Raw genomic sequence first — 72,089 nt, 5'->3', positions numbered from 1 at the left:
GCATGCCACACCAGTGCATGGACCCCCATCACAGACCTGCATGGACCCTCATCACCCCAGCATGCGCAGTAGAGAGACTCATCCAGCCCACAAAATCACCACTCACACAGGGGCAAGCCTACAGGGAAATCACAATCGTAGATGGAAACACACCCATGCACAATATGGCCCACGCAGATACATTAGCAATGCATTTGCATCCCATCAGGACCCCTACTCAACTTCACCAGAGAGGAGGTGCCAGCTACATCCAGTCCACCCCAAAGAGGCCCACAGTGATGACAGCAGTTCTGCACACCTGGATCAGGATGACCAACCTGGCCCATCATGGGCCTCTGGACAGTCGGTTCCCCTGCCACAGTCCCAACCCACCACAGAGCCTCCCCCCTTAGGGAACACCAACACAGCACCCACCCAACGGGCCCATGCCCCTGTCCCCAGGACACGTCATTCAGCAGTGTGTCCACCACTACAGGGACCCCAGGCAACCCCACAAACACAGGATGATCAGGGACCTGGGGTCAGTGGCAGTGGGCACACGGTTCAGGGGACAGAGGCACAGGACAACAGGGAAGCTGGGAGGACTGCTGTGCAACAGGGGGAGGACAGGCCCAGGGAACCCACTCTCCACGAGGCACTCTCAAACATCCTGTGAGCATACCACCATTCCCAGGAGACCATGGGCAAGATACTGGCCAAATTGAGGGGGCCCAGCGGTTGCAGGAGGGACAGTACCTGGCGATCAAGGATGACCTAACAAAAATATACACCATCCTAGTCACCATTGCAGGGGTGCTGGCTGACATGGGCAAGACCTTGAGGGAGGCAGTGGGACAACAAAGGGAACCTGACACCAGCCAAACCGAGGAACAGCCTTCCACCTCCGCCAGCGCTAGTTGACAGGAGGCCCCGCCACAGGACCAACAGGCCACCAGCACCCCACCCCCTGCAGAAGCAGAACCACCCTGCAAACGGACCCTGCGATCCAGGCAGAAGGCAGAGAATATTGCCAAGACCCCCAGCAAATAGGACTCTCCTGATAGTCACCCTTCTGTCCTACTCTGTTACCCTGTCCACCTTGAACTGCCATTGCTCCCCTTCCTATGCCCCCTTGGACAATGCACCTGTGATACCAAGAGACTGGACTCTACCCTGGACTTTCCTCCACCATCACCCCAGCCCCTTGCACATACACCTATACTTATTAGCGCCTCAATAAACACCCTTGAAACAAATACCAATCTGGAGTCAGTATAATGATTCACAAATGTATTAGTACAACATTATCAAAGCATTGCAACATATATGTACAGGGAAATATACTATAGGATGACCTTTGGTGGGCAGCAGTACACATAGAAGGAGCCAGAATGAGCCACAGAGGTCTGAAAATAGAGAATCCAAAGGGGACAATCAGTGGCCATAGACATAGGGTAAGAGGCTGCCTTGTACAATGTCCAACAAATTACTTAAATGTTAAGTGGAGCTACAGTGTCTTACCTGTGTGTCACTGGAAGTACAGCTGTATTATATTTGTTCTGTTGTCAACATCTTCTTCCTCTGCCTCCTCTTCCTCACTGTCCACAGGCTCTACCGCTGCCACAAGACCATCTCCAGGCACATCCTCCTGCAGAAAAGGCACCTGGTGTCTCAAGGCTAGGTTGTGCACCATGCAGCATGCAACGCTGATCTGGCACACCTTCTTGGGTGAGTAGTTCAGGGAGCCACCTGTCAGATGGAGGCCCCGGAACCTGGCCTTCAGTAGGCCAAATGTTCTTTTAATAATCCTCCTTGTACGGCCATGTGCCTGATTGTAACGTTCCTCTGCCCTTGTACTGGCACTCATTACTGGGGTCAGTAGCCATGAGAGGTTGGGGTAACCAGAGTCAGCTGTAAATATAGTGTGACAACTGTTAGACACACACTAACCCTTAGGGGCAATCCCATACCCAGACATCAACATATACTGGGTGGGGACCTTTGGCTCACCTATTAGCCACACCCGGAGCCTCTGGAGTTTGCCCATCACATATGGGATTCTGCTATTCCTCAAGATAAAGGCGTCATGCACAGAGCCAGGATATTTGGCATTCACATGGGAGATGTACTGGTCCGCCAAACACACCATCTGCACATTCATCAAATGCTAACTTTTTCTATTCCTGTAAACCTGTTCATTTATCCGGGGGGGACAAATGCTACATGTGTACCATCAATGGCACCAATGATGTTAGGGATATGTCCCAGGGCATAAAAGTCAGCCTTCACTGTGGCCAAATCCTCCAACTGGGGGAACACGATGTAGCTGCGCATGTGTTTCAGCACGGCAGACAACACTCTGGTCAACACGCTGGAGAACACTGGCTGAGACATCCCTGATGCCATGGCCACTGTTGTTTGGAAGGAACCACTTGCCTGGAAATGGAGCACTGACAGGACCTGCACTAGAGGCGGGATTCCTGTGGGCTGCCGGATAGCTGACATCAAGTCTGGCTCCAATTGAGCACACAGTTCTTGGATTGTGGCACGATCAAGTCTGTATGTGATGATAATGTGTCTGTCCTCCATTGTCGCAAGGTCCACCAGGGGTCCGTACACCGGAGGATGCCGCCATCTCATATGTTGCCTGAGCGGTTGAAGCCCATGGAAGAAAACGGTGAGCAGAAGGTCATATTTCCACAACTTTTGCACTAATGCTGAATAATTTACTTTACAGAAGCAGTATGTGAACTCAAAAGTCAGTTGATGTGCCAATGTCTGCTGTGATGCAGTTACGTGCAATGCCCTGTGACCCCTGAAATGGCGGCTGCCTGACCTGTGAGGAGGGACAAGTGGAAATGAGGTAATCGCGCTGGCGTTGTGCGCCATTGCGGTAGGCGGACGATGAACGCTGTGCAACTTCACATTGGTTATCATTGGCCCCTATGGGTTCCAGGAGCCAATGGCGATGTACGCCGGCAGTGATGGTACTCACCATCGCGGACGTGACTGCCATTTTCTAACTATTCACTCACTTGCTACATGACCTTCAACAGGAGAGGATCTACACTCCAAGTGCTGCTGTGACCTGTGTCTGGAAGGGACAAAGGCTCATGTGTCTGGGGAAAGGGCCCCTGTCTTCTCTGCGGAGGAGCTGGAGAAACTGGTGGATGGGGTCCTACCCCAGTATACATTACTCCACGGTCCTCCAGACAAACAGGTGAGTACACTGTGAGCATGATGCCTGGGCCATGAATGTATGGAGTGCTGTGGATGTAAGGCACATGTTGGGGGGTGCTGAGGCGTCCTGGCCAGAGTGCAGCATGTAAGTTAGTCAGTGTATGTGCGTCAGGGCATGGGTGGGAACTGGTGGGCAATGAGTATGACGGACCCTGGGGGTCTTTCACAGGTGGAGCACCCATTGCCACAAGAGATGGGAGGACCTGCGCCGCTGGTCAAAGAAGATGGCGGAGGCCCAGCTGGGGCTGACCTCCCAACGTGGAAGGGGTGCCCGTTGCACCATGACCCCCCTAATGTTTCGCATCCTGGCGGTGGCCTATCTGGAGTTGGATGGGCGCTTGAGGGCATCACAGTAGCCACAAGGGGGTGAGTACAGAGTCAGAATCATGACGTTGCACGCGTTAAGGTGCTACCTGGGGGGGAGATGTGGGCTGTGGGTGCCCCTAGGCCAGGGCGAACATGGCAGGGTAGGTCCCTTGTTGTGCAGGCTCTGGAGCACTCCTACCCCAATAGTGTAAGTGGCCATCTACTACTGGGCAGGGTCCTGTGGGTTTCTGGTGTGCTGTTAGGCATTGTACCCCATGGGCTGGTGACTGACTTAGTAAATGGTTGGGCATGGCCTAGTGCAGAGGGCTGCTCCCTGTGTGTAGTGTACGCCAACAGTGGTGTTGTTGCTGGCATTGACCAAGTGTGTCCTCTGTCGCCCTCCCCTTTTTGTTTTGTCACCCTGTCCTTCTGTGCATTAGCATCATCTGGCGTAGGAGCAGAGGCACCGGCGACAGAGGGAGCTGCGTCCCACATTGGCCTGGAGGCCGAATCCACCGGGGGTGAAGGCACCAGTGGGACGGAGGTCTAGGGGAGCACCACAATGGGGACAGGAGGGGAAACCACAAACAGCGACGACTCCTCCGATGGCAGCTCCCTGGCGGACACCTCTGTGCCCACCCCAACAACAGGTACAGCTGCCACCCCCCCTACCAGCACCGCCCTCCCAGCAGCCCCTCAGCATGTTTCTTGTGCCCGCTCACCCAGGAGGGTGGTCATCTCCTTCGCCCCAGGCACCTCAGGCCCTGTCCCAGTCAGCCCTGCTGCCCTCAGTGAGGAGGCTATTGACCTCCTGAGATCCCTCACTGTTGGGCAGTCAACCATTCTGAATGCCATCCAGGAAGAGGCATTGGCAGCAAACAAATGCATACCTGGAGGGCATTCACTCGGGCGTGGCAGCCCAAAAGAGAGCATTTCAGGCTCTGGCCTCAGCACTTGATGGCAGCCATTGTCCCTGTGTCCAGCCTCCCTCCTCCAACTTCCTCTACCCAGTCCCATTCCCCTCAACCTCAGCCTATCCCAGGCACACCTTCAGACCAGCAGTTACCCAAATCAACACACAAAAGTGGCTCAGGCAAACATAAGCATCACACTTCATCTCACAGGCACTCACACAAGCACCATGCCCATGCAAACACACCAACATCCACTGCCTCCACTGTACCCCCTCCTCCTCATCGTCCACCTCCCTCCCAGTATCATCTCCACTCACACCTGCATGTACTACATCCTCATGCAGTACCTCTATCACCAGCACACCCATCACAACACACTCCTCACTAGCAGTCACCACCCCCACAACCAAGCACACGTCCCCTGTGTCCTCTCCCAGTTAGTCTGTGACCCCTCCTCCCAAACTACACAAACACAAGCACCCACCCACCCAACAGGCATCCACCTCACGACAGCATCCAGCCCATGCACCTTCACCCAATTTCAGCAGACAGACACCTCCTACAACCAATCCCTCTTCCTCCACTCCCAAGCCCTCTCCATCTTCCCGTCACAGTGTGTCTAAAAAACCTTTCCTGGCTAATGTTGACCTCATCCCTACCCCTCCCCCATCCTTCCCTTCGGGCCAGGGTGTCCAGATCCCAGGCCAGCACCTCATCCACCAAGTAGGCGTCCGCTGTGGTACCTGCAACTCCCAGAGGATCAAAGGGGCACCCGTCAGGCCAGGCAGTTGGCCACTGACCCCTGCAAAGGACCAACCCATTCCGCCACCTGCCAAGGTGAAGAAGGGGCCAGCATGCAGCATGGCCTAGGAGCACGACCCACCCAGCAAGGACTCCTCCAAAACTGCATCTGCCAGTGCTTTGGAGGCTCCATGTGAGGGCCTGCTGCCCACCATCAGAACCGACAGCCCCGCCACCTGTACCGTAGAAAGCACCGTTACAAGCACCACCACAAGCACTGCCACATGCACCGCCACCTGCCCCGCCGCTGCCACAACAACTGTCAGCAGCAGCAACCCCAGTGGGCAGCCGTCCGAGGCTGCAGGAGACGGGCTGGTGCCTCCCTCCTCCACTACCAGTACCTGCACCACGGACGGCACTGCCAGCATCCCCGCCGCAGGCACCGCCACCTGCCCCGCCGCTGTCAGCAGCAGCATCCCCAGTGGGCAGCCATCCGAGGCTGCAGGAGACGGCCTGGAGCCTCCCACCACCACTGGAAACACCCCCACCAAGACCGGCACTACCACCAGTTTGCAGCCTTAGTCGCCGCAGGATGGAGTTTGGCCCTGCCTCCACGGAGTATCATGCTACCTGTTCCCTGCAAATCACGTGCCTCAGACACCCAGGTGAGGGAATGTGAACTGCCACACCCCAAGTGCAGCATCACTGGGCACAAAACCCCCTCCAGACCAGTGGAGAAATGCATCCACTCCCCCTGACCTTGGCAGGATGAAACAGACTGACCACAAAGCCCCCTCCAGAACCAGTGGAGTAATGCATCCACTCCCCCTATCCTTGGCAGGATGAAGCAGACTGGGCATAAAGGCCCCTCCAGAACCAGTGGAAGAAGGCATCCACTCCCCCCCTACTTGCCAGTATGAAGCACACTGGGCACAAGGCCCCCTCCAGAACCAGTGGAGAAATGCACCCACTCCCCCTAACCTTGGCAGGATGAAGCAGACTGGGCACAAAGGCCCCTCCCAGAGCAGTGGAGAAGCCATCCACTTGAGAGACTGTGGCCTTGCACTCCCAGGACCAAGCAGTGGGCAAACCACCCACTTGAGAGACTGTGGCTTTGCACTCCCCAGGACCAAGCAGTGGGCAAACCACCCACTTGAGAGACTGCGGCTTTGCACACCCCAGGACCAAGCAGTGGGCAAACCACCCACTTGAGAGACTGTTGTTTGCACTCCCCAGGACATCGCTGTGGGCATGGAGCCCCCTCGATGATCAGTGACGTAGTACCATCTTCCGGCTGAGGTGCCCCCCTTTCCCCCTCAGGTGGCTGTGTTTTGTCGACCTGATGCCCCTGCAGTTTTGAGGCAGGAGTCAAGGGTGGGCTTGGCCCATGATTTTTGGCCCAGTGGGCCATGGGCATTTGCAAAGGACAGTGTACGGCCTTCTGTACATATTGTAAATATTTGTATATACTGGTTTTCTATTCATTAAGCATATCTGCCTATTTCTAATATATCACTGATTTAACTCAATTCCTTTTGTCCTTGCTTTCTTCCAGGGGGTGATGGGGTGTAAATGTAGTGCTGAGGCCTGTGTGTATGGTTTTGTGGGTGGGAGTGGGGGTGTTACTTGTTGCGTGTTTGTGTCACTCTCTTTTTCCTCCCCCCTCCCCTGTGGTCATCGCTGCCGCCTCCTTTGATATTCCTTGTGTATGAGGAGGTAGACCAGCATCGGCAGGAACTGCAGCTCGGGCTGCATGGTGTCCTGGTTCTTCGTTGATTGTCAGAAGGTGAGTGGTTTACCTTCCAAAGACTGTTTCCGGCGTGCTTTTGATGGCGTTGGTACAGCCCCGGAAAACTGGCGGACTGGCGGGTTGTAATAGTGTGGGCGGTACATTGTCTTCCGCCTGTCTGTTGGCGGTGACCGCCGCGGTGTTTGTTGCTACTGCTGTGGCGGTCAGAATGTTAAAGTGGCTGTATGTTTTGGCGGTTTCCGCCATGGTCGTGATACCATTTTTTGGACTGCCGGCCTGTTGGTGGTGTTACTGCTGCTTTAACACCGACCGCCAGGGTTGTAATGAGGGCCAAGGTTTCCATCCCATGCTTTCTGCTCAAATCTCTTTTTCAGGGGCACTCATCTATAGTCCCCCGGGCACTGCTGGGGATTTTATTGTTTCTCTAGAAGGAGACCAGACCTCTCATCTTTTTTAATGGGCCAACTTCACCATACTAGGGGGCTTCAATTTGCATGTGGACGATCCACATGTCCAGTTGGCTTCTTCGCTTACGAGGGTATGCTCGCTCTTAATCTGCCTCAGCTAGTTCTGACACTGAAGTACTTGGCAGGACACAATATAGATTTGATTTTTTTCCAAATGTTTGCTATCGATTTGCCCTCCAAAATCTGTCTTGTTGCCCGACCATCTTCTGATTTTCTTTAATTGGACTTCAGTTATCCTCTGTCAGCAGAGTAGGCTGCCAGACCATATTGCTTTCAGGGTGTGGAAGAAGGTGAAATTCTTGGACTGGGTAGAGTTCCTTGCTAATACCTGTCCCCATTTGACTAAGGATGTCAGTCATAATGTAGAGGCTGTTAATGCCTGGCTCGAGGAGGCAGCAGATGAGTTAGCTCTTTTACAGAAGCGGAAGAAGAGAAAGGGCAGATCTTCTGCCCTTTGGTTCTCTTTGTGCTTGGTCGATGAGAGTAAAGCCTGCAAAAAGCTTGAGTGCATCTGGAGCAAGGTCTATTCTTTGGATAGTAAAGCCGTTTATCAACTGCTCTCAGAGCTTATCATGTTTCTTTCCAGCAGGCCCAGATCCAGTTCTTCATTGAGAAAATCAATTCCACTGAGTAGAGTTCCCGCTCCATCTTCCAGATCGTGAAATCCTGCATCTCCGCACAATCTTGTCAAATAGCTATTGTTCATTCCCAAGAGCTTTGCAATGGGCTTGCAACATACTTCGAAATTACAACTTCTGACATTTAGAAAACATTCCCTACCTTGCCAGAGACTCCCCCTCCTGTCTGTCATTTTTATTGGACAGGCTCAGCTATAGGTTTACTCAGTGTATGTCCATATGCTTAAAACAGTTTAGGGATGCTATCCTGAAATGTAATCGGAGTGCCTCCAAGATGTTTGCTTCCCTATGCTGCTTGCTGAGGCAGTGGATACTATTAACCCAGTGATCTACTCCATTTTCAATCTTTCCCTTTCTTTGGGGGTTTTGCCTGCCACCTGGAAACTGTCCAAAGTGGTCCCTCTGCTTATGAAGCCTGCGTTGGATCCTAGCATTTTTTGTAATTACAGGCCCAGCTCTCTTCTGGCCTTTACAAAAATGTTGGAAAAGCTCAGCTCTTGAGGAAGGTAAATTGTTACTTTCCAGTCAATCTGGCTTAAATCCCCATAATAGTATGGAATCCAAAGGTCTGCAAATATCTGACCACATTAAATGGTTGTTGGATTCAGGAAAAAACGCAGCCTTGATCCTTTTCAATCTGCCTGCTGCCTTCAACACCATCCAGCACTCTATCCTCCTGCACCGTCTTTCTGTCTTGGTTGTGGGGAGTTCTGTGTGGGGCTGGTTCAAGTAATTCCTGACCTCAATGGGCCAATTGGTTTGACTCTCTCCCTTTTCCTCGGAGGCCTAGACAGTTAACCAAGTGGTCCTGCAGGGCTCCTCACTTAGTCCAATCCTTTTTAATGGCCCCCTTGGCTTCTGTAGTAGAGCCGTTTGAATGTAAAATCATTTCATACGTTGATGGCCCTCAGCTGCCTTTTGCCTTCAAGGGTTTGCCTGCCTCCATTGCAGTTCCTTTTACAGACTGCATGCATTGCAGTCTTTGATTAGATGGAGAGCAGCCAACTTAAATACAATGCAGAGAAGACAGAAAGTATTATGTTTGGGCCACATGTGTCCAACTGGTGGAAAGACCGTTGCCCTCTGCATTGCCAGCCCCGCTGCCTCCTTCTCTAGTGGTTAAAAACTTAGGGGTGAAGTTGAATAATACCCTCTCCATGAGGGCACAGATCGCTGCGCGGTAGGCCTTTGCTTGGCACTGCATCGCACTATCAAGAAATTTCTCCCCCTTGCCTTTGGATGAGCGAAGAGAAGTGATCCATGCCCTGAACACCTCAGGTTTGGATTACGCAAATGTCTTGTATTTCGGAGCAACAAAAGCTCAGGTGAAGCACTTACAGGTGGTCCAAAATGCAGTAGCTACGTTAGTTCTTTGTCTGCCAAGACGTTCTTCGACCGCAGCTGCACTCAAAGCTCTACGTTGGTTGCCCAGATTTTGTTCGAAGCCTTAGCTTTAGTTCACGGGATAGTGTTCCTTCCTAGCCCTGGTTACTTGGTGAACTGATTCTCCCAGTATATTCCCACTAGAGCACTGCCCTCTGCTTCCACTTCACTTCTGGTTATCCCACGCTTTAAGCATGTTCGTAGGGTCGCTAAAACCTTTTCCTTCCTGGATCCTATGGCTTGGAATGAGCTCCCTTGAGAATTGTGACTCAGTTATCTGTTGTAGGGTTGCTTACCTGGGCTCTGCCTGTTTGCGCCGGAACACTCTTCGGAGTAGCTGCGCACTCTATAAGTTCCTTTCATTCATTCATTTATTTCAAGAGGGCACTGAGAGTAGAGGAAATCTCAATAATATTACTTCTCTTTAAGGTCTGATGCTTTGAATTTTGCATTTCCTTCTACCCAGAAACGTGCACTGTACATATATAATGTAAACTAATAATAGATTGGTAGCATTCCTCATCCCTTAGAGTTACGTACCCTCAAGAAATTGACAAGCATTTTGTATGATGTAGCACAAAATCAAAACATCTTTTTCTTCACAAAACATTTATTGTATCAATCACTTCATATTTCTAAATGTATGTTTATCTATGCAGCAAAACAGCCAACATCTGTTTTGACCTCCACGTACAACTTTTTTACGGCTATAAAAGATTAACTAAACACATGTAAATACCTAATTAAATCTTGGAAAGTGACTTCTTGATAAGTTGTTCACAACAGTCATGTCTTACTAAGAGAGAACACCATGGTGATAGAGATATATGTTTTGTTGTGGATCAATCAAAAAGTACACAATAGTCAGCAAAGTAAAAAAACATATGAAAAGCACCACCTTTACCCACATAGGCATCAAAGAAATCAAACAAATGCAAAGCAACAACTGTTCCAACAATTCGCTGACAGTGTTATTTTTGTAATCACAGAATAAGAATAAAGGATACTGATCTTTCTTGATAGTGATGTGGAAAAATAGACATATGCCCAGTTCTTAATAATGCTGGACATAATATAATCAACATATACTCAATATCAAAGAACGAATGACTTTCTTTGGTCCTTAGAAAAGGTTATAAGGTGCAACTTTTAAGAATAATAACAACCATAATAATTCAAGTCAGGCGCCTACTACTTAAGTAAATATTAGGTATGTAATATATTAGGAGGCTACTTACTGAGTGGATTAATAATGAGGAGAACAAATGTTTGTTGTAGACCAAAGTAATGTTTACTCTATGATATATATTGTACATAATCTTCATAATGGATTTCACATTTGGTAATGTGAACTCTGATTGTTGGAAATAGAATACGTCATATATATATGTATATATGAAATTCACTTAAAAGACAAAGGTTACAGGGACATTATAGTTAGGTTCTGGATTTACTCACACAAAACCATAGAAATACAGCAGTTATAGTTAGAGTTACTGCAAGTAACTATAACTCGGGCCTTAAGGTAACTATAATTCACGCTCCCGCCATGCACAGTTTTTTCCTCAATAACTTGACTGCTAAGGTTTCATTTATATTTTTAATAATGACATTATAGAAGTTGTCATGAGTGCTGTAATATCTGGGGTAATTAGCAGGCCATGGTGAGGGCCCTGCGGCCAACCCCCCTTAAGTACCCAGCCCCTCTCCGCACACAGGGGTGCTGCAGGGCCAGTCTCTCTGGGTGTGAGGATAGGTGTGAGAGGGTGTCCCTGGGTGTGAGAGTGGGAATGAGAGTGTTTGGGTGTGAGAGTTCTGGGTGTGAGAAAAGTTGTGAGAGGGTGCCTTGGTGTGAGAGTGGACGCGAGAGTGTCTCTGTGAGTGGGTGTGTGAGAGTCTGAGTGAGTCTGTGAGTTGGTACATGAGTGTCTAAATGGGTCTGTGAGTGAGTACGTGAGTCTCTGAGTGGGTCCGTGAGAGGGGGCGTGAGCATCTGAGTGGGTCTGTGAGTGAGTTCATGAGTCTCTGAGTGGGCCCTCGAGTATGTGCATGAGTATCTAAGTGAGTCTGTTAGTGAGTGTCTGAATAGGTCTGTGAGTGGGTACTTGAGTATCTCAGTGCATCTGTGAGTGAGTGCATGAGTTTCTGAGTGGGTCTCTGAGTGGGTGCATGAATGTCCGAGGAGGTCTGTGACTAGGTGCATGAGTGTCTAAGTGGGTCTGTGAGTTGGTGTGTGAATGTCTGAGTGGGTCTGAGAGTGGGTGCATGAGTGTTTGAGTGCATCTGTGAGTGGGTATGTGAGTGTCTGTGTGGGTGATTCAGCCACAAAGAAATCTCACCTGCCCTTTCCTCCATCAAAGTCCACAGTTTTGCACAAAATATCTATGTCCAGTACATATTCTACACTACAGCTGCATAAGGGAGAACAAGGAAATGTCACCAGTGACCTTGTGTGCGTTTTGTTGGCAATATCATTGTCCTTGCTACGTCTTTATCTTGAAATATGTGATAACATGAATCCTGTAGAGAGGCAAACAAGACTACAAAGACGTAAATCTCCATCAAACCAGGGTCCTTCCTCTTTTCTATATGACGTAAGTGCTTCTTTGTTTTGTGGAGATGTTCTCATATACCTCGGCATGAAGACGTGCCACCAAAATCGTCAGGAAATGCACTTGGGGGCCCTTTGGTAAGCTGACATCCATCCTGGTAAAAGGCAGGAAGACCTCTGCATACTACTAAGGTGGACGGTGCAGGGCCAAGCGGGAGGAGCTTCCAGATGATTTGCACATTTGCAAACTTATAGCAATATAAAGGGCGAATCATGGACTCTGTTCTCACCAGGAGAGGACAATAAAGAACCCACTTATCAGAGTTACCTACAGGGTGCGCTCCAATAGATCAGCAATGCATTCACCACCACAAAAGATTGCAGATACTTTTTTTAATGGAATTGCCACATTAACACCCATAATAGAAGAGGAGGGGGCTGCGTGGCTCCCCTCACCGGGCCGTTCTCAGCCCAGGGGAGCCCATCCTCTGGGCCCCGGCCTGCATTCAATAGAGGAGGGGGGCCACATGGCCCCCTCGCCGGGCAGATTTTGGCCTAGGGGACCCCAACCTCCGGGGCCCATCCATAAACAAATGGAGGAGGGTGGCCATGCGGTCCTCCTCCCTGGGCCAATTTTGGCACTGGGTGCCTCATCCTTTGGAGCCCAGCTTTCATTCAAGAGTGAAGGGGAGTTGTGTAGCCCCCCTTCCTGGGTCGATTTTAGCCCTGGGGACTCCATCCCCCGGGGCCCAGCAATATCTCTTGGGTGCCCCCCTCAAGGCACCTAGTGTGCAATGGGACTCTGGGGTGGAGCCTCAAGGCCCTCGACGTCCCAGCTGGCTCCACGCCTCCTGCAGGAGCCAGCATTTCTATTGCACACAGGAAGCTGCTAAACATGCAGCTCCCTGTGTACAAGAGCAATTGTTTCATCCCTTTCCCTACCGGCATCTCTGCGACGGGCAGGGAAAGAGATCAAACCTCTGCTTACAGCGAGCAGGAGCACTTTGACAGCTCTCATCCGCTGGAAGCTTAGTCTTTGCTCTGACTTGGTGGGACCTGTCAAAGCTTCTGCCAAGTCAGAGCAAACAGCTATACCCCTAGGGTTGGCACCCCGGGACATAACAGGGCCGGCCCTGGAAGGTGGCGGGCCCCAGGGTGAATATTGGCTCCACATGGGGGCCACGCTGACCCCCTCCAATGTTTAATTTAGCCACGGGGAAGTGGTGGTCCTGTGGGGTCCGCGATGGACCCCCTTCATCATTTTATTTCAGCCCGGGGAGGTGGCAGTCCCGGGGCAGTGGGGGGGCTGTATGTCCCCTCTTAATATGAATGAATTGCCCCGGGGAAGTGGCGGTCCCCAGGGATGTGGAGGGGGGGTGTACTGACCCCCGCATTAATTTCATATTTAGCCCCAGGGACATGGCAGACCCCAGGGCTGTTGAGGAGGCCATATGGGCCCCCCTATTAAAAATAAATGTTTTGCCCCGGGGAGGTGGCGGTCCCTATGGCTTCAAAAATCGTAGGAGGGGGCCCCATGTGCCCCCCATCAGTGCCCCCCCACCCCCCATGCTCCCAGGACCTGGCCCACCCAGGTGCAAAAATGAAAGCAAAGGTGGGAGACTGCACTTGCTTTTTTTCAAATCACAAAGAAATGTGCAGATCTGCAGCAATTTTTGCCGTGATTTAAAAAAAACATACTTTTATGCCTTTGAGAGGGTGGGCGGTCCCTCTGGGACCCCTGCACCAAGGCTGGAAGGTTGGGGTAACAGTACACTACCCCCTTTTTATTTGTTTCTATTTTGTTTTAGACTCAGCTGAAGCAGAGTCTCAAAATTGCTGCCAACACTTCCTGGTTGTGTTGGCAGCCAATCAGATCTCTGCACGAGATCAGGCGTATTTGTGAAGCCTTCGCACCTCCAGATATACATATTTAGTTTTCTTTTAATATCTCAAAAACTAATGATCGGATTTGTACCAAACAACAAAAAGGCTTCTTTCTGGACCAAAAGTCTGTCTGCCAAATTTAGTGTAATTCCGTCCAGCCATTCAGGCTGTTCACAATCCCTGTGGGGATTCCTTGGTCAAATTCCCTATGGGAATTATAATGGGTAACACATTTGTTTTGACTCCTCCTTTTTCTAGACCCCCACTTGATCGATCATCCTGAAACTTCCCATGTACAACAAGATTCTTGGAAACACTTTTTGGGAAAATTTTGGGCAGATTCATCAAACAATGCTAACAAAGATGTAGGCAAGTCAAAAAACGCCTTTTCTATGGAAAATAGGTCCTAACTATAGCTACCTACTGGCGACCTCCAGTAGGTGACATAATATGTATATGTATATAGAGTTTCTCAAAAACTGATAAGAAAAGTAGATATAGATTATAAAGGTATTGATGAATCCTACTGTGTTAAGTAAGGTCACCTGCTATTTTTCAGTTTAGTATTTGACAGTAATAGAATGTCAGTGTGTGATCTGAACTATAATAAATAGAGAAAAAGTGAGATCACAGGTCCAGTCATTGTGTTATAGGTAAATAATAGCAGACATAAAAGATGTCAAATGATTCATTACCTAGGACAGTGCCCATCATATTATAAAAAAACAACAGAGAAGACCTTTGTAAATGCGTATGTGAATGGTATTATTATTATTACATATAATTAAGCATAAACAGTGAATAATAAAATAGACCCCTGCATGTTCCTATTGTATCAATAAAAATTCCAGGAATGAAAGAATGTGATTGTATCAGAATGTACAGCAATCTATAAAGTCTATTGTCCTATAAAATCAATAAACCACCAGTGGTGGCTGGCTTGTATTTACAATGGGGGGGGGGGTACCATAATAATAATTTTTAAAAATGGCACTTACCTCACTGCGTGTACCTCTCATCGTCTCTCCTGGAAGCTCGAGTGTAGGACCCAGGAAACTGCAACAACCAATCCTGGGGCTGCTCTCATGCTGTTAAGCAGCATGAGAGAAGCATCGGGATTGGAGGGAGCGGCCTCTTTCAGCGCTCCTGAGCGCTGGAGGCCTGGGCTTTCTCAAAACCATCAGTCTTAAGACAGCTGAGTTAGAGAAGTTTAAATTGCGCATGTCAGGCTGGCAGTCGCAAGACAGCTGGCCAAAGGGACATGCTCATTTTAAACTAAAGTGTGGAACTCCCTCTGCCACTCGGCAGCAATTTCCCCGCCCGGTCCTGGCACTCGGTTCAGGACGGGTGCTGAAAAATAGAATGGTAATAAATAAAATCTATTACCATTTTAGTTTTCAGTTCTGGGGGCATTTTTTAGCGGGTGATGCTCCTCCCCTCTCTTGGCGAGGCCACCCCTGGAGACCACTAGGTGTATTAGGATTTAGTAACCAGAACTACTAGCATTAATAGTTTGGTGTTAAAAACATAAAACAATAGCATTAAAACATATTCAGGATTCCCACCAAACATCTATGTCTTAGAAAGAAACTTTCAAAAATGGATCAGTCCCCTAACGTACTTACCACCATAAGAATGAACTGATGGTCACAGGGTATAGCATGAAGAATCCCCCCACAATTAAGTTGTGCAGGTTATTTTGCTGTAAATCGGGGATGACGTCAGAAACCAAAGACACATAGGCCAGTTCAAACTGATTGGTGGTGGCCATGTTTGAATGGACAAAAAGTATTGTGGTTAAATATACATTGCATACACTGGAAAGAGTTTATAAAACAATATCAACACCAGTTATTTTAACCTCTGCTATTCAGTGGTTACCTGGAATGTTACTGGTTACACTGGATGTATGATCATTTAATACTTGATTACCTACGCACATGGGAATTAAGGCAATTGAACACTTCCTGTCCAGCAGACGGGCTGTTCTATAGCATCCAAATATGTTGATTATCATGATGTTACTAATTCTTAACATATACAGTGCTTAATTTGTGCTTGTTGTTTCCGGTGCTGAGCACCGGCACTTATTTGTGAGGGCCGGGGCTTATTCTTATGCCTCAAGCATTTGCTGCGAGCAAAAGACACATGGGAAAGACGGAAGAAGGAAAAACTTAAAAGCGTCATAGAGGGAGAAAGTAGAAAGATGCAGGATGAGCTGAAAGGGCAGGGTGGCCGTAAATGGCTTGAAGAGGCCAGAGATGGCTTCAGGATTACGCTGCCTCAGTATTCACTGCTGGAAGATTTAATTACAGCAGCCTCATGTTTAAGAGAAGGGCTTTGAGCACCGGCACCTCTTTATTTACAAATTAGGCACTGAACATATATGTATGTATTGGTATTTATATAGCAGAAACCTCGCTAGGAAACAACAGAGTGCTGTCCATTAATTGGGGAAGACAATCTACAATATTACATACATCAAGGGGGGACTGAACAAATACAAATCACATATTAGATTTCACATTTTTAGGCACAGGAAGTTTAAGCGATTTGCCCTGAATTACATGAGGTTGAATCAAGTGCCAAAGTCGAGATTCAAACCTGAGTTCCCATGTTCCAAAGTAAGCAGCTCTAGCCGCTGGGCCACATCTCGTCTAATAATGTCTTTCAATACAATCAGTGTTCCCCCAGGACATTGTGGCCTGATTTGTTACAGTCTGCAGGTGCAAAACAATAAAGCTGCTGCTAAAAAAAGCACCATTTTTAGGGTCGAGCCTGCGTTGCATGCGCTCGTGCATGCGTATCGCAGCGAGACGCTTTAGGAGTTAGAAAAGGGCTCGGAGCCCTGTCGACGTCACGTCAGTGTGTTTGATTGGTTTGTGGGCTTGCCTATTAAAATCTGCTTGCTTTCATTAGTGGAAGGCATGCATACATCATGCCTTTTCCGGTGGCTAGCCCTCCTCGAGCGCAGCGACCAAGTAGAGAAAACATGCGAGGCTCGCTGTTTTCTGTCCGGCTCGTGGACTACTTTTTCTCTATTTTCCTAGCGCGATTTCACTTGGCAGAAGTCGAGCGCTTTACACAGTTAATTTAAATTTTTTGGGTTACGTACATAAAAGCACTTTTGCCGATAGGTGAAAAGTCGGGTTAGGAGTTTGCAACGCGATCAGCTCTAACATGAGCAAACGGGAGACCCGTTGCATTGCAAATGCTTGTTGATATTGTTGTGACAATCACAACATGTCAGCAAACGAGCACCTCACAGGAGGCGTAAGCTGCAGACAAGATATCTAATGCCACAGAGATTGTAGAATACAGTTCAAAATGTACATTCTCTCTGGCACCATCCAGACATATTGCTTCCCAGAGCTGGAGGGAGGTGTTAATGTGCTCCCTGCGTCCTCCTCTAATCTTAGTGTAAAGGGGTGCTGCTAGGATAGAGAAAGTTGATGAGGGAGAGGTCGGAAAAGAAAGGAGGTTGACTTCCAGGGGCAGGTGGATGGGGGAGGGTGGGACGGTACCTGCCGGGCTGAAGGGTAGGGGGATCAGGAGAAAGACTGCCAATGGAGGTCGGGACTCTCATATACCTTCAGTGTCCCGTCACCAACAGTCTTTTTCTCCTTTATGTGTTGGCAGTGCTTGTTTTGAGGTTCTTGGAGGCAGGCTCTGCCTCCAGAAAGCTGACAGTGGCATAGGAATGTAGATGAGAGAGTGAGGATACCTCTCCTGCCAACCCTCATTTTATTGATCAAGCATAGCATGCAAGATCAATGAAAGGAGGCTCAAATAAGCTTCAAATTGTTTTATAGATTTTTCAGGGGCTTTTGTAAAAATCACAGAATATTTACAAAAGTCTAATATCATATATTTTTGCAAATCGTAAAACTGCAAAATCCAGGAGGGTCTATCTAGAGTGGTTTGAGGATTGGCATTTCGGAAACAATTGCCGGAACATATACATTGAACACAGAACAGTTGACATGGGGCTAAATTAAGATTGAGAATTGCATTGGTTTTTTGAAGAATGTATGTGTAATTAATGTATTTTTGTATCCAAAATAGTCATCTTAAAACAAGATTCAAAGCTTGGGTATGTAAGTTATGATAGTAATAGGGATATTAATCATGAATATGCCCTGACATGAATAAGAATACAATTGTAAGACGTTATCTGATAGATACTGTTAGCAGAAGGATACATATAGTCCCAGAATACATGTATTAATATATAAGGGATATAAGGGGCAAATTTGAATAGACACTTTATCTCAATTGAGTCTGAATTTGTGTTTAATCTCACTTTTCTTTTGAACGTACAGTTTTGTTGCTTGAGGAGAACTTTAGTGAAAATGTGCATTTGTATGTCGAGAATGATCCTACGAGATGCTTAAAATGACTTATTAGTTGTATTACTTGTTTTCCATAAGGGCAAATAGACCCATACAATTTTAAATATGGCAAAGGTGCCTTCTGCACTTTTTATTATATGATTTCATTATTTGGTTGTAACTCATTATATCTCTTCTAAACATATATGAACAATTTGAATTGCTAATTACGTAAAATATGAAATTCCTTCTTGATGCATTTACATTTATTTTAGAGCGACAATCAATCTTGCATTATTCAAATATGGCCACCATAAATTTTGGAACAGGACTGATTTACGCTTGATGACTTACTTGATTGGCAACATTACAAATCATACTATTTACTTTGTTGGTCTGCTAATATCCTAATTTAGGATTGTAGTCCTTTTCCCTGTGAAGGTTAACATTTTCGGAGGCCAATATATAATTATAAGCTCCTTCTCGTTTATTGATACATATGTCAAACAAAAACTATTTTTAGAGCATTATTACTTTATTTAAATATGGCTGCTATAGGTTCTGATAACTAAAATGATTTTCACTTCTCTAGCATATGACACTCTCTGTGAATGACAACTTTAAACTATTTAAATTTGGAGGTCTATTACAGTCCAACCTTACGATTGCAGTCCTTTTTTGCAGGGGTAACATAACTCGGGGTGATATATTTTTATAAGCTCTTTCCAGTAATTGCAATATATACATATCTCACTACAAACACTTTTTTAAACATTTAAATATGGCCCCACATGCTTTGCATTTAGAATCATCCATCAAGTCTTTGTCCTTGACGTCATCCCTGACAAAATAACCTGTATATTAAATTGTGGATGGTTCTTCTTGATATACTTCACAACTGTCACGGTCAGTTTACGCTTACTTAGGTGAGGATATCCATTTCTTTAACACCACTCTATTAATGCAAGTGGAACCTGCAAAATGTGACATCCTTGTTGTGGCCTTACTCCTCTTGTCTTCTGATTTTTGTTTTTGTTGGCATTAGAACTCTGTGCACTTTATTACTGCTAACTAGTGTGTGCTCTCCTCATCAAACTCGGTATAATTGGCCTACATCCAATTGGCACATATAATTTACTTATATGTCTCTATAAATTGCTAATATAGGTAACCAGGGCCTGTAAATTAAATGCTAATAGTGGACCTGCAGGACGTATGAATAAAATGACAAAAATCCAATAAGTAGAAGTTGAGTTATGAATTTTTAAAGAATAAATAAAAAGAGTTCTAGACAATGAAAAGACTACAAAAAGGCTACACACCAGCTCAGAAAAATAGACAATAATTTTATAAATAAATTAAGACTAAAAGGACAAAAGTCCAATAAGTAGAAGTCAAGTTATGAATTTTTAAGGAATAAATAAAAAGAGTTCTAGCACTTTGAAGCAATAAGCACCAGTGGAGGTTATCTGGTCACGCTACACCAGGGCAAACTCAACAGTTCAAGCTAACCGCAATGGAGCGCAGGTTGGGGACAAGAGCCATGCAGGCCTGGTGAACAGAGTACCTTGATCCTGGTCGCAACAGTGAGATGCAGGGTGCAGCTGAGTGATGCGCCGAGGGATGCGCCGAGGGATGCGTGGGTGTCCAGCCTGCAGTCCAGCTGATGTGTCGATTTTCTTCACACTGTGGTAGCAATGCGCCAGTTCTGAAGGCAAAGCGGGGAGCCAAGAAGCGTTGGTTCTGAAGTGCGATGCGCCGGGTTTCTCCATGCAGATGAGGGATGCACCAATTTCTCTAAGTTGCTGTGGCAGAAATGTGCGGTTCCACACGTCGGGCTCTCAAGGTGATGCGTTGGTTCCAAAAGCAATGCGCTGGTTCTACTGCTGCCACAGGGTCGATGCACCGGCTCTGCACAAAGCATACTGGAGATGCATTGATTTTTCTGGTGCATGTCAAGTATCTGGATACACTTATAGTGAGCCAGGCACAGGAGTAGTGGTAGAGACTCTGATATCCCTCCCAAGCAACAGGAGGCAAGCCAACAAGCCATTGGAGATCCCTTGGGTTGCAAAGCAGAGTTCAGTTCTCCCTCAGCAAGTTCAGAGAGCAGCATTCAGCAGGGCAGCACAGCAGAAAAGCAGTCCTTCCAGGTCAGCAGTCCAGCAGAGTAACAGTCTTTGATGCAGCACAGCAGTTCTTCTGACAGAGTCTAGTTGTAAGTCCAGAAGTGCCTGATTTGGTTGATTTCTCCGTACTTATACCCAGTTGTGCCTTTAGGTGGGGATGGCTTCAAAGAAGAGTCTTTGAAGTGCACAGAAGCCCTTTCTTTCTGGCTCCAGGTAATCAGCCCTTTGTTTGGGACAGGCACTGCGTATTCAGGTGTAAGTGTCAGCCCCTTCCTTCCTGCCTGCGCAGGAAGAGCCATCCAGATGCAGATGAGTGTTCAGGCACACCTAACCTTCCTGTGTTTGTGGCTAGACGGAAATGCACAAAGTGTAGCTGTCACCCACCACAGATGTGTATTGGAGACAGGCTGCAGGCACGCAGAGCTGTGAGAGCAGAGAAATGTTCACTTTCTAAAAGTGGCATTTCTAAAATAGTAATATTAAATTGACTTTATCAGTAAAGAGGATTTATCATTACTACTCCAGTGATATGAAACATGACATAGCTATTGCTTCTCCATCAGGAGTTACGGCTTAAAAGTGTAATAAAGAATTTCCAATGATAACCTATGGGAGGAGTAGGTCTCACAGTACTGAAAGACGAGTTTGGGTGTTTTTCACCACAAGTACATGTAATACTTAAAAGTACTTGCCCTACCTTTTACTTACTCAGCACCCTGCCCTATGGGTTACTTAGGGTCTACCTTATGGGTGACGTAAGTGTAAGAAAAGAGTTTAAGGCTTGCCAAATGATTTTGAATGCCAAGTCGAAGTGGCAGTTAAATTGCACACACAGGCTCTGTGGTGGCAGGCCTGTTTAAAGGACTACTTGCGTGGGTTGCACAAGCAAGCTAATTAGTAGCATTTGATTTACAGTCCCTGGGTATATTGTATACCATGTTACAAGGGACTTACAAGTAAATTAAGCCATTTGTGAATATGCCAATGTTATCCCAGGTTAAGGCGAGAGCACAAGCACTTTTAACACTTGTTAGCAGTGGTGAATTGCACAGAGTCCTAAAGCCAACAGCAACAAGGTCAGAAAAAGAGGAGGAGAAAGACAAAACGTTTGGGGTGATCCTTCATAGAAGGACAGTTTCCAACACCAGGCCTAACCCTATCATTTTCACACATGTAAGTCACCCCTAAAATAAGCTCTAAACAGCCCATAGGGCAGGGTGTATTGTATTTAAAAAGGAGCACGTGTTTTTATTTTTGCATGTCGTGGTAGAGAAAAACTTCTAAATTCATTTTTCAGTACTGTAAGGGCAACCTCTCACATAGGATAACAATGGGTTACCTTATTATATTTAAAAATTGTTAACTTGTGATTAAAAGGAGGTTGAAATTTCATGTTTGGACTCAAGTTAATTGTAATTTAAAATCCTCCTTAATGGTAAAGTCAAAGTTTAATATTCAGTTGTGAAAATGCCGCTTTAAGAAAATTGGTATTTTCCTGTCCAAAAGTTCCTGAAGCCTTTTAGGAGTTGCCAGCTACCTGTGCCTGTTAATGGGTCCCCAATTAAGAATGTGTATTAGGCCCAGATTTTGAACAATAGGGGACTAGGTGGGGGCAGGATGAGCCTTTCTGCCAGGATGGTGTGGGTGTTCCCTGTCCAATTTGCATTTCAAAGGGCTTGCCTCCATCACATACAAAGGAGCCTGACACAAGTCTTTTGTCACCCCCAGAAAACTTGGAGCCTTGGCAGTAGAAGGGAAGAACTTTCCAGAAGTAGATTTGGGGGTAGCCTAGGAAATTCCCCCACTTCAAAGGATGGCACCAGGTATAAATATTGGATCTCCTGGGCAATTCTATAGTACACTCCTGGACCTGCGGACATTACAGAGGAAGGGCTGCCTTGTTCCCCAAAGGACTGCCCTGCTTTCTGCGGCTTGCCTTGTCCCCCAGAAGTCTACCCTACTGCTTGAGGCCTGCCTTGTTTTCCAGAGGACTGCTTTGCTGCTTGATGCTTGCCTTGTTCCCCAGAGGATTGCACTGCTGCTTGTAGCCTGCCTTGGTTTTCAGAGTGCTGCCCTGCTTCTTGAGGCTTGCCATATTCTTCAGAGGACTGCCCTGCATCTTGAGGACTGCTCTGCTATTTTCAAACAAAGACTAAACCTTATACCTTCAACCCAGGCCACCTGAGTGACTCCAAGGATCAATTGGCTGAACTCCTGTTCTGAGCTACAGGGATACAAAAAACTCTTGCAAATGCCCGGCTGACCTTCTGCAAATGGACCTGTTTGGACCTGCAACATGACTGGTCTGAACACATGGTCTCTGCTAGAGTGAGTCCCTGATCCCCACACGGTGCCTCTCCAGGTACTAGAACCTTGGCTGGCATCAGAGTGCACTTCTCTACAAGAAAATTTGAAATCCTGAAGTCCTGGACACTTTGTACCTGACTTTGAGATGGTAACTTTTTCAGCTGGACTACCCTTGCCCCTGTAACCGGCCCATGCTCCATCGCAGTCAGCCTGAACTTGTGACTTTCCTCTGGTCTAGTACGACCAGATGACCTGCAAATCAGTTCCTTTGTGTGCTAGGCACAATTATTTCAGTTTTATTCTTGATTCAATGGAAAGCCAATGTAAGGTGACCATGGCCTCTTTTACTGAGGCATATCTTGGGATCTTAAGAGTGGTTCTGGCTGCAATGTTTTGAGCTACATGAAGCCTTTTAATAACATGTTTTGGAAAACCTGTATAAAGGACCAGGGCATGGACCACAATCCTTCTAGAAGTATGTGGAATGACATCTAAGATTTAGCTTTAGGTTCTGAGAACAACAACACAGGTAGCAGCAAGCTTTTTTTGCCTGTCCATCCATGGGAAGGTCTTTATTCAACCACATTCCAAGGCTTGTTATGGGGAAGGAAGGGACGGGAGGGTTCCCCAAGCACTCTGGCCAGCTGATCTCTGGTCAGGGATCTGAACTGTTCCCCAGAATTATTAGCTCATTTTTTACCCATTCAATTTTCGGCAACAGTTCGCCATCTACCTGGCCACCCTTTCCACGCAAGGGCCTGGTTGATGTTGCACAGAACTCTTGCTCGGAGCAAGGGATACTACCCGTTGTGTATCATCTGCATAGGAGACTAGTGATAGTTGTAGGAAAGTACCATCTTGCCTGGCATGTTACCCCCATTTTCACTGTATGTATGTTTGTTTTTGCCCATGTGTCACTGGGATCCTGCTAGGCAGGACCCCAGTGCTCATAATATATGCCCTGTATGTGTGCCCTGTGTGGTGCGTAACTGTATCACTGAAGCTCTGCTAACCAGAACCTCAGTGTTTATGCTCTCTCTGCTTTTAAAATTGTCACTGCAGGCTAGTGACTAATTTTACCAATTCTCATTGGCACACTGGAACACCCTTATAATTCCCTTGTATATGGTACCTAGGTAAACAGGGTATTGGGGTTCCAGGAGATCCCTATGGGCTGCAGCATTTCTTTTGCCACCCATAGGGAGCTCAGACAATTCTTATACAGGACTGCCATTGCAGCCTGAGTGAAATAACGTCCACGTTATTTCACAGCCATTTTCACTGCACATAAGTAACTTATAAGTCACCTATATGTCTAACCCTCACTTGGTGAAGGTTAGGTGGCAAGTTACTTAGTGTGTGGGCACCCTGGCACTAGCCAAGGTTCCCCCACATTGTTCAGGGCAAATTCCCCGGACTTTGTGAGTGCGGGGACACCATTACACGCGTGCACTACATATAAGTCACTACCTATATGCATCGTCACAATGGTAACTCCGAACATGGCCATGTAACATGTCTAGGATCATGGAATTGTCACCCCAATACCATTTCGGTATTGGGGGGACAATTCCATGCATGCCCGGGTCTCCAGCACAGAACCTGGGTACTGCCAAACTGCCTTTCCGGGGTCTCCACTGCAGCTGCTGCCAACCCCTCAGACAGGTTTCTGCCTTCCTCCCAGGAAGGCAGAACAAAGGATTTTCTCTGAGAGAGGGTGTTACACCCTTCCCTTTGGAAATAGGTATGAAGGGCTGGGGAGGAGTAGCCTCCCCCAGCCTCTGGAAATGCTTTGATGGGCACAGATGGTGCCCATCTCTGCATAAGCCAGTCTACACCAGTTCAGGGATCCCCCAGCCCTGCTCTGGCGCGAAACTAGACAAAGGAAAGGGGAGTGACCACTCCCCTGACCAGCACCTCCCAGGGGAGGTGCCCAGAGCTCCTCCAGTGTGTCCCAGACCTCTGCCATCTTGGATTCAGAGGTGCTGGGGCACAATGGACAGCTCTGAGTGGCCAGTGCCAGCAGGTGACGTCAGAGACCCCTCCTGATAGGTGCTTACCTCTTTCAGTAGCCAAACCTCCTTTCTCAGTAGCCAAACCTCCTTTTTTGGCTATTTAGGGTCTCTCCTCTGGGCTATTCCTCAGATAACGAATGCAAGAGCTCACCAGAGTTTCTCTGCACTTCCCTCTTCGACTTCTGCCAAGGATCGACTGCTGACTGCTTTAGGACGCCTGCAAAACCGCAACAAAGTAGCAAGATGACTACCAGCAACATTGTAGCGCCTCATCCTGCCGACTTTCTCGACTGTTTCCTGGTGGTGCATGCTCTGAGGGCTGTCTGCCTTCACCCTGCACTGGAAGCCAAGAAGAAATCTCCAGTGGGTCGACGGAATCTTCCCCCTGCCAACGCAGGCACCAAACTTCTGCACCACCGGTCCTCTGGGTCCCCTCTCATCCTGACGAGCGTGGTCCCTGGAACACAGGAGCTCGGTCCAAGTGTCTCCCACAGTCCAGTGGCCCTCCTGTCCAAATTTGGTGGAGGTAAGTCCTTGCCTCCCCACGCCAGACAGTAATCCTGTGTACTGCGTGATCTGCAGCTGCTCCGGCTTCTGTACACTTTTTCAAAACCCTGGATGAAGGTGCAAAAGGACTATGAAACCCTGTATAATCTGATCCTGAGAGAGCATATTCTTAACAATCGTGTGTCTGATTTGTTGCACCAGTACTTGGTAGACTCAGATCTGACCTCTCCCCAAGAATTGGGAAAGAAGGCAGACAAATGGGTCAGGACAAGAGTGAACAGAAAATTTCATACAGGGATGACAAGGATGGCAAGAAGAAGGAAGGTAAGTCTTCCTACAAGGGTGGGGACAAAAGTAAACATTCTGAGTCTTCATCAGGCCCACAAAAATCCTCTGGGGATGGTGGGTCCAAATCCTCTACAAACAATCAGAAAAAGCCTTGGTGTTATGTATCAAAGTAAAAGGCCATTGGGTAAGTGATTCCACTTGTCCAGAGAAAAACACCAAACCTCCCACCACCACAACCCCAACTGCAACCTCTAGTGCCCCTAGTAATAGCAGTGGTGGTGGGAAGTCTACTACTAATAGCCAATCCAAGGTTGTAGCTGGGCTCACTATTGGCAATGTAGTTGGGGTTGGTCTTGTTAGGGAGACCACAGAGGCTGTTGTAGTCTCTGATTGTGGCATTGACTTTGCTACCTTGGCTGCTTGTCCCCTTAATATGGGTAAGTACAAGCAACTACTCCTAATCAACGGTGTTGAGTTTGAGGCCTACAGGGACACAGGAGCCAGTGTAACTATGGTAATAGAAAAATTGGTCCACCCTGATCAACACCTACTTGGTCAGCAGTACCAAGTGACTAATGCTCATAACAACACTCTTAGCCACCCCATGGCTGTTGTGAATCTCAACTGGGGGGGGTTACTGGTCCAAAGAAAGTTGTGGTAGCCACTGAATTACCTGTAGATTGCTTACTGGGCAATGATTTGAAAACATCAGCTTGGGCAGAAGTGGAGTTGGAGGCTCATGCAGCAATGCTGGGCATTCCTGGGCATATTTTTGCTTTGACAAGGGCTCAGGCCAAGAATCAAAAAGGACAGGGAAACTTGGATCCTGGAACAATGGACCAAGTGCTCTCAAAAGCTAGGGGCAGAAAGGGTAAATTCCTGCCCACTATCCCTCCCTCTACAGAAGAGTCCCCTTTTGAGGAAGAGGAATCCTCTCCCTGTGCAGAACCTACACCAGAGGAGCTGGCAGCAGACACTGCTGAGCTTTTGGGTGCAGGGGGTCTGTCAGGGAAGAGCTGAGTGTGGCACAGCAAACCTGTCCCACATTAGAGGGTTTAAGACCGGAAGCTGCCAAACAGCAGAATAGGGATGTCAGTGATAGCCATAGGGTGTATTTGGAAAACAACCTCTTGTACACAGAGTCAAGGGACCCTAAACCTGGAGCTGCCAGGAGATTGGTCATTCCCTTGCAGTACAGAGAGTTTCTTCTTACCCTGGCACATGACATTCCTTTGGCTGGGCATTTGGGCCAGACGAAAACTTGGGAGAGACTTGACCCCCTGTTTCACTGGCCTCATATCTCAGAGGACACAAAAGAGTTTTGTTGCTCTTGTGTGACCTGCCAAGCCAGTGGCAAGACTGGTGGCACTCCAAAGGCCCCTTTAATTCCGCTTCCAGTGGTTGTGGTGCCCTTTCAAAGGGTAGGGGTTGACATAGTTAGCCCCCTTGACCCTCCAACAGCTTCAGGCAATAGATTCAACCTTGTGGTTGTAGACCATGCCACTAGGTATCCTGAAGCCATCCCCATAAGGACCACTACAGCTCCTGTAGTGGCAAAGGCCCTCCTGGGAATCTTTTCCAGGGTGGGTTTTCCTAAGGAAGTGGTGTCAGACAGAGGTAGTAACTTCATGTCTGCATACCTAAAAGCAATGTGGAAGGAGTGTGGTGTAACATACAAGTTCACCACCCCTTACCATCCACAAACAAATGGTCTGGTTGAGAGGTTTAATACAACTCTCAAAGGTATGATAATGGGACTCCCTGAAAAACTCAGAAGGAGATGGGATGTCCTATTACCTTGCCTCCTTTTTGCTTGCAGGGAGGTACCCCAAAAGGAGTGTGGTTCAGCCCCTTTGAACCCCTCTTTGGGCACCCTGTAAGAGGTTCACTTGCTCTTGTGAAGGAGGATTAGGAACAACCTTTAAAAGCTCCTAAACAGGACATAGTGGACTATGTACCTGGCCTAAGATCCAGAATGGCTGAGTATATGAAAAAGGCCAATAAAAACCTTCAGGCCAGCTAGGAGCTGCAAAAGCAATGGCATTACCAGAAAGCTGTCCTGACTTAGTACCACCCAGGACAGAAGGTGTGGGTATTGGAGCCTGTGGCCCCAAGAGCACTCCAAGACCAATGGAGTGGACCCCATCTAATTGTTGAAAAGAAGGGTGAGGTTACCCATTTGGTAGACCTGGGCACTGCCAGGAGTCCCCTTACGGTGATTCATGTCAACCGCCTAAAACCCTACTATGACAGGGATGATCTTACCCTGCTCATGGCAACTGATGAGAAACAGGAAGAAGAGAGTGACCCTCTCCCTGATCTCTTCTCCACCACTGAAGCTGATGGCTTAGTGGAGGGAGTGCTCTTAGCAGATTGTCTTACTGCTGAACAGAAAGACAACTGTGTCAATCTCTTAAGTCAGTTTTCTGACCTCTTTTCACTTACACCAGGTACTACTTCCTGGTGTGAACATACAATTGATACTGGAGACAGCTTGCCTGTCAAAAGTAAAATTTATAGGCAGCCTGACCATGTCAGGGACTGCATTAAACAAGAGGTACAGAAAATGTTGGACTTAGGGGTGAATGAGCCTTCAGAAAGCCCCTGGGCTAGCCCAGTTGTGCTTGTACCAAAACCTCACACCAAAGATGGAAAGAGAGAAATTAGGTTTTGTGTAGATTATAGAGAGCTCAATCAAGTAACCAAGACAGATGCTCACCCTATATCCAGGGCAGATGAGCTCATAGATACACTGGCTTCTGCCAAGCATCTAAGCACTTTTGATCTAACTGCAGGGTATTGGCAGATTAGGTTATCAGAAGATGCTAAACCCAAGACTGCATTTTCAACCATTGGAGGGCACTACCAATTCACAGTAATGCCCTTTGGTTTGAAAAATGCACCTGACACTTTTCAGAGGTTGGTGAATATAGTCCTGCAAGGGTTGGAAGCTTTTAGTGCGGCATATCTAGATGATATTGCTGTCTTTAGCTCAACCTGGGATGATCACCTGGTCCACCTATGGAAAGTTTTGGAGGCCCTGCAAAAGGCAGGCCTCACTATCAAGGCCTCAAAGTGCCAGATAGGACAGGGGAAAGTGGTTTATCTGGGCCTCCTGGTAGGTGGAGAACAGATTGCACCACTACAGGGGCAAATCCAAACTATCATGGATTGGGTTCTCCCTCCAACTCAAACCCAGGTAAGAGCCTTTTTAGGCCTCACAGGGTACTATAGGAGATTCATAAAGAATTATGGCTCCATTGCAGCCCCTCTTAATGATCTCACTAGCAAGAAGATGCCTAAGAAGGTATTGTGGACAGCTAGCTGTCAAAAAGCTTTCCAGGAGCTCAAACAAGCCATGTGCTCTGCACCTGTCCTAAAAAGCCCTTGTTACTCCAAGAAATTACTCGTACAAACTGATGCATTTGAATTAGGGGTTGGGGCAGTACTATCACAACTGAATACTGAGGGCCAGGATCAACCTGTTGCTTTTATCAGCAGATGGTTGACCCCTAGAGAAAAGCGTTGGTCTGCCATAGAGAGGGAGGCCTTTGCTGTTGTCTGGACACTGAAAAAGTTGAGACCATACCTGTTTGGTACTCACTTTATTGTTTAAACAGACCACAAACCTCTACTTTGGCTAAAACAAATGAAAGGTGAAATCCCTAAATTGTTGAGGTGGTCCATATCCCTACAGGGAATGGACTATACAGTGGAACATAGACCTGGGAGTACCCACTCCAATGCAGATGGACTCTCCAGATATTTCCACTTAGACAATGAAGACTCATCTGGGCAAGGTTAGCCTTATTTTCCTTCATTTGGGGGGGAGGGGGGGGTTGTATAGGAAAGTACCATCTTGCCTGGCGTGTTACCCCCATTTTTACTGTATGTATGTTTGTTTTTGCCCATGTGTCACTGGGATCCTGCTAGGCAGGACCCCAGTGCTCATAATATATATGCCCTGTATGTGTTCCATGTGTGGTGCCTAACTGTATCACTGAGGCTCTGCTAACCAGAACCTCAGTGTTTATGCTCTCTCTGCTTTTAAAATTGTCACTGCAGGCTAGTGACTAATTTGACCAATTCTCATTGGCACACTGGAACACCCTTATAATTCCCTTGTAAATGGTACCTAGGTACCCAGGGCATTGGGGTTCTAGGAGATCCCTATGGGCTGCAGCATTTCTTTTGCCACCCATAGGGAGCTCAGACAATTCTTACACAGGACTGCCACTTCAGCCTGAGTGAAATAACGTCCACGTTATTTCACAGCCATTTTCACTGCACATAAGTAACTTATAAGTCACCTATATGTCTAATCCTCACTTGGTGAAGGTTAGGTGCCAAGTTACTTAGTGTGTGGGCACCCTGGCACTAGCCAAGGTGCCCCCACATTGTTCAGGGCAAATTCTTCGGACTTTGTGAGTGCAGGGACACCATTACACGCGTGCACTACATATAGATCACTACCTATATGTAGCGTCACAATGGTAACTCAGAACATGGCCATGTAACATGTCTAGGATCATGGAATTGCCACCCCAATAACATTCTGGTATTGGGGGGACCATTCCATGCATCCCCGGGTCTCTAGCACAGAACCCGGGTACTGCCAAACTGCCTTTCCGGGGTCTCCACAGCAGCTGCTGCTGCTGCCAACCCCTCAGACAGGTTTCTGCCCCACTGGGGCCTGGGCAGCCCAGTCCCCGGAAGGCAGAACAAAGGATTTCCTCTGAGAGAGAGTGTTACACCCTCTCCCTTTGGAAATAAGTGTGAAGGGCTGGGGAGGAGTAACCTCCCCCAGCCTCTGGAAGTGCTTTGATGGGCACAGATGGTCGAGGGAATCTTCCCCCTGCCAACGCAGGCACCAAACTTCTGCATCACTGGTCTTCTGGGTCCCCTCTCATCCTGACGGGCGTGGGCCCTGGAACACAGGAGCTGGGTCCAAGTGTCTCCCACAGCCCAGTGGCCCTTCTGTCCAAATTTGGTGGAGGTAAGTCCTTGCCTCCCCACGCCAGACAGTGATCCTGTGTACTGCGTGATCTTCAGCTGCTCTGGCTTCTGTGCACTTTTCCAAAAATTCCTTTGTGCACAGCCTAGCCTGGGTCCCCAGCACTCCATCCTGCATTGCCCAACTCACTGTGTTGGACTCCGACGTCGTGGGGCCCTCCTTTGTGACCCTGAGTCAACCGCTGTCCTCAGATCTTCTAAGTGCCTGTTCCGGTACTTCTGCAGGTGCTGCCTACTTCTGTGGGGGCTCCCTGAGTTGCTGAGCACCCCCTCTGTCTCCTCCTCCAAGGGGCGACATCCTGGTCCCCAGCAGCACCCAAAATCCTCAACCGCGACTCTTGCAGCTAGCAAGGCTTCTTTGCAGTATTTGTGCATGGGAACACTTCTGCATCCTCCAGCACGCCGTGGGACATCTTCTATCCAAAGGAGAAGTTCCTGGCACCTTCCGTTGTTGCAGAATCTTTGGCTTCTTCCACCAGGAGGCAGCCCTTTTGCACCTTCATCCGGGGTTTAGTGGGCTCCTGCCCCCCCTGGACACTTGCGTGACTCTTGGACTTGGTCCCCTTCCTTTACAGGTCCTCAGGTCCACAAATCCGTCTTCAGTGTTTTGCTGGTGGTTGTGGTTCTTGCAGAATCCCCTATCTCAACTATACTGTCTTTCTGGGGTACTAGGGTAAGTTTACTCCTACTTTTCAGGGTCTTGGGGTGGGGTATCTCGGACACCCTTACTGTTTTCTCACAGTCCCAGCGACCCTCTACAAACTCCCATAGGTCTGGGGTCCATTCGTGATTCGCATTCCACTTCTGGAGTATATGGTTTGTGTTGCCCCTAGACCCATGTCTACCTATTGCATCCTATTGTGATTCTACATTGTTTGCACTATTTTCTTACTGTTACTTACCTGTTTTGGGTTTGTGTACATATCATTTGTGTATATTGCTTACCTCCTAAGTGAGGGTATCCTCTGAGACATATTGTCACTAAAATAAAGTACCTTTATTTTTAGTAACTCTGAGTATTGTTTTTCCTTATGATATTGTGCTATATGATATAAGTGGTATAGTAGGAGCTTTGCGTGTCTCCTAGTTCAGCCTAAGCTGCTTTGCCATAGCTACCTCTATCAGCCTAAGCTGCTAGAAACACCTCTATTCTACTAATAAGGGATAACTGGACCTGGCACAAGGTGTAAGTACCACAAGGTACCCATTATAAGGCAGGCCAGCCTCCTACAATAGTCCATATTCCTGCACAATGTTTGCCAAGGGCTTCATGCACACATTAAAGAGCGTGGGGCTAAGGACCGAGCCTTGTGGCCCTTGCACTTCACCAGCAGGACATCAGAGAAACATGAGCTTACAGAGATTTGAAAGGTTCTATCCTTCAGAAAGGAGGTGAGTCATTTCAGCGTGTAATTCTGAACTCCAGCTTCTCTAAGTCTATCTGTAAGTATTGCATGGTCAACTGTATCGAACGCAATGCTTAAATCCAGCAGTATGATTTCAGCAGCACCTCTCAGGTCTAGCATTGTCTTTAACTTCTCTGCTACTGCTAAAAGAGCTGTTTACATGCTATGCTGGGTGTGGAAAACCATTTGAGTAACATGGCGGCACTGATTCTCTTCAAGAATCCTTCAGAGGGTTTGATTGCAATGTTTTTCAAGAATCTTACCAATAGCAGGTAGCAGTGGAATTGGTCTGTAGTTCCCTGGAGAGGAAAGATCTCTAAAAGTTTTTCTTAACAGGGGCCTGATTAATGCAAGTTTCCACTTCTTTGGAACAACTCCCGTAGAGAGCGAGAGATTGAGTAATTCCACTAGGAAGTATAACTTGCAATCCTTTAAACAATATATGAGTCGGTGCAGGGTCTAATGGAGACCCAGATTTAACCTTGCTGACTAATACAAGTGCACCATCCTCAGTCGTGAGGGGGAAGGAGGACAATCCAATTGAGGAGGGCATATGTGTGTTCTCATCTGCCTGAGGTATGGGTCAAGAAAGATTACGTTATAACGACTCATAAATGTCGGTGATTTTCTTCTGAAAGAATGCAGCTAACTCACTGCATTATGCAACGATGGGGGGTTAAAAGGGGGCTACCATTTTTAGAAGAAATGAGGGATTTAACAATCTTGAAAAGTTCCTTTGTGGCATTTGAGGCCTGGCTGATTTTGTCTTCTTGGTAGGTTGCCTGAGGTTTTTTGATTTCTCCATGGTAGTGCTTGATGGCTATTCTATAAGGTATTTTCAAATGATCTTCATATGATCTCCTCCACTTCTTCTCTAATTTCTTGAAATTTTTCTCAGCGAGGCAAGATGAGTATTGAACCAAGGAGCGGTTTTTGCATTTGATCCCTTTTTTGATCCTGGTGACTGGGATACCAAGAGCCTGTGCAAGCAAGTCCTACCACTACAAAAAGGCAGTTTCTGGGTTCCCCCCCAACAGGTATTGACGTGGAACGTAGGTATTAATGTGGAATAATAATTCCTTGAATTAATATTGATACAATAAGAATGTATAGGTGTCTCGGTCAACATCTTAATATTTAGTGCTTATGCTTACTTATAGTTCATAAGATCATTCACTTATGCATTGTTCAAGGTCTTGTTGGCTAACTGACAGATTGCTACTCATTTTTAGAATATGAGGGATACTGTCCTAATAGGCTTTCGACCAGTTTGCCTTCTCATTTGTTTTTTATTGTTCAGCTATAACACAATGAAGGGACCTGCGATCTTACTTTTTCTCTACTAATTATAGTTCACATCACATACTGAGCCTTTTCTTTGTCTTTAGGATCTTATCATGTACTCTTTATTTTTACCCTGGTTGCCCAAAAAGGTCCATATATATCTTTAGCATCTATAATATATATTTTTCTCATCAGTTTTTGAGAGAGAATATTCAGCACGGTTTATTCTAATTTCCAGGAATCAGAGTAAACATTCCTATATGTGAAATCTATTAATGAACATTAAGCATAATTTATATTGTGCAATTAATATTTTGATGTTTGGTCTACAGCAAACTAGTTTGCTCTGTTCAATAATTAATAATGCCATCCTAATATACTATATTCCTACTACTCATCTAATAACCTAGTAGTTTCATTAAATATCATTGTTACTTTTTTAATAGTTACACATTATAGCATCTGTTAAGGACCAAAGAAGATCATTCTATTCAAGCTCTACTTTTGAGTAAATGCAGACTATTTTATGTACAGCTGTTAGGTTTTAGGCTAAGACATCACATAAGAGTCAAGAAGTGTACCACATGGAGGAGATGGAAAACAAGGGAGTGGAGCCTATGGTCATGGATAATACAGATTCTAGGGTCATGCCTGAAAGTGTAAAACATTTTCTTCACCTCTTTCTGCTCGCGGGATGCGCTGCAGTGGCTTTTTCCTAGGCCAGGCCCAACAGACCCCGATTCAGGCCAAGAGCACAGCAGTGCTGTAAACCAGCATCTTCTTGATTCTCTGCACTTGTCAGAAACTGACAGCACACAAGATTATGGTGCGCGTCTTCAGGTATGTCAGCTCTCAAGATACGACTCATGCAGGAGCGACAATTCAATAAATTTAAATCTATATTTTTTATTAACACAACCTGTTTTCTTCTAAATAAATTTCCTTCTGTTTTTCTATACAACTTCTACTGAAAGTGTTATGAGTAATTGTGTTTGTTTGTTGATCTCATCCTAACATGACCAAACTCAAAGGTTGATATCATGTCCTGTTTTCCCACTATTAAAGGAGGTCCATTACAAAATCTAGCTGTGTCACAATTGTTCTGGAATCATTGCTCACTGGCTGTAATTGGTGGATTGTCCATTTCTCCAGTTTTTGTCACTCACTGTCTTCATTAGCTGCTTGGCCCGACCTGCTAGATGTTTCTTTCTGAGTTTCAGTTTTTTCTCCTTCTGGTTGGATTATCCGCTGGATTAGTTCTAGGTGTTCTGTCCAGCTGGGAAGTCTGGCACCTCCTCTGGAGATAGGCAGCCATTTCTGCAAAAGAAGAACAGAAGACCAGCACTTGACAGGAACACGCTGCCCCATCCACGAGTAGTTGGCTTCCAGATCAGACATAGCAGAGCCCGATAAAAAGGTAGTGGACGCCTAAGACCATGTCTAGCTACATCTGTTGTTTCAGCTCATTCACTTGATGTGATAGTTCACTCTTGTGATTCTGTATCCTCACCTTTGATGTTTTCCCCTTTGTCTGTTCCCATGGTTTATCTCCTCCCTATTCCTTGTGCTGAGTCTTGTTTTCAATTTAGACTTACCTCTGTATTCAACTCAACTCTAGTTTTGAACCTGCTTCAGTTATCTCCTACGGTTTGGCTTTGGCAACTAAGGGCCTAATTTAGAGTTTGGAGGATGGGGTTACTCTGTCACATACATGAAGGAAATCCTCTCGGACGTATTACGATTCTTTTATATCCCATGGACATCGTAATATGGAGGACAAGATATCTGTCATGTTTGTGACACAGTAACCCGTCCATCATGGTTATTTGTTTAATTGCAGACATAGACATACACACTTTAAATACATACAAGAACGCCAGAAAGTAAACTGGTCTTTATAGCTCATTGCAACTTGTGAAATTACATCAAAATGTATCTTTGTTTTGGAACTAGTGTGACATCAGCAGCCTCTTCAGTTTCACAATGATTAGCCCCTATTTAGTTCAGGATTGATAGGGCAGGTAATGCAGAATTTATGGACTCCATGATAAGTTTGGCGGATGGAAAACAATGTCTGGCAAACTCCTGACAGGGTGGCTGTTGCCTACGTGGCGACCTCCGTGTCAGAGCTATTATGGGTTTCCTGCGGGTTGCCGCCCGCTGGCCTAGCAGGAAAGAGGGGTCGCTGCATTGTCTCAGGCTTGTAATTGAGCCGGTGGCAATGCTGTCGCCTGCAGGGTGCACAATCACCCTTGCAATGTTCACTTTCTGCTGGTGCTTGCCAGGGGGGCACCTACACCCAAGGGTAGGTCGCTCCCCCTGCCGCTGCAGCTCCTCCAGGTTCCTGAGTTCCTGAGACCCACCTCACAGTAAGTACCCCCCCCGCTCCCAGCCCCTCGCTCTGCCCCGCGCTACTCACCCTCTCTCCTGCTTCTTTTCTTCTTTTCTTCTTCTCTGTTCTTCTGTTCTTCCTCCTCGCTCCTCGTCTGTAATCTTCTTCTGTACTCTTCTTTCCCCCGTCTTCACTCTTCTTCTCTTCTTCCTCATCTTCTTCTGTGGTCTTCTGCCCTCTGTTCTTCGTTTTTCTGTATCTTCTTCTGTGTTCTTCTGTGTTCTTCCGGTCTTCCTTTCTTCTCTCCTTCCGGTCTTCTGATCTTCCTTTCTTCTCTCCTTCTGGTCTTCTGTTCTTCTGTTCTTCTGTTCTTCTTGTCTTCTGTTCTTCTTGTCTTCGGCTCTTCTGCCTCCTCCGTCCTCTTCTCCCCGCGTCTGCCCTCCTGCTCCTGCCTCATCCCCCTCCCCCACTCGCATCCCCCTCTCTATCTCTCCTATCTAACCCGTTCACTATCTACCTCCCTCACTCCTCCTATCTACCTATCTCTCTATCTCTCTATCCCACTATCTAACTCCCTCACTCTCCACCTCCTCCTATCTTCCTATCTCTCTATCTATTTCCCTATCTATCGATTTCGCTATCTATTTTCTCTATCTATTTCTCAATCTCTCCCCCCCCACCCCCTCTATTACCTATCTTCCTATCCTCTCACTCTACCTCTCACCCTCACCCACCTCTACAACCCCCCTCCCCTATCTTCTCAACCCTACTCCTATCTTTCTCCCTTATCTCCTAAACCTCCTAACACTCACCCCCCTCCACCCTTAAACCCCCCTCCCCTAGCTCTTCTCACTCTACCTGTCCCCCCTCACTTGCGCTTTCCCGCCGCGACCTCCTGCACGCCCCCGCCCCCCAGCTCCCATTCGCCCCCACCTGACCCCTCCCCCCCTCCTACCTCATATGGCGGCCGCTGCGCGACAGTGGTAGCGACCCTTGACCCAAGGGTAGGTCGCTCCCCCTGCCGCTGCAGCTCCTCCAGGTTCCTGAGTTCCTGAGTTCCTGAGACCCACCTCACAGTAAGTCCCCCCCCCAGCCCCTCGCTCCGCCCCGCGCTACTCACCCTCTCTCCTGCTCCTGCTTCTTTTCTTCTTTTCTTCTTCTCTGTTCTTCTGTTCTTCCTCCTCGCTCCTCGTCTGTAATCTTCTTCTGTACTCTTCTTTCCCCCGTCTTCACTCTTCTTCTCTTCTTCCTCATCTTCTTCTGTGGTCTTCTGCCCTCTGTTCTTCGTTTTTCTGTATCTTCTTCTGTGTTCTTCTGTGTTCTTCTGTGTTCTTCTATGTTCTTCTGTGTTCTTCCGGTCTTCCTTTCTTCTCTCCTTCTGGTCTTCTGATCTTCCTTTCTTCTCTCCTTCCGGTCTTCTGTTCTTCTGTTCTTCTTGTCTTCTGTTCTTCTTGTCATCGGCTCTTCTGCCTCCTCCGTCCTCTTCTCCCCGCGCCTGCCCTCCTGCTCCTGCCTCATCCCCCTCCCCCACTCGCATCCCCCTCTCTATCTCTCCTATCTAACCTGTTCACTATCTACCTCCCTCACTCCTCCTATCTACCTATCTCTCTATCTCTCTATCCCACTATCTAACTCCCTCACTCTCCACCTCCTCCTATCTTCCTATCTCTCTATCTATTTCCCTATCTATCGATTTCCCTATCTATTTTCTCTATCTATTTCTCAATCTCTCCCCCCCTCACCCCCTCTATTACCTATCTTCCTATCCTCTCACTCTACCTCTCACCCTCACCCACCTCTACAACCCCCCCTCCCCTATCTTCTCAACCCTACTCCTATCTTTCTCCCTTATCTCCTAAATCTCCTAACACTCACCCCCCTCCACCCTTAAGCCCCCCTCCCCCAGCTCTTCTCACTCTACCTGTCCCCCCCTCCCTCGCGCTTTCCCGCCGCGACCTCCTGCACGCCCCCGCCCCCTAGCTCCCATTCGCCCCCACCTGACCCCTCCCCCCCCCTCCTACCTCATATGGCGGCCGCTGCGCGACAGTGGTAGCGACCCTTGACCCAAGGGTAGGTCGCTCCCCCTGCCGCTGCAGCTCCTCCAGGTTCCTGAGTTCCTGAGTTCCTGAGACCCACCTCACAGTAAGTACCCCCCCCTCCCAGCCCCTCGCTCTGCCCCGCGCTACTCACCCTCTCTCCTGCTCTTGCTTCTTTTCTTCTTTTCTTCTTCTCTGTTCTTCTGTTCTTCCTCCTCGCTCCTCGTCTGTAATCTTCTTCTGTACTCTTCTTTCCCCCGTCTTCACTCTTCTTCTCTTCTTCCTCATCTTCTTCTGTGGTCTTCTGCCCTCTGTTCTTCGTTTTTCTGTATCTTCTTCTGTGTTCTTCTGTGTTCTTCTATGTTCTTCTGTGTTCTTCCGGTCTTCCTTTCTTCTCTCCTTCCGGTCTTCTGATCTTCCTTTCTTCTCTCCTTCCGGTCTTCTGTTCTTCTGTTCTTCTTGTCTTCTGTTCTTCTTGTCTTCGGCTCTTCTGCCTCCTCCATCCTCTTCTCCCCGCGCCTGCCCTCCTGCTCCTGCCTCATCCCCCTCCCCCACTCGCATCCCCCTCTCTATCTCTCCTATCTAACCCGTTCACTATCTACCTCCCTCACTCCTCCTATCTACCTATCTCTCTATCTCTCTATCCCACTATCTAACTCCCTCACTCTCCACCTCCTCCTATCTTCCTATCTCTCTATCTATTTCCCTATCTATCGATTTCCCTATCTATTTTCTCTATCTATTTCTCAATCTCTCCCCCCCTCCCTCACCCCCTCTATTACCTATCTTTCTATCCTCTCACTCTACCTCTCACCCTCACCCACCTCTACAACCCCCCCTCCCCTATCTTCTCAACCCTACTCCTATCTTTCTCCCTTATCTCCTAAACCTCCTAACACTCACCCCCCTCCACCCTTAAACCCCCCTCCCCCAGCTCTTCTCACTCTACCTGTCCCCCCTCCCTCGCGCTTTCCCGCCGCGACCTCCTGCACGCCCCCGCCCCCCAGCTCCCATTCGCCCCCACCTGACCCCTCCCCCCCCTCCTACCTCATATGGCGGCCGCTGCGCGACTGCGCCACTGGCGCGCCGGAGGCGCGCCAGAGGCAAGCCCGTCTGCGCCCGTCCGTGCCTGGCCCGCGCCCAGCGCCACGACCCCTGGTCCCCAGCTCTCCCAAGCCCCGCTGACCCGCTACGACCCCACCACCCTCCACGCCCTCAACCCAGGACGCTCCAACACCTGCTTCCAAGCTCACCCCAAACGCACCCATGGACCCTTCGCCTGCAACTCCTGCAAACGCACCTTCCACCACGCAACAACCATGACCACAAGCCCACACGCCATCAACCACCTCAAGTGCATCCTAGTCAACGCTCGCTCCGTCCACAAACACGCCATTGAACTCTGGGACCTCCTGGACTCCATAGCACCGGACGTCGCCTTCATCACGGAGACCTGGATGAACGCCTCCTCGGCCCCTGACATCGCCACTGCCATCCCCGAAGGCTACAAGATCTCCAGAAAAGACCGCACCAACCAGGTAGGAGGAGGTATCGCCATCGTCTTCAAAGACTCCATCAGCGTCACCACCTCCACCGAAGACACCCCTCTCGCCGCTGAACACCTGCATTTTCAGATTCGCACCGATCCGAGGACCACCCTCAGAGGATCCCTCGTCTACCGTCCTCCCGGCCCACGTGCCCCTTTCAGCGACGCCATCGCCGACTTCATCTCCCCGCATGCCCTCGCCTCGCCGGACTACATCCTCCTAGGTGACCTCAACTTCCATCTGGAACAAAACAACGACCCCAACACCACCACCCTGCTCGACAACCTCGCCAACCTCGGCCTCAAACAACTGGTGAACACCGCCACCCACATCGCCGGACACACGCTTGACCCCATCTTCTCCGCCAGCAAACACGTCTTCTTCAGCCACGCCTCCGCCCTACACTGGACCGACCACAGCTGCGTCCACTTCACATTCCGACGCGAGACCCGCCACCTCCGCACCCAACCCATCCCTCATCGACAGTGGAACAAGATCCCCAAAGAGCAACTCTTCTCCGCACTCGCCGCCAACCAACCCACCCTCACCACCGACCCCAACGACGCAGCCCTCAACCTCACAAACTGGATCTCCAACTGCGCAGACATCCTTGCTCCCCTCAAACGCACGCGTCGACAGACCAACACCAAAAAACCTCTCTGGTTCTCTGACACCCTCAAAGAATCAAAGAAAACTTGTCGTGCCCTTGAGAAAGCCTGGCGCAAGGACCGCACCGCTGACAACATGACCGCCCTCAAGAACGCTACCCGCGAACACCACCACCTGATCCGCGCTGCCAAAAGGAACTTTTTCACCGACAGACTGGACAAAAACAGACACAACAGCAGAGAACTCTTCAGCATCGTAAAGGAGTTCTCCAACCCCAGCGCCAACGCCGTCACGCCCTCACAGGATCTGTGCGAATCCCTCGCCACTTTCTTCCATCGCAAGATTAGCGACCTCCACGACAGCTTCGGACACCAGACCCAACCATACACCACCGAACCGGCATCCACGGCCATCACCCTCAACAACTGGTCCCACATCAACACGGAAGAAACCAAATCCATCATGAACTCTATCCACTCCGGCGCCCCTTCGGACCCCTGCCCGCACTTCATCTTTAACAAAGCCGACGACATCATCGCCCGCACCTCCAGACCGTCATCAACTCTTCTTTTTCTTCTGCTACCTTCCCCGAATGCTGGAAACACGCCGAAGTCAACGCCCTACTAAAGAAACCTACGGCTGACCCGAGCGACCTAAAAAACTTCCGCCCCATCTCTCTTCTGCCTTTCCCAGCCAAAGTAATAGAGAAGACCGTCAACAAACAGCTGACCACCTTCCTGGAAGACAACAACCTGCTCGACCCCTCACAAACCGGATTCTGAACCAACCACAGCACTGAAACCGCCCTCATCTCAGTCACTGACGACATCAGAACCCTGATGGACAACGGTGAAACAGTCACCCTCATTCTGCTCGACCTCTCGGCTGCCTTTGACACCGTCTGTCACCGCACCCTAATCACCCGCCTCCGCTCCACCGGGATCCAAGGCCAGGCCCTGGACTGGATCGCCTCCTTCCTCTCAAACCGTTCCCAAAGAGTTTACCTCCCTCCGTTTCGCTCAGGACCCACCAAGATCATCTGCGGCGTACCCCAAGGCTCATCACTCAGCCCGACACTCTTCAATGTCTACATGAGCCCCCTCGCCAACATCGTACGCAAGCACGACATCATCATCACCTCCTACGCCAACCACACCCAACTTATACTCTCCCTCACCAAGGACCCCGCCAGCGCCAAGACCAACCTACAAGAGGGTATGAAGGACGTCGCAGATTGGATGAGGCTCAGCCGCCTAAAGCTGAACTCTGAAAAAACCGAAGTCCTCATCCTCGGCAACACCCCGTCCACCTGGGACGACCCCTGGTGGCCCACGGCCCTCGGCACCGCACCGACCCCCACAGACCACGCCCGCAACCTTGGCTTCATCTTGGACCCTCTTCTCACCATGACCAAGCAAGTCAACGCCGTGTCCTCCGCCTGCTTCCTCACCCTCCGCATGCTCCGCAAGATCTTCCGCTGGATCCCCGCCGACACCAGAAAAACCGTGACCCACGCCCTCGTCACGAGCCGCCTGGACTACGGCAACACCCTCTACGCCGGGACCACAGCCAAACTCCAAAATCGCCTGCAACGCATTCAAAACGCCTCAGCCCGCCTCATCCTCGACATACCCCGCAGCAGCCACATCTCCGCACACCTGAGACACCTGCATTGGCTCCCTGTCAGCAAAAGGATCACCTTCCGACTTCTCACCCACGCACACAAAGCCCTCTACGACAAGGGACCGGAATACCTCAACAGACGCCTCAGCTTCTACGTCCCCACCCGCCTCCTCTGCTCCTCTGGCCTCGCACTCGCTGCTGTCCCTCGCATTAGCCGCTCCACGGCGGGTGGGAGATCTTTCTCCTTCCTGGCGGCCAAGACCTGGAACTCCCTCCCCACCAGCCTCAGGACCACCCAGGACCACTCCGCTTTCCGGAGACTCCTAAAGACCTGGCTGTTCGAACAGCGATAACCCCCCCCTTTTTCCCCTAGCGCCTTGAGACCCGCACGGGTGAGTAGCGCGCTTTATAAATGTTAATGATTTGATTTGATTTGACAATGCCCATGCCAAGTGCATGGGCAGTGCAGGCCCCCCCTGCAACCCGCTGCACCTGTTCTCCACCCGCCTTTTCAGCTGGTGAAGAACATGGCCGTAATCCCCAGGGCAGCACTGCTTGCAGCACTGCCCTGGCGGATTAGGATCACCGCCAAGATCCTGGCGGAGCTGGCACATCCCTGGCGGCCCGACCGCCAGGGTTGTAATGTGGTAGTGAGACTGCTGCATTGGTGGCAGTCCGGACCGCCACCATGAGTGTGGCGGTCTATAGACTGCCACACTCGTAATGAGGCCCTATGTGATCAATAGAAAAGGCACTATGGAAAAAGAAGTTTTGAGTCCGTCAAATGTTGATTTCCTTGAGTACAGGTTTTGAATGGGCAGAAGTGTGTTTCCGCAGAGGTATGACGGACCCATGCATGCCATTACCACACATACCTTTAAAAGTCATGTGTCTTTACCATGCATGCCTTTACCATGGAAATGTTTACCACGCATAAGCCTTTACCACGCATGCCTTCTCAACAAATTAGCAGATTGTCTTACTGCTGAACAGAAAGACAACTGTGTCAATCTCTTAAGTCAGTTTTCTGACCTCTTTTCACTTACACCAGGTACTACTTCCTGGTGTGAACATACAATTGATACTGGAGACAGCTTGCCTGTCAAAAGTAAAATTTATAGGCAGCCTGACCATGTCAGGGACTGCATTAAACAAGAGGTACAGAAAATGTTGGACTTAGGGGTGAATGAGCCTTCAGAAAGCCCCTGGGCTAGCCCAGTTGTGCTTGTACCAAAACCTCACACCAAAGATGGAAAGAGAGAAATTAGGTTTTGTGTAGATTATAGAGAGCTCAATCAAGTAACCAAGACAGATGCTCACCCTATACCCAGGGCAGATGAGCTCATAGATACACTGGCTTCTGCCAAGCATCTAAGCACTTTTGATCTAACTGCAGGGTATTGGCAGATTAGGTTATCAGAAGATGCTAAACCCAAGACTGCATTTTCAACCATTGGAGGGCACTACCAATTCACAGTAATGCCCTTTGGTTTGAAAAATGCACCTGACACTTTTCAGAGGTTGGTGAATATAGTCCTGCAAGGGTTGGAAGCTTTTAGTGCGGCATATCTAGATGATATTGCTGTCTTTAGCTCAACCTGGGATGATCACCTGGTCCACCTATGGAAAGTTTTGGAGGCCCTGCAAAAGGCAGGCCTCACTATCAAGGCCTCAAAGTGCCAGATAGGACAGGGGAAAGTGGTTTATCTGGGCCTCCTGGTAGGTGGAGAACAGATTGCACCACTACAGGGGCAAATCCAAACTATCATGAATTGGGTTCTCCCTCCAACTCAAACCCAGGTAAGAGCCTTTTTAGGCCTCACGGGGTACTATAGGAGATTCATAAAGAATTATGGCTCCATTGCAGCCCCTCTTAATGATCTCACTAGCAAGAAGATGCCTAAGAAGGTATTGTGGACAGCTAGCTGTCAAAAAGCTTTTTAGGAGCTCAAACAAGCCATGTGCTCTGCACCTGTCCTAAAAAGCCCTTGTTACTCCAAGAAATTAATCGTACAAACTGATGCATCTGAATTAGGGGTTGGGGCAGTACTATCACAACTGAATACTGATGGCCAGGATCAACCTGTTGCTTTTATCAGCAGATGGTTGACCCCTAGAGAAAAGCGTTGGTCTGCCATAGAGAGGGAGGCCTTTGCTGTTGTCTGGACACTGAAAAAGTTGAGACCATACCTGTTTGGTACTCACTTTATTGTTTAAACAGACCACAAACCTCTACTTTGGCTAAAACAAATGAAAGGAGAAATCCCTAAATTGTTGAGGTGGTCCATATCCCTACAGGGAATGGACTATACAGTGGAACATAGACCTGGGAGTACCCACTCCAATGCAGATGGACTCTCCAGATATTTCCACTTAGACAATGAAGACTCATCTGGGCAAGGTTAGCCTTATTGTCCTTCATTTGGGGGGGAAAGGGGGGAGGGTTGTATTGGAAAGTACCATCTTGCCTGGCGTGTTACCCCCATTTTTACTGTATGTATGTTTGTTTTTGCCCATGTGTCACTGGGATCCTGCTAGGCAGGACCCCAGTGCTCATAATATATATGCCCTGTATGTGTTCCATGTGTGGTGCCTAACTGTATCACTGAGGCTCTGCTAACCAGAACCTCAGTGTTTATGCTCTCTCTGCTTTTAAAATTGTCACTGCAGGCTAGTGACTAATTTGACCAATTCTCATTGGCACACTGGAACACCCTTATAATTCCCTTGTAAATGGTACCTAGGTACCCAGGGCATTGGGGTTCTAGGAGATCCCTATGGGCTGCAGCATTTCTTTTGCCACCCATAGGGAGCTCAGACAATTCTTACACAGGACTGCCACTTCAGCCTGAGTGAAATAACGTCCACGTTATTTCACAGCCATTTTCACTGCACATAAGTAATTTATAAGTCACCTATATGTCTAATCCTCACTTGGTGAAGGTTAGGTGTCAAGTTACTTAGTGTGTGGGCACCCTGGCACTAGCCAAGGTGCCCCCACATTGTTCAGGGCAAATTCCTCGGACTTTGTGAGTGCAGGGACACCATTACACGCGTGCACTACATATAGATCACTACCTATATGTAGCGTCACAATGGTAACTCAGAACATGGCCATGTAACATGTCTCGGATCATGGAATTGCCACCCCAATACCATTCTGGTATTGGGGGGACCATTCCATGCATCCCCGGGTCTCTAGCACAGAACCCGGGTACTGCCAAACTGCCTTTCCGGGGTCTCCACAGCAGCTGCTGCTGCTGCCAACCCCTCAGACAGGTTTCTGCCCCACTGGGGCCTGGGCAGCCCAGTCCCCGGAAGGCAGAACAAAGGATTTCCTCTGAGAGAGAGTGTTACACCCTCTCCCTTTGGAAATAAGTGTGAAGGGCTGGGGAGGAGTAACCTCCCCCAGCCTCTGGAAGTGCTTTGATGGGCACAGATGGTCGAGGGAATCTTCCCCCTGCCAACGCAGGCACCAAACGTCTGCATCACTGGTCCTCTGGGTCCCCTCTCATCCTGACGGGCGTGGGCCCTGGAACACAGGAGCTGGGTCCAAGTGTCTCCCACAGCCCAGTGGCCCTTCTGTCCAAATTTGGTGGAGGTAAGTCCTTGCCTCCCCACGCCAGACAGTGATCCTGTGTACTGCGTGATCTTCAGCTGCTCTGGCTTCTGTGCACTTTTCCAAAAATTCCTTTGTGCACAGCCTAGCCTGGGTCCCCAGCACTCCATCCTGCATTGCCCAACTCACTGTGTTGGACTCCGACGTCGTGGGGCCCTCCTTTGTGACCCTGAGTCAACCGCTGTCCTCAGATCTTCTAAGTGCCTGTTCCGGTACTTCTGCAGGTGCTGCCTACTTCTGTGGGGGCTCCCTGAGTTGCTGAGCACCCCCTCTGTCTCCTCCTCCAAGGGGCGACATCCTGGTCCCCAGCAGCACCCAAAATCCTCAACCGCGACTCTTGCAGCTAGCAAGGCTTCTTTGCAGTATTTGTGCATGGGAACACTTCTGCATCCTCCAGCATGCTGTGGGACATCTTCTATCCAAAGGAGAAGTTCCTGGCACCTTCCGTTGTTGCAGAATCTTTGGCTTCTTCCACCAGGAGGCAGCCCTTTTGCACCTTCATCCGGGGTTTAGTGGGCTCCTGCCCCCCCTGGACACTTGCGTGACTCTTGGACTTGGTCCCCTTCCTTTACAGGTCCTCAGGTCCACAAATCCGTCTTCAGTGTTTTGCTGGTGGTTGTGGTTCTTGCAGAATCCCCTATCTCAACTATACTGTCTTTCTGGGGTAGTAGGGTAACTTTACTCCTACTTTTCAGGGTCTTGGGGTGGGGTATCTCGGACACCCTTACTGTTTTCTCACAGTCCCAGCGACCCTCTACAAACTCCCATAGGTCTGGGGTCCATTCGTGATTCGCATTCCACTTCTGGAGTATATGGTTTGTGTTGCCCCTAGACCCATGTCTACCTATTGCATCCTATTGTGATTCTACATTGTTTGCACTATTTTCTTACTGTTACTTACCTGTTTTGGGTTTGTGTACATATCATTTGTGTATATTGCTTACCTCCTAAGTGAGGGTATCCTCTGAGACATATTGTCACTAAAATAAAGTACCTTTATTTTTAGTAACTCTGAGTATTGTGTTTCCTTATGATATTGTGCTATATGATATAAGTGGTATAGTAGGAGCTTTGCGTGTCTCCTAGTTCAGCCTAAGCTGCTTTGCCATAGCTACCTCTATCAGCCTAAGCTGCTAGAAACACCTCTATTCTACTAATAAGGGATAACTGGACCTGGCACAAGGTGTAAGTACCACAAGGTACCCACTATAAGGCAGGCCAGCCTCCTACAATAGTCCATATTCCTGCACAATGTTTGCCAAGGGCTTCATGCACACATTAAAGAGCGTGGGGCTAAGGACCGAGCCTTGTGGCCCTTGCACTTCACCAGCAGGACATCAGAGAAACATGAGCTTACAGAGATTTGAAAGGTTCTATCCTTCAGAAAGGAGGTGAGTCATTTCAGCGTGTAATTCTGAACTCCAGCTTCTCTAAGTCTATCTGTAAGTATTGCATGGTCAACTGTATCGAACGCAATGCTTAAATCCAGCAGTATGATTTCAGCAGCACCTCTCAGGTCTAGCATTGTCTTTAACTTCTCTGCTACTGCTAAAAGAGCTGTTTACATGCTATGCTGGGTGTGGAAAACCATTTGAGTAACATGGCGGCACTGATTCTCTTCAAGAATCCTTCAGAGGGTTTGATTGCAATGTTTTTCAAGAATCTTACCAATAGCAGGTAGCAGTGGAATTGGTCTGTAGTTCCCTGGAGAGGAAAGATCTCTAAAAGTTTTTCTTAACAGGGGCCTGATTAATGCAAGTTTCCACTTCTTTGGAACAACTCCCGTAGAGAGCGAGAGATTGAGTAATTCCACTAGGAAGTATAACTTGCAATCCTTTAAACAATATATGAGTCGGTGCAGGGTCTAATAGAGACCCAGATTTAACCTTGCTGACTAATACAAGTGCACCATCCTCAGTCGTGAGGGGGAAGGAGGACAATCCAATTGAGGAGGGCATATGTGTGTTCTCATCTGCCTGAGGTATGGGTCAAGAAAGATTACGTTATAACGACTCATAAATGTCGGTGATTTTCTTCTGAAAGAATGCAGCTAACTCACTGCATTATGCAACGATGGGGGGTTAAAAGGGGGCTACCATTTTTAGAAGAAATGAGGGATTTAACAATCTTGAAAAGTTCCTTTGTGGCATTTGAGGCCTGGCTGATTTTGTCTTCTTGGTAGGTTGCCTGAGGTTTTTTGATTTCTCCATGGTAGGGCTTGATGGCTATTCTATAAGGTATTTTCAAATGATCTTCATATGATCTCCTCCACTTCTTCTCTAATTTCTTGAAATTTTTCTCAGCGAGGCAAGATGAGTATTGAACCAAGGAGCGGTTTTTGCATTTGATCCCTTTTTTGATCCTGGTGACTGGGATACCAAGAGCCTGTGCAACCAAGTCCTACCACTACAAAAAGGCAGTTTCTGGGTTCCCCCCCAACAGGTATTGACGTGGAACGTAGGTATTAATGTGGAATAATAATTCCTTGAATTAATATTGATACAATAAGAATGTATAGGTGTCTCGGTCAACATCTTAATGTTTAGTGCTTATGCTTACTTATAGTTCATAAGATCATTCACTTATGCATTGATCAAGGTCTTGTCGGCTAACTGACAGATTGCTACTCATTTTTAGAATATGAGGGATACTGTCCTAATAGGCTTTCGACCAGTTTGCCTTCTCATTTGTTTTTTATTGTTCAGCTATAACACAATGAAGGGACCTGCGATCTTACTTTTTCTCTACTAATTATAGTTCACATCACATACTGAGCCTTTTCTTTGTCTTTAGGATCTTATCATGTACTCTTTATTTTTACCCTGGTTGCCCAAAAAGGTCCATATATATCTTTAGCATCTATAATATATATTTTTCTCATCAGTTTTTGAGAGAGAATATTCAGCACGGTTTATTCTAATTTCCAGGAATCAGAGTAAACATTCCTATATGTGAAATCTATTAATGAACATTAAGCATAATTTATATTGTGCAATTAATATTTTGATGTTTGGTCTACAGCAAACTAGTTTGCTCTGTTCAATAATTAATAATGCCATCCTAATATACTATATTCCTACTACTCATCTAATAACCTAGTAGTTTCATTAAATATCATTGTTACTTTTTTAATAGTTACACATTATAGCATCTGTTAAGGACCAAAGAAGATCATTCTATTCAAGCTCTACTTTTGAGTAAATGCAGACTATTTTATGTACAGCTGTTAGGTTTTAGGCTAAGACATCACATAAGAGTCAAGAAGTGTACCACATGGAGGAGATGGAAAACAAGGGAGTGGAGCCTATGGTCATGGATAATACAGATTCTAGGGTCATGCCTGAAAGTGTAAAACATTTTCTTCACCTCTTTCTGCTCGCGGGATGCGCTGCAGTGGCTTTTCCCTAGGCCAGGCCCAACAGACCCCGATTCAGGCCAAGAGCACAGCAGTGCTGTAAACCAGCATCTTCTTGATTCTCTGCACTTGTCAGAAACTGACAGCACACAAGATTATGGTGCGCGTCTTCAGGTATGTCAGCTCTCAAGATACGACTCATGCAGGAGCGACAATTCAATAAATTTAAATCTATATTTTTTATTAACACAACCTGTTTTCTTCTAAATAAATTTCCTTCTGTTTTTCTATACAACTTCTACTGAAAGTGTTATGAGTAATTTTGTTTGTTTGTTGATCTCATCCTAACATGACCAAACTCAAAGGTTGATATCATGTCCTGTTTTCCCACTATTAAAGGAGGTCCATTACAAAATCTAGCTGTGTCACAATTGTTCTGGAATCATTGCTCACTGGCTGTAATTGGTGGATTGTCCATTTCTCCAGTTTTTGTCACTCACTGTCTTCATCTGCTGCTTGGCCCGACCTGCTAGATGTTTCTTTCTGAGTTTCAGTTTTTTCTCCTTCTGGTTGGATTATCCGCTGGATTAGTTCTAGGTGTTCTGTCCACCTGGGAAGTCTGGCACCTCCTCTGGAGATAGGCAGCCATTTCTGCAAAAGAAGAACAGAAGACCAGCACTTGACAGGAACACGCTGCCCCATCCACGAGTAGTTGGCTTCCAGATCAGACATAGCAGAGCCCGATAAAAAGGTAGTGGACGCCTAAGACCATGTCTAGCTACATCTGTTGTTTCAGCTCATTCACTTGATGTGATAGTTCACTCTTGTGATTCTGTATCCTCACCTTTGATGTTTTCCCCTTTGTCTGTTCCCATGGTTTATCTCCTCCCTATTCCTTGTGCTGAGTCTTGTTTTCAATTTAGACTTACCTCTGTATTCAACTCAACTCTAGTTTTGAACCTGCTTCAGTTATCTCCTACGGTTTGGCTTTGGCAACTAAGGGCCTAATTTAGAGTTTGGAGGATGGGGTTACTCTGTCACATACATGAAGGAAATCCTGTCCGACGTATTACGATTCTTTTATATCCCATGGACATCGTAATATGGAGGACAAGATATCTGTCATGTTTGTGACAGAGTAACCCGTCCATCAAACTCTAAATCAGGCCCTTAGACTCAGCTTTTTGGATTTTGATTCAAATTTTCCCTTTTTGGTATGCTGACTCTGATTCTAGCTTCTAGTACTTAAGTGTGCAATTCGTCGTTGGTTCTTGGGCAAGCTTCCAAATTTTCCTGGGAGCTAGTCACATCGATGCATCCGCTCAGACAGGGTAAGTCGCATCAAAGTTACTCCATAATACTAACCTTTTCTAGAACCCTTCTGTTATGGGGTTCTAACTGTTTTCTATTTCTTCATTTGACATTGAATCCTATTGTGTATCTGCAGCACTGTGCCATTCTGTATCTCAGAGTTTTGTACATATCTTCTAACAACCATCCTGCTGGAAACGAGTGCAACTTTCTCTCTCTAATTCTTCTCCCCCTTTTCCCATTGTTTGAAACAGGTGCTCCCTACTCTTTCGGAGTTACTTGGAGTGGAACAACCTATAAAGCAAGGAAGAGGTCACTAAGTGGAAGCCTGAGTTGTGTCTGTTTTGGAAATTAATGGGAATGTAATTGGGAATAGCTATCACAATGACGTAAGAATGAGCATTTTTCCCGATGAACATTACTTAAAGAGATTTCCTAACTTAGTATGAGAGTATAGCATTATTTTAAAGACAATTATTTGCCCTGAAGAAGAGGACACGTGTTGGCACTTTCAGGGTTGCTCATGTGATCATTATTTCTCAAGTTATTTTTGTATCATTTGAATATGAGCAATGGCAAAGGTATGCTCGACCTACATGTATTGGGGCACTGACTATATCACATACTTGATGTATGGTGCCTAAAGAACATTCACAATATCAGTAAATAATTTGAAATGTATTTAATATGTTTTTTGTTTGAGGCTGTGATTTTTGTAAATATTGTACCTCCCCGCATTCCTGTAATTATCGCTGCCTACAGACATGGCAGTGAATGCCACAGTCCTGGAGGGCTGTGGATTCCCGGGTTAATCCCTGTAACCTGGGAGACTGGGAAGGGGAGGGCGACAAGGTGAAATACATTGTAAAGCATAAGATGCCATAATGGAATTGTGGTAGTAATCCCAGTTCTCACCCTGAAGTCCATCTTAAAAGCAGGAGAAGAAAAACCGCAATAGAGAAATCCGTGGGCCTGTCAAGGTGACCCATGATTCCAAAAATTCCGAGGTTATAAAAAAATCCATGCTCTGGGACATATATATTTTTGTTCTTAGGACAGCGAAAGTGTACAGAAGTCCCAGGAGGGTGGCACTAAAGAAGAAACGAAGTCACTGTGCTATGTAACCAAAACTTGCTAACCCTGAGACGCTGAGAGAGGTGATTAGTATTTCAATTACTTTATACTTACCTGGGTAGTGCTTAGTGTTTATTCTTCCGAGGAACCATTGGTAGATGCCACAGTGGGTGTACCTAGAAATGAAAGAGATGAAATATTAGTAGAGGAAAACGAAGAAAGTCGCCATATCCCAACGTTATCACAGATATGCATGCCACGCTGACTATACCATCCTTAAATGTGGACAGAAGCTAAATAAATCACAATTGCAAAAGGATTTAATTTCCAACCAGGTCTATATCTCTATGGTGTTGCTTCTTGTCAGCGGTTACAATTGGTTGCAAACAATTTTAACAAGAAATCACTTAAAACATTTATAATTAAGCACTTATATGTGTTTGTTTGAGCAGCCTCTGTTGCAAATTTGAAGCCATAACATTACTGTATGTCACATGGATATGGTTGTGCGACTTTGAACTTCCTTTTGCTACCTTTGTAATCGGTGTATATGCAATGTACAATGTACAATGCTGTGAGGAAAGTGGTTCAGTTTTGATGTGGTTGCGTTTCCTCAAAGTGTAATAAAGGTATAGCTCCATATCACGTCCGCTGGTAAAACCTTAGCTCAGTCAGGGGTAGCTGAGGTTAAGAGCAGGCAGACTTTACCAAAGGAGAAAGTGTAAAGCATTAAGAAGTAACAAAACAGTTGAATAAGAAGAGAATGCAACATAATAAAGTCTGCCACCAGTTTATAAAAACAGGTTGTATTTTCATCTTTTAAATAGACACCACAATGCCAAAAATCCACTGGGGGCTAATGGAGCTCTGGTACAATTTTTGAGGGTCAGAAGTCAATGTCCTAGGCTGCACCAAAGCTTCCAGCAGCAGTCAGACTTTTTGCTGAGGTGCTCTCAAGGATGCAGGTGTCTCAGCTTTTATGGCCCTGTGGCTGTAATAGGGAGTCAACCAACTGACTCTTGGAGTCACCTTCTCTGTCTGGGGCTTATAGACAACATTTCCATGAGTGGGGATCCACAGGCACAGTCCTTTCTTTGGTAGTGGAAGGTATTGTATTGTATTGTATTGTAATTGCATATATATAGCCTTACCACACCTGATGAGGTATTGAAGCAATTTTCACTAGGAAGCACCCTGCTCTGAATCCTCAGGTTAGTGGTTAATCTAGTGGCTATTTGTTATTCTTGGTTACTGGGATTAGTGTTGTGTTCTGAAAGAGACAATTTCATGCATTTAGTCCATGTCTCTATGGTGCACTAAGATGCAGCAGGCGCATTCCAGTCTTTGCTGCAGTCTCTCTCTGTAGGGTCTACCGAACAGCAGAACAGTCCTTCTTCAGTCTTCTCTCCAGTACATACGTTATCTGAGGTCTGGGTGCCAGGGTTGCCACTTTTATGCCCACTAAAAGCTTAGGGGGATATGGCGACTAACTAGCCATTGGGCAAGCAAGTCCCCCCACCTCCACCTGATGATGACTTCCTGTGAATTTTGGCATCAAGCTTGCCCAGAATGCATTATTCTGCCCACTCTCAACATGGCAGAACCCTTTTCTTGGTCTGTGGCGCTCCCTAGTCCAACTCAGAGGTGTGGCTACTTTGAAAAAACGGTTTGACAATGGCTTCTCCTTCTGTGCCAAGGATGCCAACATGTCTGCTAAAACAAAAGGGTGGCCCTTCCATGTTTAGTTACCATTTGCCCTTTAAAGGCAGCATCCCCTTCAAACCTCACATTTTGGCCTTACACTCCCTCTGGCAATCCTGTCAGGAGGAGGTCACACCTCTTCGCTCAGCAGGTCTTTTGTTTCTCTTCCTGAGAGATGTTATCACCTCTCACCAGGAGGGCGGAAGGCTATCTCGAGGTCAGCAGCTTGTGTGCAACTGTAAAGGGCTGCTAGGAGAATTGGGCATCAATATGGCAACTTTATAAAGTTGCTATTTGTGCAGAAGTTAAAAAAAATTCGACTTGAGCAACAAGTTGGGTTTAATGCAACTATTTGTTTGATACATTTAAGTACCTTACTTAGTAGCACTATTTCAAAGTTAACACTGCTGGGTTGCTAGCGTGTAACTCTATATTCATCAATGAGGTTACTAGCCTTTCCACATAAAAACACATGCCCTTCTTTTTAATATATTGCAACCTGCCTTTAGGACTCAATGAGCCTGCCGTAGGGGTGACGTATAGTAAAAGGAAGGTTTGGGGTCTGACATTGGTTTAAATAGCAAAGTTGAATCAACAGTTTAAGAAACACTGTGCTAGTGGCAAAATAGCCAAGTTTATAACAAGACAGGGAGGTCAGAGCTATCTTTTTTTTTTAAATTGAACACCTATGAGATTATTCCTAGAAACTGGAAAATTTTATTTTGAGAACTGTCAAACTGGGGAGGTGGAAAAGGAAGACAGGAAGAGGGTGAATTAAAAAATATTAGCATTAACCAGTTTATATGTAGGCCGTTTCCCAAGCTAGTTAGCTTTTGGATTCAAACATATTCAAGTTTATAAAATGGGTTTCCTTGATTTAGGTAGTAAATAAAATGTATTATTATGTTACAAAAACTATTCAATTTGTATTGTTTGCAATATGAATGGTTATTTGTTTAATTGCAGACATAGACATACACACTTTACATACATACAAGAACGCCAGAAAGTAAACTGGTCTTTATAGCTCATTGCAACTTGTGAAATGACATCAAAATGTATCTTTGTTTTGAAACTAGTGTGACATCAGCAGCCTCTTCAGTTTCACAATGATTAGCCCCTATTTAGTTCAGGATTGATAGGGCAGATAATGCAGAATTTATGGACTCCATGATAAGTTTGGCGGATGGAAAACAATGTCTGGCCAACTCCTGACAGGGTGGCTGTTGCCTACGTGGCGACCTCCGTGTCAGAGCTATTATGGGTTTCCTGCGGGTTGCCGCCCGCTGGCCTAGCAGGAAAGAGGGGTCGCTGCATTGTCTCAGGCTTGTAATTGAGCCGGTGGCAATGCTGTCGCCTGCAGGGTGCACAATCACCCTTGCAATGTTCACTTTCTGCTGGTGCTTGCCAGGGGGGCACCTACAATGCCCATGCCAAGTGCATGGGCAGTGCAGGCCCCCCCTGCAACCCCCTGCACCTGTTCTCCACCCGCCTTTTCAGCTGGTGAAGAACATGGCCGTAATCCCCAGGGCAGCACTGCTTGCAGCACTGCCCTGGCGGATTAGGATCACCGCCAAGATCCTGGCGGAGCTGGCACTTCCCTGGCGGCCCGACCGCCAGGGTTGTAATGTGGTAGTGAGACTGCTGCATTGGTGGCAGTCCGGACCGCCACCATGAGTGTGGCGGTCTATAGACTGCCACACTCGTAATGAGGCCCTATGTGATCAATAGAAAAGGCACTATGGAAAAAGAAGTTTTGAGTCCGTCAAATGTTGATTTCCTTGAGTACAGGTTTTGAATGGGCAGAAGTGTGTTTCCGCAGAGGTATGACGGACCCATGCATGCCATTACCACACATACCTTTAAAAGTCATGTGTCTTTACCATGCATGCCTTTACCATGGAAATGTTTACCACGCATAAGCCTTTACCACGCATGCCTTCTCAACAAATTTACATTGTAAAAGCTTGAATGGTGAAGGCATATGCATGGTGAAAATGTTACAGGTAACTATAAACCTTTTTTATATCCATATATCTCCCATTACCTCTAAACCCACACCCATCCAAAATTCTAAAAATGTCCTTGCCACCCAAAAACCCACACCCACCCAAAACGATAAAAATGTCCTTGACACCACCAAACACCAACCCCAACCTAATGCCCTACCCACCTGAAGACCACACCCACCCTAAAAACTGAAAAATGCCCTTGCCACCTAAAAATCCATACCCACCCTAAATCTTAAAAAATGTCCTTGCCACACAAAAATCCACACCCACCCTAAACCCTATAAATGCCCTTGCCATCCAAAAACTCACACCCCAAACCCTAAAAATGTCCCTGCCACACAAAAACCCACCCCCATTCTAAACCCTAAAAATGCCCTTACCACCCAAAAATCCACACCCACCATAAACCCTAAAAATGCCCTGCCACCCAAAATTCCACACCCTCCCTAAACCCTAAAAAAGCTCTTGCCACCCAAAAACCTAAGCTAAAAATTACCTTTCCCTAATATATATATATATATATATATATATATATATATATATATATATATATATATATATATATAAATATATATACAATTTGCCAATAGATAGTCATAGTTAGGGCCTAGTTTCCATAGGAAGAGCTTTTTTTGATTTTCCAGTAACTTTGCACTGCTTGACGAATCTTCACCAAATTTTCAAAACGTATACTTCAGTGAATTCAGCTGCTGAACTTAAAGTTTCGGGGTGATCCTTGTGATCCTTCAAGTGGGATCCGAGAAAAAGTTGGGGGCCCAAAATGCATTTTCCCCATGCATTTTCCCATAGGGATTTTGAACATGACTGCCTAGCTCTTGGTCCAGAAAGCGTGCTTTTTGGATTTAGTGTAAATCCATTCATTAGTCATGGAGTAATTAGAGATTAGAAAATGTTCATATTTAGGGACATGGATCCTCCGCGGATCCAACTGTCTCCGTGCTGATATCTCATTGCCTGCCAACACTTCAACAATCCATCTTGGGACTCGGCTTGAGCCAAGTCCCACAAAATAAGAAAGAAAGGGCAGGGTAGGGCCACCCTGAGCCCCTAGCCTTGGCCTAGGGGTCCCCTACGGACTTCAGCAGGGCTAAAAAGCATTTCTCCTGCTCTTTTCTGTTATTTGGTCCCCGGGTGGGCCAGGTCCCAGGGGCACTGGGGGAATGAAAAGGAGGGGGCGCATGGGCCATCCTCCCAGGGCCATTAGCCCTGGGGACCACCACCTCCCCTGGGCGATTAGCCAACAGTGTGCGGTGGCTGCACAGCTCCCTGCGCCCCAGAATACCACCACCTCCTGAGGCAAAATCTTTATTTTATATGTGGGAGTAAAGCCTTCCCCCCATCCCCGGAGGTGATGTCATCAGTGATTTCATTTGAAATGTCATCAGTGGTGTGATCAGTGATGTCGCTGACCATGTCATGTAATATTTGAGGTCATAGGCAGTTCATTGAGGGGGCGTAAGTTATAGTTATCTCAGGTTGCAATAACTGAATTTCACTGGTTTTGTACGAGTGAAATGTGAACCTAACTATAGCGTCTCTGAAACCTTTGATTTTGTCAGTGATATATACCTACACAATACTTCCATTTTCTTTCGTTGTAAAGGCATGTGTGGTAAGGGCATATGCATTTTAGAAGTTTGCATGATAAGGACATGCATAGTAAAGACGCTTGCATTGTAAAGCCTGCATGGTAAAGGCATGCGTGTTTCCGACCCTGGTGTAATTGATGTTTCCCATTTCTGCTGAAAGAGTGCTTGTATTGAACTTTTTGGCTTTAGGGAAAGCTGATACTCAATGCAGTAATACTGAGTTGGTTAGAGTGATAAGTTAATGATCACACCTATAGGCCTGATCTGGTTGTTATGGAAAGTTATGACAAAGGCACTAGGCCTGACTCATTTATAGTGAAAAACATATGTTAATGCCAATAGGCATTTGAGGATGTGTGAAAGCTTGCAAGCTAACATTTTGCTGCATCCCACTAAAACATCATTACAGGCACCGCAAGAGCTCAGATTTGTTTAATCCACATTTTGTAGGACTGAGATGTCCCTCTGCTGAATTGAACAAGAAGAGGAGAACAGATGTCTGATATGTGAATAGGATTCAGAATAGTGGAATCACTTGTGAACCTCCAGAGAGATTAGCAAAAACCTGGATTTCCTGAGTCCTGTAGTAGTCATTTAGTTTTGCTGCCTACTAAGTGCCTCATTACAAGGGTGTTGGTCCGAAGACCGCCACACTCTCATTGATAGTCGTACTGCTGCACTCCAGTTGGTCAGACTGCCCAATTACAACCCTGGCAGGAGGACCCGCCAGGGGACTGCCGTCCCCACCTGGAACATGGTTCCCGGTGTGGTGACCGCAATCTGAGTTGTACTCAGCCAGGGCGTGCTGAACTCAGTGCCGACTGGCTTATTTGAACTCCCCTCACCGCCAGACTTTAAATGGTAGTTTCACCGTCATGGAAAGGTTGGTGGTGAGGGTGTTCTCGGGGCCACATGTGAGGTGCCTGCACTGTCCACGCCCATCACATGGGCAGTGCAGCGTCCTACCTGCCCAGCAACATCGGAATGCGCACTGTCTGCACTGCAGAAGGTGCGCATTCCTAAGGTGCTGGTCGGCCCCCTCTGTACTACGAGATAGTACTTGACTCCATTAAGGGTGTTATCTCGTATCACTGTTCCCACTGGTCCCACCCGCGGGAAAGCTCTATCACAATGTTTCCGCCGGTCAGACCGGCGGGAACATTGTAATAAGGCAGGAGAGACCAATCACCTGTGGTGATGCCTTAGTACAGAACAATATTTCATTGTCGCAGAGAAGTGATGCCAACTGTATTAATAAGTTGTGCCTTTCTGCATTCTTTAGAACACTTAGAGAATCTAAAGTATCCTGGGAGGTCTTTGAGCTAGATTGGACTGAGTACAAAAGAGGGTAAGTTGGGGACAATCCATAATGAGAGGCATGGGGAAACCTCAGCGAGGATTTTGTGAACTGAGCCTTGCCCCATTTGAGTCAAGTGAATAAGCTATGTTCCAGAATGTGCAGGATGTGCTTACGTCATGGAGATGTGTTACTCCACATTTCCTGAACATAAGCACATTCAGTAGCAGATGAGGATGAGAGTGAGAAAACAGGCTGGAAAAAGACTTTGCATCTCAGACAGACATAATACACTAAACACCAAACTGCATCTCCCATGATTCTATGGAACTCACACAAAACTTGCAAATGCAGGCCACGATCTTGAATGCTTAGGGTATAAGTATCTCATTTTCAATTGCATCTTTGCTAGGCAACTGTAATACACAATTGCTGCGGCTGGGACTATTTCAGAAGTTTGTAATCTTTGCAATCTGTTATTCTTGGAAGTTGACGAAAGATAAATGGAATCAGAAAAGTGATTTAATTTAGCATTCGATTAAAAGAGTATAGTCTTTTCACTTGAACATTATATCATGGCTCTGCTACATTTTGGGAACACGTTTGCACTTGTGTTTTTTCACAATGAGTCATCTAATAAGATTGCTAACTCAACCTGGCACTTATTTGTTAGGCAAAGAGTCATTCATTAGAATTGCAAACTATTTTGCATGTGCATTATTTCTACAATAACAGTTACAGGAGCCTTGTCTTCTTGATATATTGCATAACCTTCTTAGAACACATATGTCATTAAGGTATTGCTTTAAATGACCTTTTTGTTGGTTGGTCAGAAAAACTATATAATGTTAATGAAAGCTTTTCATACCACAGTTATCACCCAGTTATATTGAATGTAATCAGAACCACAGAATGTATCACATAATCTTGAATGTAATTCTCTTTAGCACCCAATGTACTATAGCTCAGAGTGTTGTTTGCAATTATTATATCAACTCTCATTGTTTTTCAGCTGTGGGAGAAAATTGAGTTTAATTTTTCCTTATAGAGTTGGAAAATACAGAGATTGTCAGCAGATATGTTAAATAATTATCAGAAGTTAAACGCCAAAGACAATACCATAGAAATACTAAGGGCCTCATTATGATCCGGTCACGGTGGCGGTCCAACCGTGACATTATGACCGTGGCGAAAGCGCCACAGTCAGACTGCTGGCATCGGTAGCCCCACCATGCAAAGGCTGGCAGAAAGGGAGTGCCAGGGCCCCATGGGGGATCCTGCACTGCCCATGCAGTTTGCATGGGCAGTGAAGGGGCCCCATGGACAGTCCCATTATGCTTTCCATTGCCCAGATTACAGACAGAGGAAAGCTGCTTCACCTGCCACACCGCCACATTGGCGCCGGCTCGATTACGAACAAGCGTCAATGTTAAGGCCCTGTTGGCCGCAAAGGTGGCCTGATGGCGGTATGAGTTGAGAGTCTCAGTCTTCTGTTTTCTTTAGCCAACAATGCTCCTGCAGTGCAGATCAAGCCCAGCTATGCAAATAGGCAATGTGGCAATATCAATATCCAGTGCCTCTGTTTCTCCCCCTTGTTCTGGGTCTACATCTAACCTACTTGTTGTTAGCTTGTGGTTGGCAGTGGGTTCAGAGGACCATGGAAGCACACATTTCTCCATTAGGATATGGATTGCAAGTTTAGTGGATTTGGATAGTAGGTCACTGAAAGGTGAATGAGAGCAAGGGGCTTTGGCTGCCTTGGACATTAGAGTGGATCTTCAAAAGGATGGGGAAAAAGAGACCAACTGGTGCTGACAGACAGGGCTATTATGATCATGAAGATCCATGAGCAACTTACTAAAACTGTGAGATCCAAGTGGACAATATGGCTTTATGGCTGATCATTAACAAGTGTTATGCCTCCATGATGAGCCCTGGAGCCATCACAAGTAACATGCTGTGGAGCAAACCTCCAAGTGTAGACATTGTAGCCAAGCGGGACATCATTTGGTATCTGGTTCTATCTGAAATGCTTGAGAGCTGTAGTATAGTTCTTTAGTGTTATATTTTGCCTGCCCAAATGTCCTTTGTCCTGGTCTCTGATTTGTGCCTATATATGTAGTTTATTGGTGCGGAATCTTTGAATAAACCCCATTCCAACTATTTACCTAACAGTATTGGCCCTCATAGATTCTTTAGTCGTTTCCTTATATTTGGAAAATTGTGGCTAGGTGTCTGTCCTTGTGGCAATCAGATGACTGTAGGAAACAGTATATTTATAAATAAATAAATATATATTTAAAGTGCCATGCCTTAACCTTTCACTGTTAGCACGTGTTGAAAAATGTGTTTGACAGGTTTGAAAGGGTCATGTGTTTAGGGAGGAGGGGCAAGAAAGGAGATACATACTGTGACTCGTATATTTTTGCACTCTTTTGGAAATTATAGGAACATTAGAATCTCCCTGCATGTTTCTACACATTCTGAGTTACAGCGTTTTAAAAAGAATCTGACTCTGTGTTCAACTGAGTCTAAAATATTTTTTACCACCAATATCTAACTGCTTTTTGATGTGTTTAATTGAAGTGTTTAACTATAGATTCTTCTTATATTCTTCATGTCTGTAAATATCTTACCTCTTTCATTGAAAGAGCAACACACCTAGGGTTTAGACGGTTTGTGGGAAGGGTTATGGTGTGACTGTGTATAATAAAGAATAAAGTAACCCCTGATGTACATTATATGAGTATTTCAAGTCACTTCAAAGTTTCATTACCTTAAAAGGAACTCCTCAGTGACTTGCAATATCTTTAAAATATATGTTATAAGGTACATTTTCTTGTGTGTGTGTGTGTATGTGTCCTGTTGAGTGGGCCTTTGGCCCTGCAGTCCCAGGGAGAAACCTACTGGCAATATTGCCCCTGCAGAGGGAAGGGTACCTTTGAGACTGCAGCAGGATCCAAGGTCAGGACAGGATAGCATTAGGATGAATATAGGCCCTGTAGTGTTTATGCTATTCTGCAGCGTACATGAACTAGCTGGATTTTGTACAGAGCTGAAGAAGAACTAGCTGGATGCTATACAGAGCTGAAGAATCAGTCTCCGTGTTTTGGTCTACAGTATGACAGTAAATAAATGGTGTGTAGCGGGTCGCCAGTGTAGGGTATCAACACCAGTGGATGAGAATGGGCAAGGTGGGGAAAATTAAAACCTCATCGTTATCTAGGAATTTTTCTTGGTGTGCCCACTGGGAAGCTTTAAAATGCCCAGCCACAGATAAATTCATGGATTAGTGAGAGATAATGTTCTTCCACTCCTGTCAAAGGCTTATTTATTCAGATGCTTGGTTGACTATGACTAGAGAAGGTGTGAGAATCCCCTGCCTTTCACAGATATGATAACATTGCTGCAGACCAGGTAAGGCGGAATGTGGAGTACACATCTCATGTGATTGTTTTACTCCCAGACTCAACTATACTGTGGCTTCTTTTCTGTAGAACTATCACTGTAGCCCTCAATATGGCAAGTTCGGCCTCCTCTCTGTCAGGAACTAAGGTTAATAATATAGAAGAGTGTGTGGCTTCTAGCCCCCTGTGTAATATTTGGCATTATCACATTCCTGTATAGCATGGGGTTCCTTGGTCCAAGAAACAACAGAACATGTTTCTGCATCTGTGTTTGGAATACTAAGACTCAAAGATGTCGTCTCTAATGTACACACAGTACTACATATCATTGTGCTGTTCTGATCCCTGCTATAGATTCAGGCATGCAAACTACCTCATGTACATGTTGAGGCACATGCTTCCTGACACACAAGGTTTGATGAAATGTGCCAACGAGAAGAAGGGTCTATGCTTTCATGAAAGGTATTTCTAAATTTGTGAGGTTTGGCACCTCAATATATAAGACTTAAACCTCACTAGAAATTTGGGCAGAGGTATAGGTTGCTTACTCTGGGGAACATTTGAATGTCCTCCAGACCCTTTCGCAACACAGTGCCACCACAAGGGAAATGTCGTAGTTGGACTCCTGCTCCTCAGCGAGACTGTTGGTTTAGGGATGACAGCACTTTTGTTTGTAGACTACTGAGTCACACCTACAACAAGTCGCAACTGCTGGCCCAACCCTCCTGGCTCACAAGCAGTACCTTACCAAAGACCAAACAGTAAAAGTTAATTTCTGGCATCCTTTATGCATGGACTCTAGAGTACGACATCTCAGGGGAGTTGTGGTCGAACGAAAGTTATCCATTTCTCACGTTTGCAATCATTCTTAGTCACACACATGCAATGAAGAAGATGCAGGAAAGTTTTCAATATATTTTTTTTAAAAGGCTGCAATCTACAATAAAATGCATGAGTTGCAATAATTAGGACAATGAACAATGCAAGAAGCAGAATTGTAAAGATGAGAGTCACGAATACAAAGATCCCCACCGTCTTGCAATAAACATGAAATGCAAACTTCCTAGCCTAGGGAACCTAGGGCCAGATGTAGCAAACAGTTTGTGAGTCGCAAACGGCGAAAATCGCCGTTTGCGAGTCGCAAACGTGTGTTTGCTATGCAGAAATGCATTTTGCGAGTCAAAACCGACTCGCAAAATGCATTTCCGACTCGCAAATAGGAAGGGGTGTTCCCTTCCTATTTGCGACTCGCAGTGGTATGCAATTCCATTTGCGACCGCGTACGCGGTCGCAAATGGAGTCACAGTTACCATCCACTTGAAGTGGATGGTAACCCACTCTCAAACTGGAAGGGGTCCCCATGGGACCCCTTCCCCTTTGTGAGTGGACCCACAAATATTTTTTCAGAGCAGGCAGTGGTCCAAGGGACCACTACCTGCCGTGAAAAAATCCGAAACTAAAGGTTTCGTTTTTTTTTTCTAAGTGCAGCTCGTTTTCCTTTAAGGAAAACGGGCTACACTTGGAAAAAAAAAAAACTGCTTTATTTAAAAGCAGACACGGACATGGAGGTCTGCTGTTCCCAGCAGGCCTCCATCCCCATGAGTGCCCAGAGTCGCTATGGGGGCGCAAATTGCGACCCACCTCATTAATATTAATGAGGTGGGTCTTTGCGACCCCATAGCGACTCGCAGACGGTGTCTGAGACACCGTTCTGCATAGCAAATTGCGACTTGCAATTTGCGAGTCGCAGGGACTCGTAAATTGCAAGTCGCAATTTGCTTTGTTCCTACATCTGGCCCCTAATCCCTAACCTAATGAGACCTGGGTGTGATAAACCTAATCTGCCGGTACCATGACCATGAGAAGCGTCCCCCAACCCTCGTTACCTTAGAATGAGATGTAGGTCAGACTCTGTGGTGACACAAAGGCTGAGTCTGCATCAAGGCGACGTGCAGCATAGATGGCATCAATAGCATCTAGTAGGAAGCCCTCTGATAAGCTTGTCTGTGTGAGGTGTATTTATACAGATCTTGTGGGACCCCTGATGCAGGTATGTTCCCAAACAATAGATAAGGGGCAGGCTTGTGGCGGCAGTTATGTAAACAATTCCCATCAAAAGTACATTATACTCCTGTTGTACGTAAGTGGGAAAGGGACATGATGTGAATACCTACGTACATCACCTAGTTTTGATGCTGATAGTGATGCTTTCACAGAGTGGCACTGATAACGTAAATCAAAACAACGCTTTAACTCTAAACAGAGGCAACCATCTTAAAATAAATAATAAAATAAATAGACTAAGACAAAGCAGTCTAAGTAGGTTAAAAGTCACTAGGTGACGGGGACACAGGCCTGCAAGCCAGAAGGCTATGCTAAACTCCTGAGACCCATTAAAACTAAACAGGATCCACTACAGAAACAGCCATTACAATGCAGCTGTTTCCCGAACAGCCTTTACCAAGCATGCATTACAACGCAAGCGTCATTACAGAGAATGATCTTGTAATGGTGTGCATGGTAAGGGCTATGTCTGGTAATGATGGTAAAGGCTATAGGCGTCATTAGAGGAAATGGAGAGATCCTCCCGGTTCCTCAGAACGACCTGCACTGTGCCTCAGAGGAGCTGGCTCTTAGTCTTCAAGAGGAAGGTACAGTGTATAGGGCCTGAGGAGGGGGGCGGGGTGGTATGATTTTAGAAAGGGGGCAGGGACGGTTTTAGGGCTTGGAGCAGGGGGTAGGGTTTTAGGCTGTGGTGAGGGGATGGTTTTAAGCCTTGGGGCGGGGTGGGGGATGGTTGTCGGGCTCAGGGAGGAGTCAGGGAAGGTTTTAGAGCTTGGAGTGGGAGGTACAGTTTTAGGGCGGGGGAATGTTTTCGGGCTTGGAGCGGGGGATTGGTTTTAGGGCTCAGGGCAGGGGGTAGAGGGGTACTGTTTTAGGGTTCAGGGGGGCAGAGGGCGGTTATTTTTTAGAAGGGCAGTGGGACCCGCTGGGCTCCAGCTTTAGGGCTTAGGGCAGAGGTTCAGTAGTTTTTAGAACTGCCGGGGACCGAGAAGGGATGGCGCTGGGGCTGGTTTTAGTGCCTAGGGCAGAGGTCAGTAGTTTTTAGAAGGGTCGGGCTGGGGGCTGTCACCCTGGGGTCTACTTTTAGGGCTTAGGGCAGGGGTCAGGTAGTTTTTAGAAAGGCTGGGGGCTGGGTCGCATTAGGGAGCGCATTTAGGACTCAGGGCAGGGGTCACAGAAACCCTTTACCATGCATATGCCTTTAACATACATGCTTTTACACTGTAATTCATTGTAAAGGCATGCGTGGTAAAGCATATGCGTGGTAATGACTTTCTCATTGTAATGCACACGTCGTAACGACATGCGTTGAAACGGAATGCGTTGTTTTGTCATATAACCCACCACAATTATCAGTTCTTCTAATCGGGATAGGGTTACAGAGGTTGGTTATCAAGAACCTTTAAGAATATCAATGACTTCGATATCTCAGAGTTAAGATTGACTTCCCTCCTGTTCAGGGAAGAATAGACAGCAGTGTAGCGCTTATAAAGAAATTACTGGCACGTTATCTGTGAGCAAAAACAAAGTTTAGTGACGGTCTAACGGTCGTTCTAATGGTCATTCCTAAAATGCTGAGATTAACAGTGCATGACCACACTCAAGAAATGGCAGAATTGTTCTAGAACGCATAGCATTTAAACAACATAAAAGAACAATCGGAAGATGAATATGCAATAATGGAAATAACGAATTTTCATTACAACACTTTTCCCCTATAAAAGAAAAGAGTAAAAGTATAGGTAATGCAAACCGTTTTTTTAATCTGAGGAAATAATTTAAAAAAAATGTGGTTTTGTTAGCTTTTTCCAAGTGTGTTTCCTAATCTTATGAATATGTTTCACCATGGAGGCGCCAAATCATCATGTGATGGTTCATGAGACTAGTCAGGATTTCTGTTGCCTCATTTCCATCCCAGTTTCATGTCCATGCTGTGATGCTGACCCACTATTGTATTGCTGCTTCCATTTCCATTTACACTCACATACCATTCAGAATTGATGTGGAACAGGAATTTGTCTCAATCAAATGTTCAACAGTGTCATTCCTCGCACATTTGGTAAGTTGTTCCACCTTCCATTTTCTGGTACCTTCAGTAGTCACATTTGTTTGATTCACTTTCATAACTTTGATAGGTTTGCCAATGTACAACATCCTTTGCTAGTATGCCAGTGATTCTACACTCTCCTGCTCACAAATTGTGACCAGTATTTGCACCCAGTATATGCACATATGGCCTATAGCTTAAACATTCTCCAGGTTTTTCACACTGAAATAGCACCAAGGATCTCAAACCTTCTTGCTCAGTGACCCCAGAAACACTCCATTCACCTATTTGATGTGGTGGAGTATAAAACCTGAAGCTGTTAGAAAGAACAGATGTTCCAGTGACTTAGCTATTGGTAGATCTTTAGTACCTCCATGACTGTGTAAACACCAGGTCTAATCTAGCCCTTTTGCCACACTTGCATTTTCCTGGTGGGCCGAAGGGAAGGGTAGAGCAGGATGGTTGGCCCTGATACAACCAACCCAACCATGAAAGTGCCCGCAGCCTCAGTGTTCATGGCCTGAACCAATGTGGGGTTGGTTTGAATATTTTTATGAGGGCTGATTTTGGTATTTGGTCTGGCCATGGTAAACACAATCTAGAAGAGGCACCTTCAACCCTTAAGTCAAAATAATTCCTTCAAGTTCAATGAAAGACAAAGGTTTGCAGTCAGATTTAAATAATGTCATGTTCTACGGAATAATGAAGAATGTAGCTTTGGACTCTTCCAGAGTTAAAGAGGATTTCTAAACATGTGATCATGGGATAGTGACGCCGCGCACTACCGCAACGTCTCTCCATCAGACCGCGGTTGGGCCGGCAGTCCGCGTTTCGGTATGACGGCACTGCTGCAGCCTGTTTTTCTGTCTTCATTTTGTTGCTGTGCAGCCCAGGAGGCACTTTTCGTGCTCTGGGTCACACCGAAGCCCCTGCCAGTCTCCCTGATTTTCCCCCTACTCACCTCCTTGGGTTTTTCCTTCTTTTTTCTTCCTTTTTCTTTTTCTTCTGTCTTTGTTTCTTCTTTTTTCTTGGTCTCCATATTGTCTTCTTACTTGGTGGTGTTCTTCCCAGCATGCCTTTTTCCTTTTCCATTTCTACTTGGACTTTTTTCCTATTCATTTCTAAATTGTCTTTCCTAATCCAGGATGGTGTTGTACTTTCTTCCTGTTGTGTCACTTCCTGTTTTCTGGTATATAAGCATATAAGCATTGCAGTTCCTTTCTTCCTTGCGTTGCAAACACTTCCGCTTTGGTGGTGATCCTCGCTCCTGTTTTCAGTTTTTTCCATGTTCCTGCTTCTTCCTGCATATCATATTCTGTTTAGTTTTTTCCTTTTTTCATTGTTTTTTCCTCTTTTTCAGGAATTCCTATGGTAGAGTTCTTTTCCCCAATTTTGGGGGTTTTCCTCAGGGACTCCTTCTGGAGGGTACAGTCTGCCTTAGCTTCTTTTCCAGTAAGCAGCACCATGGCTACTAGAAAGGGTTGCCCCTATCTTTGCCAGTCCAGAACCAGTAAAAGACTGGGTGCTCCTTCAAGTTCTTCAGCCTACAGTGGTAAGAGACGTACAGACCGTGACAGATTGCAACGCCAAAAGAATCTGCATTGTGTTGCGGCCATGGAGGGACCCCAGGATGATGTTGTAGAAAATGCACAATCCATGCTCCATACTGTGCAAAAACAAGCTCAAGAATTACAACAACTGCGGGCAGAGAATACCTCACTACGGCAAGCCTTGTCTTCTCGACTTGTGTATATACCTCCTGTGTCTACCTCAACTCCTCGATATTCCGGAGATCCGCATAAAGTAAAGGAATTTCTGGACTCTTTGACAGTCTTCTTTGCCTTTCGACCCTTACAATTCTCATGTAACAAAGCCAAGGTGGGTTATTTGATCAGTGCCTTGTCTGGCCCCGCACTAGCTTGGGCGACCCCCTTGGTCTGCTGGAGATCCGGTCTTAGATAATTATCCTGCCTTTCTTAAACTCTTTAAGCAGATGTTCGACCTTTCCCAGGTTGGAGGCAGCTGCTGAAGAAGCATTAAGTGATATACAGCAAGGCAATCAGGATGTATTACAAAACATAACCTGGTTTAAACAGCTAGCAACTGAGGCCACTTGGGTGGAACGCACTTTTGTAACCCTGTTTCGCCGAGGACTTCGAGAAGAAATAAAAGATGAGTTGGTGCATTCTACTCAATTAGATCTCTGAATGAACTGATGGATCAAGCATTGAATATAGAGTATAGATTGGGGGAACATAAGATTGAAAGGCGAAAGACTTTCTTACAGTATCAGTCCGGATTACCCCGTTCCACAACCCGTCGTTCTGATGAAGTCCATCTTGAGGTGAATGAGTCTACAGAAGAAGAACCCATGCAGATAGATCTAGTCCGTGGTCCTTTATCCGGATGTCTCCTGTCCATCCTTCCAGACCTTCGTGAAACGCCAGCTCCCGCCACTGTGAGGAGGAAGGGTACGGGAGGAATAGACTTATTTCAATATGTTCCTCCAGAGAGAATATTTCCGCACTGTTTATACTGTCTGTTACAGTACAGTGTTCCCAAAGTCAAGAAGAGCAGGTTTTTGCTTTTTTGGATTGTGGAGCCAGCGGTATATATGTGGATGAGACTTGGGCCAAAGAAAGAGGTATTCCACGAGTTCTTAAAGAAACGCTGGAACAAGTCCACAGAGTTGATGGGTCTCCTTTAACCTCAGGACCAGTGGTGGATTCTACACCCAATCTCTGTCTGCGTTTTGGGAGACACCAGGAACACATTACCTTTGATTTAAAATCCTCTCCAAATCATACCATGATATTAGGAATTCCCTGGTTAACTCGGCACAACACATATATCAATTGGGAAACAAGAACAATATCTTTATCATCACAGTTTTGTCAACAGAACTGTTACTCCACGAACTCTTATTGGTCTCCAAAAGGTTTAATTCTTTCTTCCAAAGATACAAACTGCTCTATCAACATGATACAGGGAGTACCAAGTAGTTACCAAGAATACTGTGACATATTCCAAAAGCCTTGCAAACATGTTTTACCTCCTCATCGGGTCTATGACTGCACCATTCCTTTGATTCCAGGAGAAGTGGTTCCATTTGGACGGATGGATTCATTGACTGAACATGAAAAGAAGGTACTTAAAGAATACCTAGATAATCTCCAGAATGGTTTAATCGCCCCCTCTTCATCTCCTTTAGAGGCTCCTCTTTTCTTCGTTCCAAAGAAAACAAAAGATCTGCGTCCCTGTGTAGACTTTTGTGGACTTAATAAAATAACCATCAAGGATCAATATCCCTTACCCTTATTATGGATATATACTTGACACTGTCCAAGGTGCCAAAAGGTTTACAAAATGGGATTTGAGGGGTGCCTATCATCTCTTACGTGTTAAAGGAGGAGATGAATGGAAAACAGCCTTTCGTACTCCATTTGGCCATTAAGAATACAGAGTTATGCCTTTTGGTTTAACAAATGCACCCTCCATATTTCAACGATTCATGGACTCCGTATTTTCTGACTTATTGAATCACAGTGTGGTGATTTATCTGGACGACATCCTAGTATAGTCTTGTATACCTGAACAGCATACTGAGCATGTGCTTCAGGTTTTGAAAAGACTCAGACAGAATCAGTTATACTGTAAACCTGAAATATTTGATTTTAACAAGCCTGAAGTACAGTATCATGGGATCTGCATCAATCAGACTAGAATAGCTATGGATCCAGACAAAGTACAAGCCATTTTGGATTGGCCCTCTCCCTCTTCAGTTAAAGAAACCTAATGCTTCCTAGGTCTCTCCAACTTCTGTTAGCAATTCATACAAGACTTTGCCCATCAACAAAGTTTTATCACCCAGACCATCAAGGGAGAAAATCTGAAGAAGTGATTTGTCTGGACAGACAGTGCTGAAAGTGCCTTTCAAAATCTGAAACGGGCCTTTACCCAAGCTCCTATCTTACGAAATCTGGATACTACTAAGAAGTTTATAGTAGTCACTGATGCCTCTGAGAGAGCAATTGGTGCAGTCTTCCTTCAGAAACAAGAAGACGATGGTTTGGAACATCCTATTGTTTACTTATCTCAGATACTGACAGAAGCCAAATGCAATTATTCTGTGTTAGAACAGGAATTACTTGCTCTCAAGGCTGCCTGTAAAGAATGGAGACATTTCCTAATGGGTACCAAAGAACCGTTTGACGCAAGAACTGATCATCGTAATTTACAATGCTTAATGAATTTCCAATGTGGAAACAGCCCTCAGGCATGATGGGCTTTCTTTTTCAGCCAATATGACTTAATTGTGACCTACATTCCTGGATCCCAGAACTTCGTAGCTGATGCATTATCCCATCACTATCCAGAAAGCGCTAAAACTTCCTCTCCAAATATAATTGAATCCAGTCAAATCATCGAGGTTGCTCAGTCCTTTCTTGATCATGTTAAGTCAGAATACCGGTATCTTCCAGTAGAAGAATGGAATAAATTGAGCCCTCAAGTACAAAAGCACCAGGACTACTTCTATCATCAAAATTCACTATTTTTGCCAACTAAGAAAGTACAGACCGAGGCTTTACATATGTGCCATGATTCTCCCGTAGCTGCACACCATGGAATTAAAAAGACACAGGAGTTCTTTTTGGTGGCCTGCTCTTAAGACCGATGCCGAATCCTACGTAACATTATGTCCTGTATATGCCCAAACCAAGACACCTTGGACCAAGCCAGCAGGATTATTGATGCCCCTGCCTGTTCCCTCTGCTCCATGGCACACCCTGTCTACAGATTTCATATGTTCACTACCATCTTCTTCAGGGAATCGTGCCATCATGGTAACTGTTGATTCCTTTACCAAGATGGTGCATTTTACAGCCTTAAAGAAATTGCCTACAACTCAAGAAATAAGTCATATATTCATGCAAGATATTTTTCGCCTACATGGCCTTCCACAAGTAATTATTTCAGACCGCGGTCCCCAATACGCATCACGTTTTTGGAAGGCTTTTTGTACCTTACTGCATATTGATGTTTCTCTTTCATCAGGATTTCATCCACAAACTAATGGTCAAACTGAACACTTGAATCAGGAACTCCAACAGTATTTACGTTGTTTCTGTAATGCCACTCAAAGTAACTGGTTGGATTTCCTTTCTTTAGCTGAGTTTTCCTACAATAATATGGTGCATAGTGCAACAGGATCAACACCTTTTTATTGCACCAATGGTTTCCATCCTAAAAGACTTTTTCCGCTATTCCTCGTGTGCTGCCTTCTGTTCCTGTGGTTAGATCATTTGCACGATGACTCCACCATATTCAAGACCTGATCCGTACTACTCTTTCGGCTTTTAAACAAACTATGAAAAGAAGTGCTGATTGCCAACATCGGGTGGCACCATCTTACCAACCAGGAGACAAAGTGTGGCTTTCATCTAAATTCCTGCCCTTTCGTTTTTCTCAAAACAGGTGAAAACCCCACTTTTATGGTCCTTTTCGCATACTTCAGTTATGGAATCCTGTTGCTGTTCGGCTACGCTTACCCCAGACTTGGAAAGTTCATCCAGTTTTTCATGTCTCACAGCTTAAGCCTTTTGTTCCTGATCCATACCATAGGCGTTTTCAATGTCCTCCTCCTCTTTCTGTGGATGGCCATCCGGAATATGAGGTACAAGAGATCTGTGATTTATGTATCTTTCGGAACAAGCTACAATTCCTGATTCACTGGAAAGGTTATCCCCTCAGTGACTGTTCATGGGAAGATGCTTCCTCAGTTCATGCACCCTGTTTGGTTCGCACTTTCTTCTCTCTTTTTCCTGACAAGCCTGAGGCCTCAACAAGGGCTACTGCGGCATCTTTGCATCAGACTGCGATCGGGCCAGCAGTCCGCGTTTCGGGATGCCGGCACCGCCACAGCACGTTTTTCTGTCTTCATTTTGCTGCGGTGCAGCCCAGGAGGCACATTCAATGATCTGGGTCACACCGCAGCTCCTGCCAGCCTCCCTGATTTTCCCCCTACTCACCTCCTTGGTTTTTTTCCTATTCTTTCTTCCTTTTTCTTTTTCTTTTTCTTCTTTCTTCGTTTCTTCTTTTTTCTTGGTCTCCATATTGTCTTTTTCCTTGGTGTTCTTCTTCCCAGCATGCTTTTTTCCTTTTCCTTTTCTACCCGGTCTTTTTTCCTATTCATTTATATATGGTCTTTCCTAATCCAAGATGGTGTCATACTTTCTTCCTGTTGTTTCACTGCCTGTTTTCTGGTATATAAGCACTGCAGTTCCTTTCTTCCTTGCGTTGCAAACACTTCCGCTTTGGTGGTGATCCTCCCTCCTGTTTTCCGTTTTTCCTGTGTTCCTGCTTCTTCCTGCAAGATCATATTCTGTTTAGTTTTTTCCTTTTTTCATTGTTTTTCCTCTTTTTCAGGAGTTCCTGTGGTAGAGGTTTTTTTTTCCCCAATTTTTGGGTTTATCCTCTGGGACTCCTTCTGGAGGGTACGGTCTGCCTTGGCGTCTTTTCCAGTCAACAGCACCATGAGTACTTGAAAGGGTTTTCCCTATCTTGGTCAGTCCAGAACCAGTAAAAGACTGGGTGCCCCTTCAAGTTCTTCAGCCTACGGTGGTAAGAGACGTACAGACCGTTACAGGTATAGCAAAAGAGGTTGGATTACTCATGCAAAGTCTAATAATGAACATAAATAACATACTGGTGGTTGGAGAGATATGAGGCGCACACCAATAATGGAGGCATCAGTTACCAGATAGTTTTCGATTAGATTATTGAAGGTCTGACAGACCTACAGCTTACATCAGTAGCCCAGGCTGCAATCTGCCCAGCATCAAATGCTTTTCAGATATTCCAAAAAACCTATGGGAATTGGGAAAATAAAGAGAACTGCATAGTAAGAAAGTACTATTATAGGATATTAAATATCCTTATAAGTTTAGCTTGCGAACCAATAGAAGACGTTGTAGGAAAGTACCATCTTGCCTGACATGTTACCCCCATTTTCACTGTATGTATGTCTATTTTAGCCCTTGTGTCACTGGGATCCTGCTAGGCAGGACCCCAGTGCTCATAGTATGTGCCCTGTATGTGTTCCCTGTGTGGTGCCTAACTGTATCACTGAGGGTCTGCTAACCAGAACCTCAGTGTTTATGCTCTCTCTGCTTTCTCAATTTGTCACTGCAGGCTAGTGACTAAATTTACCAGTTCTCATTGGCACACTGGTACACCCATCTAATTCCCTTGTATATGGTACTTAGGTACCCAGGGTATTGGGATTCCAGGAGATCCCTATGGGCTGCAGCAT

The sequence above is a fragment of the Pleurodeles waltl genome, chromosome 7 (genome assembly GCF_031143425.1).
Source record: "Pleurodeles waltl isolate 20211129_DDA chromosome 7, aPleWal1.hap1.20221129, whole genome shotgun sequence".
Classification (NCBI taxonomy): domain Eukaryota; kingdom Metazoa; phylum Chordata; class Amphibia; order Caudata; family Salamandridae; genus Pleurodeles; species Pleurodeles waltl.
This window is presented reverse-complemented; position numbering follows the sequence as displayed.